The 71,068-nt window shown below is 37.1% G+C and overlaps 3 protein-coding genes and 15 non-coding genes across 20 annotated transcripts; 16 read left to right on the plus strand and 2 right to left on the minus strand.

Annotated features, from left to right (window-relative positions):
* Positions 1–4,408: 4,408 nt before the first annotated feature.
* erlin1 (ER lipid raft associated 1) lies at positions 4,409–15,191 on the minus strand. Of its 2 annotated transcripts, none has more exons than XM_062058232.1 (12): positions 15,035–15,191; positions 14,371–14,499; positions 14,096–14,177; positions 12,046–12,092; positions 11,567–11,628; positions 11,323–11,448; positions 11,161–11,234; positions 9,404–9,462; positions 9,194–9,285; positions 9,001–9,090; positions 8,835–8,914; positions 4,409–5,979 (listed from the first exon to the last, which is right to left on the minus strand). In XM_062058232.1, the coding sequence occupies exons 2-12, from the start codon at positions 14,481–14,483 to the stop codon at positions 5,848–5,850; spliced, it is 957 nt and encodes a 318-aa protein (XP_061914216.1). In that variant the 5' UTR covers positions 14,484–14,499; positions 15,035–15,191; the 3' UTR covers positions 4,409–5,847. The 2 variants fall into 2 exon arrangements, with proteins under 2 accessions (XP_061914216.1, XP_061914217.1); XM_062058233.1 differs by having other exon boundaries at positions 14,921–15,047.
* Positions 15,192–18,060: 2,869 nt separating this feature from the next.
* Positions 18,061–37,374, minus strand: LOC133656792 (inhibitor of nuclear factor kappa-B kinase subunit alpha-like). Of its 2 annotated transcripts, none has more exons than XM_062057638.1 (22): positions 37,093–37,374; positions 33,066–33,208; positions 32,889–32,983; positions 32,711–32,828; positions 32,572–32,641; positions 32,410–32,498; positions 32,232–32,321; positions 32,033–32,157; positions 31,778–31,885; positions 31,552–31,687; positions 30,138–30,332; positions 28,289–28,391; positions 28,010–28,133; positions 27,722–27,873; positions 27,585–27,646; positions 24,945–25,054; positions 24,818–24,867; positions 24,605–24,713; positions 24,389–24,536; positions 21,674–21,723; positions 21,482–21,581; positions 18,061–18,614 (listed from the first exon to the last, which is right to left on the minus strand). In XM_062057638.1, the coding sequence occupies exons 2-22, from the start codon at positions 33,168–33,170 to the stop codon at positions 18,513–18,515; spliced, it is 2,241 nt and encodes a 746-aa protein (XP_061913622.1). In that variant the 5' UTR covers positions 33,171–33,208; positions 37,093–37,374; the 3' UTR covers positions 18,061–18,512. The 2 variants fall into 2 exon arrangements, with proteins under 2 accessions (XP_061913622.1, XP_061913621.1); XM_062057637.1 differs by having other exon boundaries at positions 33,066–33,211.
* A 5,612-nt stretch (positions 37,375–42,986) lies between these two features.
* LOC133657207 (tissue-type plasminogen activator-like) lies at positions 42,987–66,972 on the plus strand. The gene is made up of 11 exons (XM_062058234.1): positions 42,987–43,121; positions 43,518–43,597; positions 43,676–43,730; positions 43,800–43,950; positions 45,050–45,132; positions 45,213–45,251; positions 45,322–45,502; positions 45,612–45,757; positions 45,849–45,989; positions 48,991–49,139; positions 66,221–66,972. The coding sequence occupies exons 2-11, from the start codon at positions 43,547–43,549 to the stop codon at positions 66,413–66,415; spliced, it is 1,191 nt and encodes a 396-aa protein (XP_061914218.1). The 5' UTR covers positions 42,987–43,121; positions 43,518–43,546; the 3' UTR covers positions 66,416–66,972.
* Positions 52,298–52,369, plus strand: trnaa-ugc (transfer RNA alanine (anticodon UGC)). The gene has a single exon. It is a non-coding gene; the product is annotated as a tRNA-Ala (tRNA).
* On the plus strand, positions 53,283–53,354 carry trnaa-ugc (transfer RNA alanine (anticodon UGC)). The gene has a single exon. It is a non-coding gene; the product is annotated as a tRNA-Ala (tRNA).
* On the plus strand, positions 54,390–54,461 carry trnaa-ugc (transfer RNA alanine (anticodon UGC)). The gene has a single exon. It is a non-coding gene; the product is annotated as a tRNA-Ala (tRNA).
* trnaa-cgc (transfer RNA alanine (anticodon CGC)) lies at positions 55,318–55,389 on the plus strand. Its single transcript has one exon. It is a non-coding gene; the product is annotated as a tRNA-Ala (tRNA).
* Positions 56,151–56,222, plus strand: trnaa-ugc (transfer RNA alanine (anticodon UGC)). Its single transcript has one exon. It is a non-coding gene; the product is annotated as a tRNA-Ala (tRNA).
* trnaa-ugc (transfer RNA alanine (anticodon UGC)) lies at positions 57,119–57,190 on the plus strand. The gene has a single exon. It is a non-coding gene; the product is annotated as a tRNA-Ala (tRNA).
* On the plus strand, positions 58,103–58,174 carry trnaa-ugc (transfer RNA alanine (anticodon UGC)). Its single transcript has one exon. It is a non-coding gene; the product is annotated as a tRNA-Ala (tRNA).
* On the plus strand, positions 59,075–59,146 carry trnaa-ugc (transfer RNA alanine (anticodon UGC)). Its single transcript has one exon. It is a non-coding gene; the product is annotated as a tRNA-Ala (tRNA).
* Positions 60,056–60,127, plus strand: trnaa-ugc (transfer RNA alanine (anticodon UGC)). The gene has a single exon. It is a non-coding gene; the product is annotated as a tRNA-Ala (tRNA).
* trnaa-ugc (transfer RNA alanine (anticodon UGC)) lies at positions 61,043–61,114 on the plus strand. Its single transcript has one exon. It is a non-coding gene; the product is annotated as a tRNA-Ala (tRNA).
* trnaa-ugc (transfer RNA alanine (anticodon UGC)) lies at positions 62,028–62,099 on the plus strand. The gene has a single exon. It is a non-coding gene; the product is annotated as a tRNA-Ala (tRNA).
* On the plus strand, positions 63,010–63,081 carry trnaa-ugc (transfer RNA alanine (anticodon UGC)). Its single transcript has one exon. It is a non-coding gene; the product is annotated as a tRNA-Ala (tRNA).
* trnaa-ugc (transfer RNA alanine (anticodon UGC)) lies at positions 63,993–64,064 on the plus strand. The gene has a single exon. It is a non-coding gene; the product is annotated as a tRNA-Ala (tRNA).
* trnaa-ugc (transfer RNA alanine (anticodon UGC)) lies at positions 64,817–64,888 on the plus strand. The gene has a single exon. It is a non-coding gene; the product is annotated as a tRNA-Ala (tRNA).
* trnaa-ugc (transfer RNA alanine (anticodon UGC)) lies at positions 65,791–65,862 on the plus strand. Its single transcript has one exon. It is a non-coding gene; the product is annotated as a tRNA-Ala (tRNA).
* Positions 66,973–71,068: the final 4,096 nt, after the last annotated feature.

A 71,068-nucleotide genomic window follows, 5' to 3' on the forward strand; every position in this document is an offset into this window, starting at 1 on the left:
TTCTTCTTTGTACTTTGTAAACACTTTAAGTTTGAAGAGTTTCTTGAAGTGGATCATATTAGTACATTGTTTGATTGCTTTGCTTAATCCATTCCACCTACTGATATACTGAAGGTCTTAAGTGTTGTACGTGCATACAAATGTTTTAAATTACATTTCTCTCTAAGGTTATATTTCTCCTCTTTTTTTGAGAAGAATTGTTGTATATTCTTGGGTAGCAGGTTATAGTTTGCTTTGTGTATAATTTTAGCTGTTTGCAAATTCACTATGTCGTGGAATTTCAGTATCTTTGATTCAATAAATAAAGGATTTGTATGTTCTCTATATCCAACATTATGTATTATTCTAACTGATCTGTTTTGTAACACCGTTAATGAATGAAGTGTACTTTTGTAATTATTTCCCCATATTTCTACACAGTAGCTCAGATATGGTAACACTACTGAGCAGTAAAGAATATGAAGTGATTTTTGGTCTAGAACATGTTTTGCTTTATTCATTATTGACGTGTTTCTTGCTACTTTATGTTGTATATTTTTTACGTGAGATTTCCAGTTCAATTTATCATCAATCATTATACCTAGAAATTTGGTTTCATTTACTCTTTCAATTTCTATTCCGTCTATTTGTATTTGTGTTTGACTTTCTCTTCTACTGTTACCAAATAGCCTTATTTTAGTTTTACTGAGATTCAACGATAGTCTGTTTTTGTCAAACCATCTTTTTAATTTGTTAATTTCTTTTGTTATTTGTATTATCTTCTGTGTGTTCTCTCCTGAACAAAACGCTGTTGTATCATCCGCAAATAATAATAACTTTAAATCTTTTGTAACTTTACAAATGTCATTTATATAGAGATTGAATAATTTTGGTCCTAGTATTGATCCCTGAGGTACACCACAGGATATATTTAGCGTTGTAGACGTGTGTTCGCCTAGCTTCACGTATTGTTTCCTGTTCGTTAGATAACTTCTTATCCAGTTTAAGACTAACCCTCTGATGCCATATCGTTCTAGTTTTTTGATTAAAATATTGTGATTAATTGTGTCAAATGCTTTAGTTAGATCCATAAAAACCGCTGCCGCACAATTTTGACTATCTATTGCATTGGTAATTTCTTCTGCAATTTCAATTAAAGCCATTGAAGTTGAAACATTAGCTCTGTATCCATATTGGTTCTCTTCGAGTATTCTATTTTTATTTATGAAACTCTCTAATCTGTTATTGAACAGTTTTTCAATGATTTTAGAAAAGATTAAAAGAAAGGTTTTGTACAAAGAGTATGAATATGGGGGCCTGAAACTTCTCAACCTTGAAGCCATGTGTCTGTCTTTAAAAGCATCAATTGTTCCAAAGATGTATTTAAACATTGAGTGGTACACAAATGTCCTGTTGGACAAAAAACATGTACTGTATCAAAAGAAATTGTATCCTTTTTTACAAGTGATCCCCTCCCAGAGAGTCTGCTGGGAAACATGGCGGGGTTCATAAAGGAAACAATCCACTCATAGTGGTGTTTTCAATTTTATGTGCCAGAAAAAAAGAGACGATATTTTGCAGCAGTTAATATGGATGAACTCTAATATTGTAATAGATGGAAAGCCTTTCTTTTGGAAAAATATGTTTGAAAGAGGAATCATTTTTGTCAATGATATTATCAATGAGAATGGTAAAATTATGAAGAATGATGAATTCAGAGCTATGTATGGTGATGCTTGCTCAAGCTTTTAATTTTATCAACTAACTGGAGTAATTGGGAAAAGATGGAAACAAATAATTAATTATGGAACTACTAAATTATTAGTTTGTAAACCTCTAATAAGAAATTCTAGTTGGCAAAAAGGAACTAAAATAAATAGAAAAATATATAATTTTTATTTAATAAAGAAATCTTTGAAGGCTGCCTCATACAACACAAATGGAAAATGGGAGGACTTTTTTGACTGCCCGTTGCCATGGGATGCCATATTCAAACTAATCTATAAAACCACTATCGATTTGCAAAATCGTTATTTTCAAATTAAAATTATTTATAACTTCTTACCCACAGGGAAAATGTTAAAATTATGGAATATGACAGAGTCAGATGATTGCCGATTTTGTTGTCAGGAGCCTGAATCCACCCTGCATTTGTTTTGGTATTGTCATATTGTGTCTTTGTTTTGGGTGGAAGTTGAAAAAATGTGTTTAAGGATTGGTTTGTTTATGAAGCTTAATGTGGTTTCTGTTATTTTAGGAGAGTTCATTGACAATCATGATTTAGTCAATTTAATTATAGTACTCGGTAAAATGTTTATTTTTTAAGGCCAAAAACAGATATTCACTTAGTATTACTTTCTTTAAAACATTTATTCAGTATTTTCTAACTTTAGAAAGTTACATGGTTGAAAACGATAATGATGCCAAAAAACATTTAAAAAAAAAGATGTGAAGTCCTCAAAGGCTTATTTTGAAAGTATAATTATGTTTATAGATTATATGATATCTGTTGTTGTGTTCCCTAATTTGAGTGAACTGGACATAATCTGGACTGTACATAAATGCTTATTTTGAAAATGTAATTTTGTTTATAAATTATATGCAATCTGTTGTGTTCCCTAATTTTTTTTCTGTGTACATGAATGAAGGTGTGTGTTGCTGAGTCCTACTTGGACATTATCTGGACTGGGCCTGGTTTAAAAAACCCTTTAAACAAATCTAATTTCATTGACAACCTGGTCTGTTGAAGATAAGGCCCTTTTTTTAAAAATAAAATAAAAAAAGATAAATAAATAAACATTTTCTTGGATAAAAAAGAAAGTAAAACAATATAAAAATAATTACATAAAAAATAGTAATTAATGAAAATGTTAGTGGACCAGCAGCCTATACAATCATGTGTGCTTCAGGGACTGTGTCCCTTGCAGATGTGTTGTCTATGTTGTGGGAACCAGAATATTGGTAGCAGAAAGAAATAACCCCTTTTGTGTGAGTGGGTGTGGATGAGTGTGCATGGGGGAGGTTGTTTGGGTTGATGCACTGATTGAAAGTTTTAGAACAGGCCCGCGGGCGACTCATCTGGTCCTTACGGGCGACCTGGTGCCCGCGGGCACCACGTTGGTGACCCCTGCTCTACGGTAATCAGTTTACCGTAGAGGTATACAGTTTAAACAGGAACACCTGCGGGTCTGACTTGCAGCTTTTAGCAAGTGCGCCTCCTATGGCTTGTTTTCGGCTTGGAGGCTTCCCTCCACAAACATATTAGGGATGTCTTGGCCAAAGTAGATCTTACTGTTCGCTGCTATGGCCTGGAACTTCATCAGCTCCAAGTACTCTGGGGTTAACTTCAGCTGCAGAGAAGCACACACGATTGTTAGGCTAACTTTCAACTTATGGTTGAGAAAAACACAATCAGGGTTCCCACTCTTTCCTGGGACTTTTTTGACCACTTCAAAATACTTTAATGGCCCGATCACTACAACTCTCCTCTACGCAGTTGTAGCGCACCAATACTAGCAACACTTTTCAACTTAGTTTTGTCTTTTGGCAGGAATAGGTTGTCCACTCAAAAATCAAGCTTAATGCAAATAAAACATCCAACCTTCTAAAGTACCGTATTTTTCGAACTATAAGTCGCACCAGCCGAAAATGCATAATAAAGAAGGAAAAAAACATATATAAGTCGCACTGGAGTATAAGTCGCATTTTTGGGGGAAATTTATTTGATAAAACCCAACACCAAGAATAGACATTTGAAAGGCAATTTAAAATAAATAAAGAATAGTGAACAACAGGCTGATTAAGTATGTTATATGACGCATAAATAAATACACCAATGCTGTCAGAGATAATCATGGACTAGCTGTTTTGCAGCGGGTCCTTAAAAACAGCACAGCGCTCCTGTAACTAACAAAAATTAATAGACCAAAATCAAATTTTACTGACTGTAGAAGACACTGGTTTTGAATTACTTACATCATCATAATGGAAGAAGTCTGGCCCTTAGCTTTCTGGAAATGTGGCCCAAAAACAATGTAGTTGAAAAATCCCAGTATACAGATTCACACACAAATTTGATTAGCATGAACTAAAATGGGACCACAAAGTGACAGCCTTGAGGTAGGAAATACTTACATTGGATGCATCTGATCTGGTTGATGAAGTTGATAAAGCATGTATAAATAGTAGCACACAAGACCAAACAAAAGTAAACTGTATTGCATCACTCATGAAAGTGTATATATATATTTTTTTAAATAACCATTGCATCTTTGACCTTTTTTAAAAAAGAATACCAAAGAAAATGTGGCATCATCGCTTAATTGGTAAAATTGTTTGAATAATTAGCGTGGGCTGGAGTCTATCCCTGTTAAGTTTGTGTAAAAGATGAGTTACATTAGAAAATACTAAGTTCAATCAACACATGTGGATAGGTACCAAAATAGGCTTTATTTAAGAACATTGTCAAAACATTTTGCATATAAACCTCTTAAAACAAGAACATTTCAGATTTCACAGATTACTTCTTTTTTTTCCCACAAAATAAAAATAACTCAATTTTGAGTGATTTAAACCCCTCATTTGCATCGTTAATTGAACCTGCCACCAGCAAACAGCAGAGGAAGAGTGCGGCCATTCAGAGGTCACGTAAACATCAAAACTGTCTCTTTACACAAGTACTTTCTTTTAACTCCAGTCTACCGTAAGGCAGGACAGTGTGACAAACCTGAAATCATTAAAAAAAAAAAAAAAAAAATGTAGAAAAAAGTAATAGTAGCCCTGGCTTGCAAGTTAAGTTCTTAGCAAAAATAGCGAAACAATACAAGTATTCATTGTGTTAACTGAGAAACTTAGCAGGCCTGTATGTGCAGTTTATCAATAACTGGTAACTTAATTTTCCCCACAAAAAATATCAACCTGGACAACTATTGGATGTCCAGTTTTGACAATGAAAACCTGTCCTGGTGGCGTTATGATCCAGTATAAACAGCAGGAAGCAAATTAAGCCAAAAGTCCTGGCTGACTTTTTTTTTTAAAGACAACCAGTCTCTTCAGATAAAGTTCCTGAGAATGAACCGTTAACCACCGCGTGTGAAAAAGCTGTAAAAGGTGGCAGCTAATTGCAGGCACTACTTTTATCACCAGAATCAGGCCTAAGTAAAACGCTCAAAACCCGAAGCAGCGGACCAACAAGGACAGGAAGTCACAACCTCTTCCAGTGGAAAGTAGTCAACTTAAAATTCAGGGTCGGGGGGAAAAAAGTCTGCTTTGTTATAGCAGCACAATGTAATCATTGTTCAGGAGGAGAACAGTGCAATGTGTCTTGTTTGACGTACAAACAAAAACAAGTTACAAGGCATTTAACACAAACGAAATAGACCAACCAGCAGTGTGTGTGTGTAAGTAAAAGAAACAAACAGATCCTCCTCCTGCTTGTAATTAGTGTCACTTGCTGCATTCCAGTCCAGATACTCATTAGCTTCCCATGTCAACAATCACCTTGCATACCACGTGGTTAGCGCAAATCCAAAAGCAAAGTTTAACAGATGCAAGCGCATGTAAATTTTCTTTGCTGTGCTGTCGCCTTGTAGATGGAAGCTTTTTTTAAATCACTATGAATTTGTAATTTTTTTTAAAGTACAAAATAAAGCTTCCCGCCTCAACTGGACATTTATTCAAAATAATATCCACAAACCAAAAAAAAACATTCCCTTTTATTGTCTTCCGAAATGTCACTTCTGTTTGTAGATTATTGTAAATCTCTTTGCAATTTAAGACTTGAGTCTTCAAGCCCACCTGCCAGCTCCAGTTCTACTGTAAACAGGAACACCTGCGGGTCTGACTTGCAGCTTTTAGCAAGTGCGCCTCCTATGGCTTGTTTTCGGCTTGGAGGCTTCCCTCCACAAACATATTAGGGATGTCTTGGCCAAAGTAGATCTTACTGTTCGCTGCTATGGACTGGAACTTCATCAGCTCCAAGTACTCTGGGGTTAACTTCAGCTGCAGAGAAGCACACACGATTGTTAGGCTAACTTTCACTGTATGGTTGAGAAAAACACAATCAGGGTTCCCACTCTTTCCTGGGACTTTTTTGACCACTTCAAAAACCTTTTATGGCCCGATCACTACAACTCTCCTCTGCGCAGTTCTGGCGCACCAATACTAGCAACACTTTTCAACTAAGTTTTGTCTTTTGGCAGGAATAGGTTGTCCACTCAAAAATCAAGCTTAATTCAAATAAAACACCCAACCCTTTAAAGTACCAGTAAAGTGGAAAAGCAAGTTGCCTCTATATTAAAGCCATAGTCATATATATCGGATGTATGACACGAAGACTTCCAAAGCTTGCGACTAAATAAATATTGTATCAATCTCAGAGATTCACGAGCCATTTTGAGAGATGAGCTAGCCAGACACGTCATTGCGTGACAGAGGTAGGAGCCACAGATCCCTTCATTATCATCAACAACAACAATGCAAATCATGCAGACTTTGTGAAAGCCAACAATGATTACTTTAGAAAAAAGTAACTACGTTAATTAGTTGTGCAAATACCTTTTACAACATTAACAGTTACATATACTATGTACAAACGAACAATTAACTTTCACTTTAATCATACTATCATCATCATCATCAGTCTTACCTCTCAGTTCCAGCCACATCGACCCCTTCTGAGCGCTGTCACGCCAAATTTCTTCCCCCCGCAAACCCCCCCCCCCCCATTTACTTATTGTTATTAATTTCCGCATATGTCAAATGTGCATTCAGTCAGGAATATCCTCAAGTTAATGTGTCCGATTAATACAGACGTTTTCGCTATACTATAAAAAATAAAATTAAAATTAAAAAAACAATTTACAAACACAAGCTATGGGATGACGTGACCGGAAGTAAATGGGGGGGGGGGGTTTGTAGGGGGGAAGAAATTTGGCGTGACAGCGCCTATTTTCAGCTGCTGGGAATATTGTAAACAAGAAGAGAACCAGCCTCACCCCAGAGCATGTAGACATGCTAACCTTTCTTCATTACAACGGTTAGTCACTCACTGGAATGAGTAGAATTGGTTATTGTGTTGGACTGGATGTTTATTTTGCACATTTTAAAAGCAATACTTAATGTTTACAGTGCTCCAGAATATTTAAATTGGCACTTTTGTACTGGACTTTTATCTTTATTTTTGCACATTTTAAAGCAAAATAAGCAATACTTTTACTTTTGTTGAAAGGTTTACACTGTTGTTACAGAATATTTTGTTTTGCACTTTTTTGTATTGGATGTTTATCTTTATTTTTGCACATTTTAAAGCAAAATAAGCAATACTTTTACTTTTGAAATGCTTATACTATTGCAGAATATTAAGATTTGCACTGAATGTTTACTTTTATATTTGCACATTAAAAAGCAAATAAGATACTTTTAATTTTGTTAAAAGTTTTAAATGTTTACATTGTTACAGAATATTTTGTCATGTTGTTGTCAATGTTGACTGAGTGGCCATACTTTTTTTTTTTGTAAATAAAAGCCATGCCTTTTGAAAAAACTGGCCTACATTTATTTTTTCATCTTCATTTTAAATAAAAAAAGTAATCGGTAAAAGGAAAAATAATCTATAGATTTATCGAAAAAAAAAAAAAATCTATAGATTAATCGAAAAAATAATCTATAGATTAATCGATAGAAAAAGAATCGTTAGCTGCAGCCTTACAACCGATACAGTCGTGGAATTAACACATTATTATGCCTAATTTTGTTGTGATGCCCCACTGGATGCATTAAACAATGTAACAAGGTTTTCCAAAATAAATCAACTCAAGTTATGGAAAAAATTGCCAACATGGCACTGTCATATATATATATTTTTAACATTCCTCAAAACAGCAGCTTGGAATTTGAGACATGCTCTCCCTGAGAGAGCATGAGGAGGTTGATGTCGGCGGGGTTGAAACCAATAATTTCCGATATTACATTATACAGCATTTATCGGCCAATAATATCAGCAGTCCGATATCGGACATCCCCAGTTAGCGCTCACAACGACATCGCTACAATTTGGTTAATATTCAGGTCAGGAAATGTATTGAGTATTGTTGGCAGGTTTTGGATGGTTATTTAGAGGGTTTTGTGGGCAGAATAGAGAGCCCCCACTGACTTCATTGTTAGCAGACTTTTTATGTATTCATTTATTTTTTACTTAGAATGTATTAACAAAAAGAAATACATGTGTTCATGTTTTATATAAGGATTGTGAATGAGACAGCACATCTCTCTCAAAATTTTTCCAGTATGACTGATCTGATAATATGGTCAGAGTGCAGAAGTGTAACTTCAGTGAGGTCAATCCCGGAAATAATCGAAGACGTTCGAAGCAAAATATTCAAAATGCCTGACTGAATTTGTGGCATTTTGTTATGTTTAGACGGTATTTTCTCATACTTAGTGGATTGTAAATACAATTGGATATGGTTTAATGAATACATCCATCCATTTTCTACCGCTTATTCCCTTCGGGGTCGCGGGGGGCGCTGGAGCCTATCTCAGCTACAATCGGGCGGAAGGCGGGGTACACCCTGGACAAGTCGCCACCTCATCACAGGGCACAGATAGACAACATTCACACTCACATTCACACACTAGGGCCAATTTAGTGTTGCAATGACACACAATTCAGCACATAAAGACAACTTGTTTTTCCATTCTACTGGTACTTCAAGGGTAATTTTGGCAGCCTTGTGAAGTGTTGACAATACTACTGAAGGTATTGCCAAGAAGCATTGTTACACCGAAGACAATCTACCAAACACATATTTCATGACTTACTCTGCCATGTTTATACATGTGTCAACATATTTTACCTGGTTAGCTTCAGCTGATTTGGCAGCAGTGTAAAACTCTGCATCTGCCTTGGCCTTCTCCCTTGCAAGAAAGGCAAAGTCTGAATGAGGCACAAACGGATGACAAGCTGTAAATTATCCATCTCACAGATGACAAGGAGACAAGTGAAGAAGCAGTAAGGCTGACCCTCTATTTCGGAGATCTTCTTCTCCGTCTCCTTCTCCATCACTTTCTGCTTGAAATGGATCTCCGCAACCTCAGCCACCTTTTGAGCCTCTGCACATACACAAAGATGAGGTTCAGCAGCAGATAGAATTGGAGGTGAGAAGACTGGAGGAAATGAAACAAGCTAACTGGGCTATAGTAAAAACACATTTACCAATAATGGCCTTCTTCCTCTCAGTCTCTGCCTCTTTTTCGACCACCTTCTGAGTCTGAACGGTAATTAACAGACGGGTCTTCTCGGCTTCCCTGTACAGACGAAAACAAGGTTCCCACAAATATTAGTCTTCCTGCTGTTGGACTCCCTTAAAATCAAGTTAGTTATAGGAAAGAAATGACGTTCACAGCAACATCAAGTCAAACTCACATAAGTTCAAAGTTCCGCCTGATAGACTCTGGGATCTTTGGCTTGGTAACACGGACAGCCTGGATGAAAACACATCTTATTCCAATTCCATAACTCAGTGGTTCTGAAAGTTTTGTCACCAAGTACCACCTCAGAAAAAACCTGGCTCTCCAGGTACCAGCATAATGACAAACATTAAGATACAGTAGCATAGTAGACCTAAGTATTCATTAAAAACAAGGCAGAGGTTTTATTTAACAAATAGTTCACATTCTTGGCCAGTGTAACTACACACAGTTTGAACAGTAACACGTTTTGAATAAAGGAAAATAAAATACTGTACTTTATTCAAGTGATTCTTTGGCGTACCAATAGATAGAGCCTGCGTACCACTAAGGGTACACATGAAGTACCACAGTTTGAACATCACTGTCATAGCGATTTAAAGCAGTTACTTAATGATCGGTGCGTTGAGCATTCAAGAACAGTATGAGGCACAATGACTAAACATTAGCTAGTGTAAGATAATCAATAACCCTGAACAAACTAAAATATTTGCAAAAACAGATCAAACTGATCCAATGTCAAATGGCTGTTGTGCAGTTAGACACCATTTAATTTTTATGAAGATTGGGTACAGATGCAAAGACAGGAATCGAATCACTTTGTCTGTAATAAATGCTTTTTTTTCTCTCTAAAAGTAAGTTTGGCAAAGTTTTCTACATTCTGAGATAGCATCAGAGGTGGGACAACACCTGTGTGTAAGAGTATTAAGTTTACCATCCAACACTACTGTTGTGTTGAAAGCAATTGTCGCTGACAAGTACTGTAAATGTCACACCAGACAACAGAATCTAATACCGTATTTTTCGGATTATAAATCGCAGTTTTTTTTCATAGTTTGGCCGGGGGTGCGATTTATACTCTGGAGCGATTTATGTGTGAAATTATTAACACATTACCGTAAAATATCAAATAATATTATTTATCTCATTCACCATCCTGTCCGGATTCAGAAAGGCCGGAATAATTGGAACTGCAACTGACGATGACTCTGACGTAAGCGGCATACCGATGGAAGAGGAAGCGGCGCATTGTCTACCTTTGGAGTTGGCAGAGTTGTTTAGAAGCGACACCAAGGAAAAAGATTTCATCGGATTTAGCGATTAGGAGTGACAGATTGTTTGGTAAACGTATAGCATGTTCTATATGTTATAGTTATTTGAATGACTCTTACCATAATATGTTACGTTAACATACCAGGCACGTTCTCAGTTGGTTATTTATGCGTCATATAACAAACACTTATTCAGCCTGTTGTTCACTATTCTTTATTCATTTTAAATGTCTATTCTTGGTGCTGGATTTTATCAAATACATTTCCCCCCAAAATGAGACTTATACTCTAGTGCGACTTATATATGTTTTTTTCCTTCTTTATTATGCATTTTCGGCCGGTGCGATTTATAATCCGAAAAATACGGTAGTTTGTCCCCGTCTGAAAGTGCAGTGGACAAAATCCCTTTTTTCTAGGAATTGTATGAAAAGGCAAAGGCAGACAGAAGTCAGGTCAACTGTTTTGTTTTACAAACAGGCAGTCTTTATAAAAGACCTTTTAGTGATTTGCTACAAAATTTAGGTCGTTATACTCCACTTGGTATTTTTGCGTAATCCCACTACCACACACTTCAACAAAAAGTAGTTGATATTTTAAAAGTATGGTTGCAACTGTGTGACTAAACCACCCAAGTCAAGTCATATTTATACTAAAAAAGTACCTGTATGGTAAGTCCAGGGGCCATGGCATTAAGATCTTTCTGCAGTGCAGTCTTCAGGTTCTCATCAATAATATCTGAACAAATATAAACACTTCATCTTAATTATTCTACTTCACTTGATCGTCCACACTGCATCAGTTAGTTCAGTTGCATCCGACTAACCAAACAGCTCTATGTAGACCTCCTGAAGGGTGTGCACGCTGCAAAACTGGTTAAGTTCGTGGTGAATCTTGTTGAAAATTAGAGTTTTGTCGTAGTCGGCCGTGTAGTTCCTCACAATATCCAACACTACAAAAAACATCAACAGGAGAATTAATAGGACAATTGTGACCACAGACAGTTGACACAACAGCTTAATGCAAATTGAAAAACAAAGGAAATGTTGCAAATCGTTTTTAACATGTACCTGCTGAGGTGACAAGCATGTTGACAACCTCTATTCGGTCAAAGTAGATCATCACCCCACCACTATTAGGGAGACAAAACAATTGACAAATTAGTTTTTTTTTTGGTACACTTTAAATGTTATATTATATAAACTGTTGTATATTTATTTTGTTTTACTAAAAAGGACTATTAAAGGGGACCTAGAATGATTTAATCTACATTTAAAACACCTCCCTGTGGTCTAGATATTTATTGGATTTGCTTCTGTGTAAATTTTGGGTACATTTTTCTCCGCAGTCCCTTTTATAACCCATCCATCCATCCCTTTTCTGCCACTTCACTTTCTGCATATGACTGCAAGAAGTTTGTTTGTAGAGGCATTCCCAGATTGCAAATAAAAGCAGATCACACCCTCTTCAAAAGTATCATAATTTATCTTTTAAATCTACTCCTTTGTAAAGCAAATATTTGACATTACACCTAATTATATTCTAGTACCTTGTTCCACAAGGTACATTCTTGATCTCATCGGTCTGGAGTGTAGTCTGAAACACAAAAAAATTACAGCATTATTTACAGAGGTGGGTAGTAATGCGCTACATTTACTCCGTTACATCTACTTGAGTAACTTTTGGGATAAATTGTACTTCTAAGAGTAGTTTTAATGCAACATACTTTTACTTGAATATATTTATAGAGAAGAAACGCTACTTTTACTCCGCCCCATTCATCTACATTCAGCTCGCTACTCGCTACTGATTTTTATCGATCTGTTAATGCACGCTTTGTTTGTTTTGGTCTGTCAGACAGACCTTCAAAATAGGATCTACGCATGCCTGCGTTTCATCCAATCAAATACAGTCACTGGTGACGTTTGACTCCGTTTCACCAATCAGATGCAGACACTGGTGACGTTTGACTCCGTTTCACCAATCAGATGCAGTCACTGGTGACGTTTGACTCAGTTTCACCAATCAGATGCAGTCACTGGTGACGTTGGACCAATCAAACAGAGCCAGGCGGTCACATGACCGTCACACGTGGACCCCGGCTTAAACAAGTTGAAAAACATATTGGGGTGTTACCATTTAGTGGTCAATTGTACGGAATATGTACTGTACTGTGCAATCTACTAATAAAAGTTTCAATCAATCAAAAGTGTGAAGGAAAAAAATACACTTTTTTTATTTCAACCGTACCTCTCTCAAAAGCCTAAAGACTGACCTGTGGCACAGTTCCTGTCTTCACAATAAAAGTGCTGCTCCATCGCGCCTGCGCTAACAAAATAAGAGTCTCCGAAAGCCAGCGCAAACAAGCTAGCAAGCTACGGAGTTTTCCGCCAATGTATTTCTTGTAAAGTGTATAAAAACGAATATGGAAGCTGGACAAATAAGATGCCAAAAACCAACCACTTTCATGTGGCATTAGACAGAAAGGAGGAACTTTTTTTCTCCTCCATTTGAAAACGTGGACGTTATCAGCACTACTGTCTGATTCCAATCAATGCAAGTCATCAGAATCAGGTAATACACCAACTTATATTCTTGTCTTCATGAAAGAAAGGAATATATATGTTAAACATGCATGTATATTCATTAAAACATGTGAACAAAAACGGCAAAATAAATAAATATAAATTATATATATATATATATATATATATATATATATGTCTTAATTAGATTATCCAAAAAATAGTGCTCGATACCGTGGTAGAGCGTAATATGTATGTGTGGGAAAAGATGAGATGAAATAGTCTTGTGATTTTTTCCCACACACACACACATATATATATATATATATATATATATATATATATATGATATGTGTGTGTGTGTATGTATATGTATATATGAGGTAGATCACCTCGACTTGGTCATTTATTAAGTAATTGATTGTTGAAAAACTTATTGGGGTGTTACCATTTAGTGGTCATTTGTACGGAATATGTACTGTACTGTGCAATCTACTAATACAAGTTTCAATCAATCAATCAATGAATGCCTACTGAGCCTATGGTGATGTTAAGTTATTGTGGCTCAATTTGCCTTAATTTTTTTTATTTTAAAGTATTATTATTGAATATATATTATTGTTTTAGTTGCTTAAGAGATATTCCTGGCTCTGAATTTGCTCATTGCTATTTTTATGTTTTTGTGCATTATTTGTTGCCGTCATCATTAAACGAACAGGTTACTCATCAGTTACTCAGTACTTGAGTAGTTTTTTCACAACATACTTTTTACTTTTACTCAAGCAAATATTTGGGTGACTACTCCTTACTTTTACTTGAGTAATAAATCTCTAAAGTAACAGTACTCTTACTTGAGTACAATTTCTGGCTACTCTACCCACCTCTGATTATTTACAAAACAAGACCTTGACAGACTCCAACATGTAAACTGAGGCTGTTACAGCTAAATATGGACAAATGGTGATTAGGTGAGGTTCCTGTTGTTTTGTGTGTGCGTGTGTTGAAACAAGTCGACTCTTACTTCCTCTTGTTTGTGTCAAAAGGCAGAGAAGGCAGAATGCTACTGGAGATTACCTGCACTGATCTGAAGGTTGTGATGAAAGGCAGCATAATATGATATCCAGGACCATTAGGGCCTGTCAGCAAAGCCCCACCTCTGAAAAGACATTTAAAAAAAAAAAAAAAAAAAAAAAAGTTATGGAAATATTTCCTAACATCTGATGATCCGCTGATTACACATCAGGAGGGTTGGATAATGAAAGATGGCCTGGAGCCCAGAAAGTGAACTGGCAACTTTGGCTGCAGAATGTGAGTTAACATAAACTCAGCATGTCAAGGTGAGCATTTACCTGTAGTAAACAGCAAGGTGTCCTTCCTCTATTTTGTGAATGGATGAGTGTAACAGGATGGCCATCACTCCTGCTATGGCTGCAAACACAGCCCCTACATGCGGTATCGCCATTCTCACTGGCTCGCCCCTGCAGGGCACACACATCATACCCACCACAAAATGAACATAGTGAAATTATTTTTTTATCGAACCACTAAATGCCGTGAAGCTTTCCTACTGCCTGTCAATTAAAACCAATGAAAAAATATATATTAAATTGGATGTGCATTGTTAATAGTAGCTTGATTGCAACACGTACAGTATACACTACACAAGGGAAATATTGCTCAATCGTAAGAGTAAAATGTGTCAATTAATACAAATTTTTACATTAGCAAATACATTCTACTAAGCAACAACTAATTATGACATTATCACATAAAAAAAACTCTCATTCGTCCCAAACTCTAAACTTTAGGAGTTAATGCTCACAGACGACGGCATTTTAGCTACAGTTAGCCAGCTAGCTAACGTTCACTACCGGGGGCGGCTTTAGCTATCCGCGCTACCTCAATGGCCAGTTAGCGCCAAACAAGCGGTCCAAAGAGGCTGCCCTTGTGTGCGTGAACACGGGGAAAACTAACGAATGAATGTCAAGTTGGAAAAAATACCACGAAAATTACCTCTATCTCCGACAGTCGAGCGCTACTTGTATTCACTTAACGGCCCATCCCCCGTGTCCACTGGTGTAGTGATGTGTCGTTCAAGAACGAAACGATATTTTTAAACGGGTCTTTAAAGCCAACGATCAGAGTGCTCAAGCTGCATTTGATTGGTCATTGTGTAGTGTCGTCAGTCATTAGAAAAGTCGTTCAAGTTTCATGTTCGAAGTTATTTTAGCTGTCGTTCATGGTTAAGAATGTCGTGCTGTCATTCTTTGTTCACACTGTAATTTTAGTGTTCTGTCTAGTCTAGTGGGATTTAATATAGCCACGTTATATAATCAGCTAAACAATCCATAGTTATGTGCGTGTAATATTATTTGTAACGGAGTAACCTAAGCAACAAAAAAAGTAAAGAGCCGTTAAGGCGCTCGTTATGGTGAGCCGAATCAAAAGGTTCTGTTCTTTATAAATAGCCAAACTTGAAACTGCCCACCGCGCCGCACTGGCCGCCACCCACAGGATTTACAAGCTTTTTTTACTGTACAGAGTTACGTGTGCTGCGTTCAGGGGCCGTCGGAAAATTTTGCACAACCTGATTTGACAATTCCAATGTACGAATAAACATTACAAAACAGCTCTGGCATTTAATGCCGAATTCGAACTAATACTGTTTAAATTATGTACATCGTATTGCAAATGCTCTGGAGTCAAACATCTTGTACTTCGTTCCCACGGCCATATGGCTCTACAACGCATCACACGAAGGCCAAGGGTCATCACGGTGAATGCCACATTACAACTTCATTGAGACTCTTTCCTTCCAGCACCTTACTGTTCCGTTTTGCAATTCTGAAACATTTACATCCATTTACACTTTTATATCTGTCCGGGATTAAACATATATATAATATGCAAATGTATATGTATATATTTATACATACATATATGTGTATATATTTATACATACATATATGTGTATATATTGATATATACATACATATATTTATATGTACATGCACACATACAAATACCTACATGCATATACTTTATACATACATATATATATGTACAAACACATGCATACACACACACACATACATATTTACACATACACACAAACACATACATATTTATACATACACATTCATATATGTATGAATATATATATATATATATATATATATATATATATATATATATATATATATATATATATACATATATACACACACACATATATATATATATATATATATATATATATATATATATATATATATATATATATATATATATATATATATATACATATATATATATATATATATATATATATATACATATATATATACACTACCGTTCAAAAGTTTGGGGTCACATTGAAATGTCCTTATTTTTGAAGGAAAAGCACTGTACTTTTCAATGAAGATAACTTTAAACTAGTCTTAACTTTAAAGAAATACACCCTATACATTGCTAATGTGGTAAATGACTATTCTAGCTGCAAATGTCTGGTTTTTGGTGCAATATCTACATAGGTGTATAGAGGCCCATTTCCAGCAACTATCACTCCAGTGTTCTAATGGTACAATGTGTTTGCTCATTGGCTCAGAAGGCTAATTGATGATTAGAAAACCCTTGTGCAATCATGTTCACACATCTGAAAACAGTTTAGCTCGTTACAGAAGCTACAAAACTGACCTTCCTTTAAGCAGATTGAGTTTCTGGAGCATCACATTTGTGGGGTCAATTAAACGCTCAAAATGGCCAGAAAAATAGAACTTTCATCTGAAACTCGACAGTCTATTCTTGTTCTTAGAAATGAAGGCTATTCCACAAAATTGTTTGGGTGACCCCAAACTTTTGAACAGTAGTGTGTATATATATATATATATATATACACAGTATATATACACGTATATACACAGTACAGGCCAAAAGTTTGGACACACCTTCTCATTCAATCCGTTTTCTTTATTTTCATGACTATTTACATTGTACATTGTCACTGAAGGCATCAAAACTATGAATGAACACATGGGGAGTTATGTACTTAACGAAAAAAGTAACTGAATAACTGAAAACATGTTTTATATTCTTGTTTCTTCAAAATAGCCACCCGTTGCTCTGATTACTGCTTTGCACACTCTTGGCATTCTCTCGATGAGCTTCAAGAGGTAGTCACCTTAAATGGTTTTCACTTTACAGGTGTCATAGTTTTGATGCCTTCAGTGACTATCTAAAATGTAAATAGTCATGCAAATAAAGAAAACGCATTGAAATGAGAAGGTGTGTCCAAACTTTTGGCCTGTACTGTTTATATATATATTACACACACACACACACACACACACACACACACACACACACACACACACACACACACACACACACACACACACACACACACACACACACACGTTTGGAGCACAGGATAATTCGATATGTCTGAGAACTCCACCGATGTATAATCCTTGATATCACTCGACAAATCTTTTTTTGATAAATTATAGAGATCTATTCCATTGCTTTGATTTTTCGCTCGTATCTGCTTTTTGCAGAAAGATCTAGGCCCCCTGCGTACTCAGAAAGTGTCTGCGCTGCTTGCTGCACAACAGCCATCTTGGCTTGGTTGACCACCACTGGTTCTTTACTTCCAGGAAGAAGTCACATGATACAGCAATAGTGTGTGGTGACAGAATGAATGTCAACAATAATTACTTTGACAAGCAAAACCCATACAGTATATAAATACTTACAAAAGCACTTGTTCCAGGACCTATTGTTTACATTTTCTGAGAATTTCATCTGAAACCGTCCATTACTAATATTGCTAACTATCAGATTACTGGTTGCATCTTTTTATGAAGCAGCAAATTTTTCCAGAACAGTACCGGTTGTATGAATTAATTTTACATATATTTAGGTAATAAATCAATCTAAGCAACATTGTCTAAAAAGCCATTTGGGAGCCTAAAAGATCTTTGAATGGAGTAGTTCCCATCACTATTTACTATGAAAAAACACTACAAAAACAGCTGACATTTGTTTTTATACCAGTTTGATTCTAAGCAATATTGTTCAAATTGCATGCACATATTATTATGCACTGGAGCCAAGAGTGTTACATTAAGTTAGATTGTTGTAAATATGGCAACTTTACCGTACTTATCACATCTACAGTATACAGTGTAGTTCCTTCCACAAAGACTAGAGCGAGAGCATTTTGTTCACCAAAACTAGTACACAAAATAATTCAAACAGATTAAAATAGAAGAGGTTCCGTTAAATTTACTCTTTCATAGCAATCATTTACTCTCATAAAGTTGACCAGTAAAACAAATAAGTTACAGCTTGAAAACACTTCAAATTTGAAATAAAATGTATTAGATCTAAAACATAATGGCTGACATCACTGTGTATAACACATTCTATATTACCTCATAAATAATGCAAAGATACACAAAAAAAACCATAAACATGTGTGGTTTTTGTTTTACTGTGTTTTTGTTTCTAAACTTTGAGTATTTGGTTGGTCGTTTGAGACCTTTTGGTTGTGCTTCGCTGTTCCGAGACGAGTCCAACTCCAGTCTTGATCCTGGAGAGACAAAAAAAAAAGACATCCACATTGTTCATAACAAGACAGAACATTAGTTATGGGGAAAAATGGCCAAGTGCTGCAATCTTGACCAAGTTTGATAATGATACACGATCAAAATATATTCAATAACTATTTATTGACACATAGCTGCAAAGTTTTTGTTTATTTAAACTGAATTGTGCTGAACTGAAAAAAAAAAAAAAAACACTGGGGGAAAGGACACACACTGAGGAAATAACACCACCTGCTGGTGGAAATGTAAAACAAACATGATTTTTTTTTTAATGTTTGTCATCTACACTATTTTGTGTGCTCATTCATTTTACTACAGTGAAAGGTTCTGTGCTTTGATACGATTACTCCAAAGTGCGACCTGCGGTAAAAAAATCCGGTAATAATAAAAAAGTCCTGAATCCAGACAGTGATCCGGAACCCCGCCCCTCCAAATTCTAATCACTTATTCCTTATCCCATTTCTGACATTTCCGAAAAGTTTAATAAAAATGTTCCCATAACTTTTTGAGCTATCTCTCGCGGAATGAAATAAACGGAGTGAAGTCTCTTGTCAGTCATCCTCTCTCTTTGTCTCTGTGAGTGGAGGTGGGACCGCTCGCATAGAGCTTGCAGGTGAAGAAACATAGAAAAATGGAGGACTGTACTACCACAGTGTACTATGATTTAAGTCAGGGGTGTCAAACTCATTTTAGATCGGGGGCCACATGGAGAAAAATCTACTCCCAAGTTGGCCGGACTGGTAAAATCACGGCACGATAACTTAAAAATAAAGACAACTTCAGATTGTTTTCTTTGTTTAAAAATAGAACAAGTACATTCTGAAATTGTACATATCATAATGTTGTTGTTTTTTGTTTTTTTTACAATTACCTGTTGCGGTTAATAGTATATATACTTTATTTGTCGTTATTTATATTTTATGAATACATTATGTGATAATGTTAATCAGTCAACTCATTGGTCTTAATTTTCGGTCTATCAAGATAAAACAATTATATCAAAATCAAATTACAGAATATTTTTTATGTAGTTTGATCATTTTCCTGGACTGATGTACTAACATCATGTGGTTTATTTTGTGCATATGTAGAATAATCTACAAAGATACAAAGACTTGCTATTGTGACCAACGTTCCCTCTAAGGTGCGCGCCTGCGCAATTGCGCACTGCTCACGCGTCCTCTGCGCACAGCAAATTAATGCCGCGCAGAAAATCAAAAATCCCATCTGAACTTTAAACAATATAAACACATTACAATTTATTCTGTATGATTTTGCAATGCAACTCTGTGAGTGACAGGTGACAACAAGAGTGGCCCCAATGAATACAACAATCTTTGTCAACACAGTTCAATTATCGTCTGTCGAGACACTTTACGGACAGGAATTCCATCAATCACTTTATTGAGCAAAACTGTTTGTAACCACACCAAAAACATGAGTAAAAAAAACTTTTATCTATAAAACTGGTAATTTTTGCCATACAAACCAGGCTTAAACCAACGTTATCATTCGTCGTTTCATCAGAAGCCGCTCGCTCTGTCTCACCAGCACCAACACAAGCACTCATGGCACTTAGTCAGTGCTGCGTTTATGGCCACACAAAAAGTCGGACAACCCCCACGCCACACATTGTGTAAATGCCAGGTTGTAACACTCTGACTCCTCAATCAGATGTGTGCTTATTTTACTGCCATTTATTAAGAATGCTAATCTAAGGATATTATTCATGAAATATTGTCACTAGATTTCATAAATGCTAATAAAAAGATGTATTTTACAGACAGAAAGTTACAGGAACTAAATGTAATCTCTGAAAGGGGTAACATTTCTTTTAAAGGCAGGACCCGCAGCCAGACATACAATACTAGCACATAGGTCATGAAAAACATGTTTTTTTGTCATTGTCATTGTAAGAGGGCAAATTCACTTATATCATAAAATAATTTTTTAAAAAAATTTAAATTGTTATTATGTCAGGTTTGGGACAGGTGTGACGCTGGTGTGGCCACAGTGTGCACGTCTGATGTTGCTCACATGTGTTCCACTGAATGCTCAGGGAGTTTGTGTGTTTGCTCACACACATGAAAAATTAGAGGGAACATTGATTGTGACATCCAGTGGACACATTTAGAACAGCTGTTTCTTTCATTAAAAAATTTCAGGTTCGTTTTTATACTTAGCAAACTCATCCCATGGGCCGGATGAAACCTGTTCACAGGCCTGATTCGGCCCTCGGGCTGTACGTTTGACACCCCTGTTTTAAGTTGAAGTTATCAACTATCTTGTTTTCTGGGTTAATCAGGCCGATCATAGAACATTTTGAATGTGCATTACTATGAAGCTTGATGACAACTTTATTAGAAACAATGCGGAGATCCTGGACTACTTAAATCGAAGCACAGCATTCCATCTTCTTTTATGTTTGTTTACGTGCAGGCACAAATCCATGTGAAACTACTTCCAGGTAAACGGAATATTAACAACAAAAAGTTAGCATGTGTCAAGTACCAAGTTATGCGACTTCAAAATTTGCTCTAAAAGTTCGCATGCCAATGTTAGCATGATTTGCAAAAAAATACATTTACATGATTGTAATCCATCCTCTTTAAATTTGATGGCGGCTGGATCCTATCTAAGCTGCATTCAGGCGGAAGGTGGGGTACACCCTGGAAGAGTCGCCACCTCATCGCAGGGCCAACACAGATAGACAGACAACATTCACACACTAGGGCCAATTTAGTGTTGCCAATCAACCTATATCCAGGAAGCTGGAGTACCCGCATTGATAACAAATGAGTGCCAGTAATCAGCTTTAAAAACCAACATACTGTGTGTAAGTATACATTACCATGACACTGTGCTCTCTCTCATCACTGGCATCCTGCAGCAGAGACGAGAGCTGACCCAAATAACGGCGATTGTCGTCCAGTAACTGATGAACGGTTTCACTGCACGAGAAAAGGGGGGTTTTAATGCTGTAAAGACAACAGAACTATGCTGTACATTTTCATAGAGATTTTAGTTTGCATAAAATAATCACCTTTCACTGCTGGGCTGAATAGAACTTGGTGACGAAGAATTACTCTGGGCCTTAAGACACAAACACAGGTTATTTATTTTGTGAACTTTGACATATCATGTTTTCTTGCTGTCCTTTAATCAATTAAACACCATAGCTACTGAAGTCAGTGTTTCAAAGACGTTTATTTTTGGATGCATTTGGACTTCCAGGAAAAGATGTGGCTTTTTGTGTTCCCTTCCTCCTCGCTTTTTATCACTAATGCACCCAGTGGGCCAGAGAATAAGAAAGAGGAATCATTGAAAAAAAGTGTTCCAACTTCAACATTTCTCAACCGATTCGAACGACTCTGAAGTCAAAATGCTCCTTTTTAGCTTATTTTGCGGCAAAAAGTTAACATGATAATGTTAGAATGCTAGCTTGCTAATATTAGCATGCTAACATTTTTTAAAGCGGAACTGCACTTTTTGGGAAATTTTGCCTATCATTCATAATAATTATGACAGACATGACGACGGAAGTATTTTTTAAATGTATTCTCAATAGTACCGGTAAATAAACACGCTCAAAATTCTGCTTACGAAAGAGCTTATGGGAGCCGCTCTATTCTACCTATAACGCCTTTAAAAAAACATCCAAACACCTCCGTTAAGGTTTTATATACATGATGTAAGTATATATGTAATGTTGTAACAGGCACATTTATAATAACATTTAATATTGAATTATTTTGCTCATTTAAATTTAAAAAATGCATCACAACGTTCGCTTTTTTCCCCCAACAACATCACTGATTAGAACTCACGGCAGACTTCATGAGAGCCAACAAACATAATAAAAACATCACTTACTGTACAAGGTCTGCTGTTATTAAGATGATAGAATCTTGTTATACTCCCTTTTAGATGAACAATGACTCGTAACCCTCGCAAAGAAAATGAGGGTAGAATCGAGCGTCTTTTCATGTGGTTCATTTCCGGGTCTAAATTGGCTGGCAAACTGTACCAACTTGTCGGAATATGTCCGCATCCTTCTACTATCCAGGTGAGAGGCATGATTTATGATTTACAATAAAGGTTGTCCAGCAAAAAACGAGGAAGCAGCTGATCAGACGATCATGTCAACATTGGACCGAAAGCTGGTGATTACAGCGCCGCTAGAAATAGTTCTTCTGCGTGAGCGCTTATAATAACAATATCCCTAATACTTGGTTAATATTCAAGGCACAAAATGTAAATAGAGTATTGTTGGCACTTTTTGGATGTTTTTTTATTGGACTTTATGGGCGGAATAGAGGACCTCCCATTGGCTCCGCTGTAAGCGGACTTTTATTTACGTCTATTCACTAGTAAGAATGCATTAAAAAAATACACCCGTCGTTATGTCTTTAATAATGATTGTGTTAGATAGGCCAAATTCCAAATAAGTGCAGTTTCTCTTTAAGCTATTGTTGCAGCCATACACCCCAGTCATATAACTTGGTACTTGATACATGCTGATTGTTAGCATGCCAACTGTCAGCATGATAACTTTTTAAGCTAATTTTGCAACCATACACTTCAGTCATGTAACTTACCGTACATTTTTTCCTTTGCTTTGAACCCTGCGACTTATAAAACAGTACGGCTAATTTATGGATTTTTTTTGCTGACGGCTATGAAAAAAATTGTTTTCATTAAACATGCAAAAACACTCAAATGTTGTTAATGTTTGTGCTATGGCACCATCTTTTGGACGAGTTTGCTTGCTGCAGGTGCTGCTCAACTAATGTGAATTCCTGCTTTTTAAAGGTTTGAACCAGAAGTAGAAGTGTCGTTCAGTCTTCCTTCTAATCCTTAATAGCGTTTCTAGTCATATGGATTCTTCATTCATCATTTAAGGCAACATGTGTAAGTTTTACAGTTTAACTAAAACAATGCTTAGTTACAAAACCATCCCATGTATGATGTCTGTAGGAGTGTTTTCATTCATATTTGTCCTTTCTATCGTAATGTAATGAAGCTAACGTCATTAGGATTAGCTAATATGCTAACAAACATTACAAGTGTCTGTGTTGGTATTATTACCTTACAATGGCATTCGGTTTGTATTGTTCTAGTTTCACAAATTCCTCAGTAAATTCACCAAAAACGTCACCGTTGAGATATTGAGTCTGTTTAGCTGATTGGAGAGCTAGCTTCCGCAGCTAGTGGGTCCATGACCATGACTTCTTTTTTGTTTGACCATCCGTTTTACTGCCATGTTACAGACACCGTTTGGAAACAATTAAGGTACAAAATATTTGGAAACAATTAAGGTACAAAATATTTCTGTTTAAATAACTAATTTCACAACGTATATATCTGCGGCTTATAGTCCGGTGCGGCTAATATATTGAAAATATTTTTTTTTCCTAAAATTATGTGGGTGCGCCTTATATGCCTGTGCGCTCCATAGTCTGGAGAATAGGGTAGTACTTGACAATTGCTAACTTTTTCAAGCCAATTTTGCAGTTGCCCCTTAGAGTCATATAACTTGGTAATTGATGCATTCTAACTTTTAGCATGCTAACATTAGCATTTCAGTTCGGCTAGCGCATTTCAGAATTCACACAAAATAACTCCCGAATTTGCTTTATTGCTATATTTAGCAAATAATGAGGGCTTAAAAGATCATTCCTTGTTATAGAAGTGACTCGGGACAAATCTACTGCAGACTTCTGGAGACTTTTTTCAACACCAGTTGCTAAATACTCACACAAGCAATCTTGAGAAGGTACCAGAACTCCTTCTGCCGCTTGGTTTGCATCTGCAGTATGGCTGACTCTGCCTTCTTTATGTCCTCCACTGCCCTCTCCAACTTTGGGAACAGATCAACGATGCGTCGCTTGCACACTAGAATTGTACTGCAGAGTAAGACGTGAATTATTACTGGTCATGTTGCACTCGGTATGGTTGTTGTTGGACCAATTACCTAAGGTGAGTATACAAGTCTTTAAGTACTCTGTCTTGGTTCTGAACCATTTGGAGTATGGCTTTCACCATGCCTGAACTGTCACTGTAACCGTGCGGAGGGTCAGGGCCTGCAGCAGAAACATTCAATCAAAGTTTATTTATACATCCCTTAATCTTTGGATCTGAACCCATTCCTCTCACACTCTGCTAATATCAACACATTTGCACTAACTTTTGCACTTGGCTTTTAGTTGCTTGTAGAGTTCAATAGCTTTTCCCTCACTGTGGAAAGAGACACATGAAGGAACTTACTGTATATGGCATAGAAATTATCCTTGCATCGTTACAAACATACTCACAGCTCTTCCATTAAGTCCCCTTGTCGCCTCAAAAACGGACTCCGCTGCAATTCCACAATTTCAGAATGTAGAGAAATGATTTCTTCGTCCATATATGTCATGTCAGCAACCTGCAGCAGAAATACACCTTATATGAATGAATTCTCAAAGTACACTACTTTACATTTCCGCAACCACGTTGTTATGTCTTCTCAAGAGACAATACTACAGAAATGTCACTTGGATATAACAGAGTCCCATGTACAGCTTGTATAGCAGTACTGTCTTTAAAAAATAAGTCTACACGAAGCCTTTATTTCTTTAAATAACTGGTCACCCAAGTGATTACGCCTCAGTGTTTGGTCTCCTTATGTTGAAAAGTGCCGTGCAGCCTTGTTTCTTTAGTGAGTGGATCATGCTCTGCTTCACATTGTCACAGTATTTGTTGGAACGTTTGCAGCTTTCCAAATGCCGGCACTCGACAAACACACCTCCTCAAAACCCTAATTCATTACAATTTGAAAAGTTGCAAAGCCGTTATCAGCACTTGAGTTGAGTGTTTGGAGAGGCTCTTTTAAGTGAACAATGAGAATCGATACACAGATGATACCTGAGAGAGCTGTTTTTATACGCAAATGAGACTCGCTTCTTATCGAAGACCCGTTCAAAACTCAAATTTGACATCTCCTGGCCACACAAGAGAATGCCGCCTGGCGTTTTTAGATCGGAAGTGCAGGCACTACCTCAACATTGTTGAGTACATTATGTCCCACAGCAAAGTGTTTGTCCATGCCAGTAAGTAATCTCATAAATCATCTCTCAACGCCACTACAAATCTGCATCTGAATTAATTTGACATATTTGAAGCTTTTTAGTTGTTTTTTTTAAGTACAGCAGTACCTCAACTTATTAATTGGTTCTGTGACGGAGCGCTTAACTCAAAACACTCACATCACCACCGCCCATTGGAATTAATTGAAATCAGTTAAATTGGTGCTTGTCCCTCCCCCCAAAAAAAGCACAATTGTATACATTTTAAAAAGATAAGCTATCTTTTAGGTAAGAAAACACATATTAAAAATGTACTACTAATGACTACAGTAGTTTCATGAAGTAATGTATGTACAACATTTACCTTGGAGAGTGTAATTCTACGGTATCTCTTCTTCTCCGTCAAACACACCATTAGCAGCTTATCCATATTTTCATGGATAAATGTCCACTGATTAGATGTTATTTTAATATTCTTGGCGGTCGTTACTCATTCTGCTTCAGGATGGTGAAGACTAGCAGTGATACACTCGAATGACTATCTGTGTTGGCCCTGCGATGAGATGGCGACTTGTCCAGGGTGTATCCCGCCTACCGCCCGAAGGCAGCTGAGATAGGCTCCAGCACCCCCCGCAACTCCGAAAGGGACAAGCGGTAGAAAATGGATGGATGGATGGGCTTCCCCAAGTTGGCGACACGATCTGCCTTGTTTTTGACCATCCATCCATCCATCCATCCATCTTCTTCCGCTTATCCAAAGTCGGGTCGCGGGGGCAGCAGCCTAAGCAGAGAAGCCTAGACTTCCCTCTCCCCAGCTACTTTGTCCAGTTCTTCATTTCTTTCTTTAATTCAATGACTTATATCAGCCTTTAAGAAAAAAATACAAATGTATTTACTGGAATTACATTTCCATAGTTGAGGGAGTAACCTTAAACTAAATTAATTGTTCTTATTTTATGTGTTATTTTGTACCAGTGTTGATTTTTTATGTTGATTGATGCCGATGAATCCTTTACTTAAAACATTTTCTACCTCAGTAGAAGCATTTAAGTCTCATCTTAAAACTCATTTGTACACTCTCGCCTTTAAATAGACTCCCTTTTTAGACCAGTCGATCTGCCGTTTCTTTTCTTTTCTTTTCTACTCTGCTCCCAACCCGGGGTGGACCGCTAGCCTGTGCATCGGATGGGACATCTCTACGCTGCTGACCCGTCTCCGCTCGGGATGGTTCCTGCTGGCCCCACTATGGACTGGACTTTCGCTGATGTGTTGGACTTTCACAATATTATGTCAGACCCACTCGACATCCATTGCTTTCGGTCTCCCCTAGAGGGGGGGGGGGGGGGGGGGGGGTTACCCACATATGCGGTCCTCTCCAAGGTTTCTCATAGTCCTTCACATTGACATCCCACTGGGGTGAGTTTTCCTTGCCCGTATGTGGGCTCTGTACCGAGGATGTCGTTGTGGCTTGTACAGCCCTTTGAGACACTTGTGATTTAGGGCTATATAAATAAACATTGATTGATTGATTGATTGATATAATGATACTGATTAACTATAATGTGAAGTCATGTATTACAATCTTGTAGTTTCATTGTTTTGCAATGTTTTTAAACAGTTTCGTAATATGTAATGTTTTGTGTGGACCCCAGTAAGACCAGCTGACTGCCACGGCATCAGCTAATGGGGATCCTTTCAAATAAACTATCATCCCTCCTTTTTATAGGTCCTTGTTAACATTACATTCATGAAGGAGTAATTATGTTACTATGTGACTAATTAGTAATTTGTCGAACACTAAGGTTAATTTTCATAGTACTTGAGTAAATATAGTGTACCGGGTAATATAAATGTGAGGCGTGTACTTGCTATTGTGAGATACTGTCCTACCTTTGCAAACCCATCAGCCTTTGCTTCATTTTCATGCCAGGTCATTAGCATCTTTTCTGAAGCTGCACAACAAAAGATAGTTCCTCAGTCTGTTTCCATAGATGCATGAAAAAACAGCGCGATAAGAAACAACTCACAGATGCCCGTGAGTTTCTGCTTGTTGTACTGCTCTAAGTCGTGCTGGATGCTGGTCTTAAAGAAAGCCAGTTTGGCCTGCAGTTGCTGTGACTGGGAGAAGAGCAGGTTCTTGTAGCGAGTTAGGTTGGTGTTGTAACGCAGCAGACTGAGGCTACTCAGACACAAAGACAGAACAATTATATTTTGTAGGAGCAGGTAGAGCTCACCCTTTTTAGGAGGTGAAGCAAAATAAAAACGAATTGGTAAAAAAAATGAGGAAAAACAACACCCAGTCTGTGTTCACTTACATAGCAGCCCTTTGTCCCTGGTAAAGCCGTGTGTAGTCCTCTTTGAGTCCACAAATGTAGCTGACTGCTTCCCCCCACACTTTTCTTAAAGCAGTCAGTGGTAGCTGTGTCTTTGTCTCCCTGACTATGAAAACAAACATCCTTTTGTTTACCGTCATTTAAAAAAAAGAAGTAATTGATAGTCCAGGCTTCATACTACTTTTTTTCAGTTAAACACATTCATTCTTAACAAAAGACTGAAGGCAAGAACAAGATTTGTGCTCCGTAATAAAGTCTCACCTATAAAGTTGACACTGTCTGGCAGTGGTCTGGCAGTTAGGGGTCCCGAGTACTTGGACAGGCTCTTATCAAACAGGAAAACGATGGATGTGTCCCAGCCTCTCTGAGACAAAAGAATAACAATATATTTAGTGTATATAAAAGTTAGGGCTGTCAAACGATTGCATTAGATACACAGGTTGCTGTGAATTAATTTTAATTAATTACAAGTAAATGGGACCTATGATGACATCGATCGACATTTAAGACACTTCCTTGTGGTCCAAATAATATGTATTGCTTGGTGTAAATTTTGCTCCACAGTCACTTTTACAACCCGTTTTATGAGTCTGTCTGCAAGATGTTCGATTCTGGAGGAGTTCCCAGATTGCAAATGAAAACACGCCTCGCCCTCTCCAAAATTAGCATAATTTATCTGTTGAAAATGTACACTGTTTAAATATTTATCTCAAAGACGTCGCCGCAATTTTATTTTCAGACACGTTCAAAAATAAACATACAAATTCACCCGGTCACAACATTAAGTACAAATAACTACAAAAGTACACTTCATTAATTAACGGTATTACAAAAAAGATCAGTTAGAATGATACATAATGTCACATATAGAGAACATACAAACCCTTTATTCATTGAATCTAAAATACTGAAATTCCACGACATAGTGAATTTGTAAACAGCTAAAATTATGCACAAAGCAAACTATAATCTGCTACCCAAAAATATACAACAATTCTTCTCAACAAGAGGAGGAATATAATCTTAGAGAAAAATGTAATTTAAAACATTTGTACGGACATAAAACACCTAAGACCTTCAGTATATCAGTATGTGGAATTAAATTATGGAATGGATTAAGCAAAGAAATCAAACAATGTACTAATATGATCCACTTCAAGAAACTCTTCAAACTTAAAGTGTTTACAAAGTACAAACAAGAAGAACCATGATAAACATTCTGAATTAATTTCATTCATCCATTCATTTTCTAGATAATCTTACTCACCTCACCATATGAAATATAATTACTTCACCAATTATTATTTATTTATTTTTATTGTTATTACTTATGGAGTATATTGTTAATAAATTGAGAACAGAAAGTGAACAAAAGTTTTAGCAACTGCTATGTAAAGGAAAAGGGGTAGGATTAAATAAGCTCTGCTTCTTCCTACTCCTTTTCAAATGTGTTGAATACAGAAACTGGAAATTGTGATGTATCATGTTGGATGCATGCATGTTCCAAATAAACTCAAACCCAAATACCTGCCAGTCACTAATCGATTCAGACTCTGTATAAAAAAGCTGCTTTGAACCGTATTTATGTCACTACACTGCCCCGCCAACAGAGGCATCCAATAATACGTGAACCTTATGATTTGACACATTGGCACTGTTTAACACAACATTGTAACATTTGTAAGTCAGAAAATACGAAATTCTTCATGCGTCCCTTTTAATTTTTGCGTTATTAATGCACTATTCTAGGATAAAAGTGTTTCTTTTTTTTGTACTCAAATTTCCCATTGAGAGGGCCAATGTGTTGTTTGGCATCTTCCATATTGACTAGTTTGGTTCTGCAGCCTGCCACTACCGGATCAACAGCCCACATGCGCAATACGTTACCAGAGACAATTCAGGGATTTGTAAGTGATTCTGCACTGCAGGTGGGTTAATTGCGGTAACATTTTCAATCAGATTAATAACGATGATGGATTAATCCGAATCAGCACGTTAGTTTTGACAGCCCTAAAAAATACATAATACAATCACACACTGAGGTTTCTACGAGTTAGACGATGATGTTCATTGTTACATTTGATGCCAGTTTCCTAATGAGGTCACGTACCAATCCATCTGGCAGACAGTGTGCAGGTGGCCTGCGTGGGTCGAGGGAGATTCCAGTCTCTAACAGCAGTTCTTGATTAAGTGGGGAGATGTGCGTCCGCGTCTCCAGATGAAGCTGCAATGAGTGTAAGCTCTCTTCGGTGTCCAAAACCAAAGAGTGCAGCTGGGCTGACGTCATGTCCAGCACATGGATCACCTGGGAAAACACAGATTGCACATTATGCCTTTTTGTTTTCCACATGGCTCAATTTATTTGAATGGTGCTTGAATTTTGTCACTTACCCCTTCATTAATTCATGATAACTGCGTTATGCAAAGAGCGGCATTGGTACAAATCCAGCCTTATAAAACAACTATTGGTATTATGTAGTGCATTTCTACTGTACAACACTGTAAACATCAACCACAGTAGGAAACGTACTGTTAAATTAAAACCTATCAGACAATGTCAATAATAAGAATAGTATTATTATCCTTGCAAAGGCAAAATTAATGATACAATTTGTATTGGGTCTCGTACAGGTGTACTTAACTGCTGTGAGTGGAGAGTATAATGTTAAAGTCGTTTCACCATTACTGCATGCTTTAAGTGTAATACTGAGATATGACGACAGACTGACTTAAAGAGAACCTGTGATGAAATGTGTCTTTTCTGACTTATAAATGTTGCAATTTTACTTGTCTTAAACAATGTCAAAACATCATTAGAAGGTTGATGCCTTTTTGCATGAGCTTGCAAGCAGTTTTGGATGCCTATGTTGGCGGGGGTTTGCAGTAAGGTGGATGTAGTTATTTGGACATTAGGTCAAGCTCTCAACCAGCTCTCAGGCAGTGAGCAAACACAAAAAAAGGTAGGCTAAAGTATCATTTTCACCTAATCTTGGCATTCGCATAATCACACCAACATGCAACATGATGGGTTTTTTTTATGCAGTCTTAATTGATTGCCGAATGTGCATATATACCTAATGTTGTGACCGGGAGAATCCATATAAAGTTTATGAAGTTTATTTTCAACCGTGTCTGGAAAAAAAATAGCAGTGACATTCATCTTGACGATGTATATTTAAACGTACATGTACATTTTCAAAAGATAACGTACTACATTTTTGGAGAGAGTGGGGCATGCTTTCATTTGCAATCTGGGCCGGGGTTTGAACTCACGACCTACCGATCTCCGGGTGGACACTCTAACCACAAGGCCACTGAGCCTTGTTCTGATAGGTTCAGAAACCACTGGAATTATTTTGATTGCGCAAATACCTCAAGATGTATGCTGGTTTCAAAATAGCTTTGCAAATCCTATCAAAATAATGTGTAAATTGTTATAGCCTGTGGGTGCTTCATGCCTTGACTAGATTCATGGATGAGTAAAGAAAACTTCCAAACAGAGTAATGCTATTGTTATTACTGACCTTCATATTAATAATATTTTGGAGAGCACTGTAGCAGTGTGCCTTATTCGTAACAGGATCCAAGCCTCCACCGCGTGCGTCAGGGTCCCACAGTAACAACATCTGCAGCAAATTCTCAACTGGCTCCAGCAACGGTCTTAACACAGACATATGCAAACATGCAAAATGAACAGAAAATGATTTATTTTGTAGCATACACAAAAGTGTTTTTGTCTGACTACAGTACCTGCTGAGATTGTTAGGATAAGGAAGATGCGTGGAGAATCGAACTTCTCCATTCATGTCCTCCACTGCCATTATGTCCTTAGCACCTTTGCTCTTGACTTTGCTCGTCCTACAAAAAAAACGCACACATATGCAATAAATTATATAAATATTCACAATCAGGTTTAATTATACACCTTTGACAAAGTCAAATCTGAAAAACCATTTAAGTTGTTAGATATAAGTTGGTGTTTATAACTATACGGCATGGACCTACCACTGTACAGGTTGCATGTGGTGCAAAAAGGGACGGAAGCCACATGTGCATTCAAAGATCACTGTTCCAAAACTCCAATAGTCCACAGTTACAGTGTACGGTTTACTCTCAAACAACTCCGGCGCCTGCAGCACAAAGCAAATTGTACAAAGCTCATTAGGTTGCAGAAACACACAAACACCCGTGTTAACACACTTACAAGATACTGAAGCGTTCCAACGAATGACGTACAGACACTGCCTTGGTCGAGATCTTTAGCATAACCGAGATCTATGATTTTATGAACAAGCTGGTGGAGAAAAAATAAGAGCAAGAGTGTGCACAAGAATGTAAAAAAAGCAGCATAGGATACTTTTATACAAATGCAGAATGTTCACCTTGCCATTGATCTCTTGCAGAACTATGTTCTCTGGTTTTAGGTCTCTGTGAATGATCTTATTTTCATGAAGATATTGTATACCACAACCTGGAAATAAATAAACTGTAAACACACTGAGGCTTTTTTTAAAGGAAGTAAAAAAAAAAGAGGTTTACCACACCAATGTCACTTAGTAGAGCGAGGACTTCACTCTCCTTTAGCCCACAGCAATTTTCTGGTTTATTCAGAACCTAGTAAGATTAATAAGATGACGTATGTACCAACGACAATACCAATGACAATAACAACGTTATCATTACTTTACGTAGGTCTCCTCTAGAGCAGTACTCCATGGCCAGCAGGGGAAGGTCATTCAGAGCGATTGAACTCAATTCTTCTGGAACTTCGCTAGCCTCAACAACGTTAACGTGGTTTAACCTGAAACATATATATAGGTCATCATTTAAATCTACATTTACTAATAATCCCTATACTCACTTCTTCATGATCTGGATTTCTCTGGTCCAGCGTTCCTTATTCTTGGAGCTCAGGTCGAGACGGCAGATTTTAACGGCTAACTTCTTTCCAGACTCCTGCTCCAAACACAGTTTGTAAATAATTACAACGTCATGTCACAATAAGTATCGCTTGCCCTTGGGGGATGAGAGCACATACAAGATGCTGGTAGAGGTAGACGTGCCCAAAGCCTCCTATCCCGAGCCTCTCCTTCATCTCCCATTGTCCACACTGTTGGTTCTGTTTGAAGGTTGCCCGCTCCATTATCGCTAATGTGGGCACTACTGGGCAAAACAGCTGACCTGCTGGCGACCAGAAAAAAATATGTCTTTATGTACTTGACAGCTGCAGTTTCAGTTTATATATATATATATATATATATATATATATATATATATATATATATATATATATATATATATATATATATATATATATATATATATATATATATATATATATATATATATATATATATATATATATATATATATTTATATATATATATATATATATATATACATATATATATATTTATATATATATATATATATATATATATATACATATATATATATATATATATATATATTTATATATATATATATATATATATATATATATATATATATATATATATATATATATATATATAGTATACTGCAGGTTTGTGTGTTTATTTCTAAAATGAGAATTACTTTCAAACGTTATCATTGTTCTTTTCCAAAATTGTAACACTCAAAAGATATTAATATTTGGAAACCCATATGTTCAACTACATAATGCGATGTTTAGGACATGGAGTTTTTTTTAAACAAATGTTGAAATTGAAATAATTTTTGTATGATTCAGTTTTAGATGAAAGGATTTACCAAAAACATGTCTCGGTTTTTATACTATTCATACTAACAAACACACATTGGTGACTCAAGTCTTTGAGAGTTTTTTTGGAAATAGAAATAGTGGACTCATAAACTGGACTGGATTCACAATTCAAACGCTTTGTACAAAGAGGGTCAAAGTCGCCTACACCCCTTGAAGAGACTGAGCGCCTTCTGTGTGTGCGGGTCACTACTACGCACTTTTTATGACACTCTGGTGGCTTCTGCGGTGTTCTATGCCGTCGTTTGCTGTGGTGGGGCCAGCACAATCACAGACAGGAACAGACTTAATAAACTGATTCAGAGAGCTGACTCCGTCCTAGGCTGCCCACTTGACCACATTGAGGAGGTGGCCGACAAAAGGATGTTTATTTATTTACAGATATAATTTTATATTACATTATTGTTTCTTTTGATAATATTAAGAGTCAGTTCTGCTAAAAGGGAATGTCGAGAAACGTACAGCTTATGGATAGGGATCCACAGTTAAAACATACATCATCATATAATATATAAAATACAGTACAATACAATTCATTTCAAAATCTACCCACACAATATCCATTTACAATTTCATATCAACCTACCAACAGGTTTACATTTACAAAAAAGGAAGCTTTTAATTCACCAAATCAGTCTCGATATCTTATTATTTAAATTTGGTTAAAAAGTTGCATCTTGAAGATTTGCGATAATCATATCATACATACAGGTGTCAAGACCAAAATTATGCGACCAATGTGAAATCCTCAGCCATGAGGGGTGTGCTAACTATACTAAGCATAACGTAGCAATACATTTTGCTTAAAACGCTTTGTAAATATGTTTAAAAAATGTGAGGATTTTATTTAGCTATCAATCTCATTCCAGATCTGCGGGCCTCTACGGGGTATACTAAAGTTTGAACACTTTAGATGAGGATCTTTCCCTCTTCATAAAAGTTTACTTCTGGTGTTATGTCTATGGGAAGGAATGGTCACTGGAATGAGCTGTCTAGAATTCAATCCATAATACAAGCACTGTTGAATATGTTATACTTAGTAAGCTTCAGGAGATTGTACCCGTAAAAAAAAAAAGGATTTGAGGGAGCGTTTAAGTTTGCCAATGATATAACACGTGTCACTTTCTTCTGAAGAATGTCCAGTTTTTAAAGATAACTAGGATACATTTTACACCATATGACATTGCAATAGTTTATATGAGGTTCAAATAGAGTCCGATACAGAAATAGGAGAGTCGAGAGTAAGAAAATGCCTCAATTTTGAGAATAGACCGACATTTTTAGATAATTTATCCATTAAATATTCAATATGGTTTTTTAAATGTATAAATCCCTCTATGTATACTCCAAAGAATTTAGTGCGCTGAACCCCCTTTAATTGCTTTACCATTTATTTTAATCAGTATTTTATCAAAGTTTTTACGGCTTCTATTGAAACGAAACATAATTACATTTGTTTTATTTATACATACAGTACAGGCTAAAAAGTTTGGACACACCTTCTCCTCATTCAATACGTTTTCTTTATTTTCATGACTATTTACATTGTAGATTTTCACTGAAGGCATCAAAACTATGAATGAACCATGTGGAGTTATGTACTTAACAAAAAAAAGGTGAAATAACAGAATTTTATTTTCATATTCTATCCATCAATCCATTCATTTTCTACCGCTTATCCCTTTTGGGGTCGCGGGAAGTGCTAGAGCCTATCTCAGCTACAATCGGGCGGAAGGCGGGGTACACCCTGGACAAGTTGCCACCTCATCCCAGGACCAACACAGATAGACAGACAACATTCACACTCACATTCACACACTAGGGCCAATTTAGTGTTGCCAATCAACATATCCCCAGGTGTATGTCTTTGGGGGTGGGAGGAAGCCGGAGTACCCGGAGGGAACCCACGCAGTCACGGGAGAACATGCAAACTCCACACAGAAACATCCCGAGCGCAGGATTGAACCCAGAACCTTTGTATTGTGAGGCAGACGCACTAACCCCTCTTCCACCGTGCTGCCCATTTAATAGCCAAAAATAGCCACCCTTTGCTCTGATTACTTCTTGGCACACTCTTGGCATTCTCGAGGGTGAGGGCGGTCGCATTTTTTCTCCTCCCGTCTTCTCCCTGCTTGCTCTCTTTGTCTTGTCCTGTCTACACTTTTTGATTCCCCTTCGGGGTGATGGACAGCTGAGTAGCGCTTTTTAGCTGCAGCCGGCCCTATGTGGCTCACACTCCCTCCCCTCTGTTGCAAGTTGTTGTGATTTTATGTAACATGCTAATGTGTGCTATGGCTATGAGTTTTTTTCCCCTTGGCCTCAGTCTGGACCCCCTCCCAGGAGTCCAGCCTTTGACTGAATATATTTTTACTCTTCCCCAATATCACCTGTTTCCCACCTTTTTAAGTGGCTAACCCGTCGGCGGTCCTGTTCTTATCTCCCTGTAATGTATGTCTGCCCTTAATGGGACTGTGCCGAAAACGTAATTTCAGTTCTTATATGTCTTGTACATGTTAAAGAATGGACAATAATAAAAGCACCTTGATGAGCTTCAAGCACACCTGTGAAGTGAAAACCATTTCAGGTGACTACCTCTTGAAGCTCATCGAGAGAATGCCAAGAGCGTGCAAAGCAGTAATCCGAGCAAAGGGTGGCTATTTTGAAGAACTACAATATAAAACATGTTTTCAGTTATTTCACATTTTTTTGTTAAGTACATAACTCCACATGTGTTCATTCATAGGTTTGATGCCTTCAGTGACAATCTACAATGTAAGTAGTCATGAAAATAAAGAAAACGCATTGAATGAGACAAGGTGTGTCCAAACTTTTGGCCTGCACTGTATATGTTGACCAAGTTGACATCCATCCATCCATCCATTTCCTACCGCTTGTCCCTTTCGGGGTCGCGGGGGGTGCCTGGGCCTATCTCAGCTACACATTTTTGTCAAATTTGTACACTAGAATTTCGTTTTTTTTTCGCTCTGTCCCATGTTGATTATGTAAGAAGAAATTAATTGAATAATGTTTTGAACATTGTTCATTCATTTCACACATAACTTTACCATTGTTACAACACACATACAAGAAATATATGGATCCACTTGGGAGCCGAAAGAGTCGACTCTATGACGTGAGTCGAGCCATGAGAACCGAATATATTAATAGAGAAGGAATTCCCATGGCTACAAAACACAGAGCTTGGTAAATTCTTACGAAATGCCAAATAGCTACGAAACAGCCTGTGTTGACCTTCACGATCCAGTTTAACGTCATTATACCTAAAAATTGTAGTGAATCTTACCTCTCTGCGACGTCAGTGTTGGGGTGGCATAACCCAGTCTTGTAAATCAGCACATTTTAGCAAGCCAGGATTAGGATAGCTAAATGTGTGTTGTTGTTGTCGGTCCTTTTTCTGAATATTGTTGGAGCGAAACGCCTCACAGCTTGTAACTGTCAGCCTCGTCACCCTGTTTAATGGTCCCTAGAGACGTTCCAGCTTTATATTGTTGTTGTTCTGCTCCAACAAATCCAAACGAAAGTTCATAAAACTAAGTGAAAGTACATCATGGCAAAACCCCGAGAGTCGTATTTGCGCATGCGTGAACGGATCACCGTAAAAGGAAATACGGAAGAAAGTTGTCCTCATTGCAATAATTTTATTTTTTTAAACATTTTTATAAAATATTTATTTTATCCGATTTAAATTTCATAAACGAGGTGACAGCTTTTCCCTTGAAAATCCATGTTGGCCATGGTAAGGTATACATTGGCCGTCAGAGGGCGCCATAGCATCAAAATGTGTTAAACTGTGAGCAATTGTTTTTACTATTATTTGGGAATATCATATCCCATATGACGTAGTTGCAATGCCGTTTCTAGGCACTGGGGGCGTATTTACGTGAATTTTGAAGATTGCAACGCATACACAATCTACAGAAAACTGCATTCTGATACAGTATTTTATATTTGCCCTTTGGTTCATTCATTTGATATTCTGTTACGTATAGATGAAGTCTTACTACATAAAACCCTATATTTTATCATATAATGTTATTTTGCCATCAAAATGCTACATTTAGTCATAAAAGTGCTATCTTTCCTATAAATACACTTTATTTTGTCATCATAGCCATTGTAAAAACGCAATTGGGGTCATATTCATTATTTAAAATAAACACAGCAGCTCCACAAAGACATGTTTGGTTGCTACAATTATCCTACTAAATCTTAATTGCAATGCTTATACTTATACACAGTAAGGGACATATTTAATATATCAATCAATCAATCAATCAATGTTTATTTATATAGCCCTAAATCACAAGTGTCTCAAAGGGCTGTACAAGCCACAACGACATCCTCGGTGTCGAGTGGGTCTGACTGTTGTATAAATCTGCTATCTTAATTCACTGAACAGTATTAGTTATCTTATGCTATAGCATCTGATTGTAGGTTGTGGGCTTTCTCTGGTTGTATTATTTACAAACCCCAAAACCAGTGAGGTTGGCACGTTGTGTAAATGGTAAATAAAAACAGAATACAATGATTTGCAAATCCTTTTCAACCTATATTCGATTGAATAGACTGCAAGGACAAGATACTTAATGTTCAAACTGGTAAACTTTGTTATTTTTTTGCAAATTTTAGCTCATTTGGAATTTGACGCCTGCAACATGTTTAAAAAAAAGCTGGCACAAGTGGCAAAAAAGACTGAGAAAGTTGAGGAATGCTCATCAAACACTTATTTGGAACATCCCACAGGTGAACAGGTTAATTGGGAACAGGTGGGTGCCATGATTGGGTGTAAAAGCAGCTTCCGTGAAATGCTCAGTCATTCACAAACAAGGATGGGGCGAGCCTCGTCACCACTTTGTGAACAAATGCGTGAGCAAATCGTCAAACAGTTTAAGAACAACATTTCTCAACAAGCTATTGCAAGGAATTAAGTGATTTCACCATCTACGGTCCGTAATATCATCAAAAGGTTCAGAGAATCTGGAGAAATCACTGCACGTAAGCGGCAATGACCGTGACTTTCGATCCCTCAGGCGGTACTGCACCAAAAAGCGACATCAGTGTGTAAAGGATATCACCACATGGGCCCAGGAACACTTTAGAAAGCCACTGTCAGTAACTATAGTTCGTCGCTACATCTGTAAGTGCAAGTTAAAACTCTACTATGCAAAGCGAAAGCCATTTATCAACAACTACCGGCTTCGCTGGGCCTGAGCTCATCTAAGACGGACTGATGCAAAGTGCTAAAGTGTTCTGTGGTCTGACGAGTCCACCTTTCAAATAGTTTTTGGAAACTGTGGACGTTGTGTCCTCCGTACCACAGAGGAAAAGAACCATCCGGATTGTTAAAGGTGCAAAGTTCAAAAGCCAGAATCTGTAATCATAGGCGGCAATCTACATTTCTACCAGTGGGTGCTCGGACGGGCGGTAAATCTGACGCTGCTTTTCTGAGCATGCGCGCTTTTTGCTTGGTGGTGAGAAAGAATTTGCCATCAATCCCACGTGGGTGTTCGGCATTGTCCGTGGGTGCTCGGGGACCTGAAGCACCCACACAATCGCCGCCTATGTCTGTGATGGTATGGGGGTGTATTAGTGCCCAAGGCATGGGTAACTTACACATCTGTGAAGACACCAATAATGCTGAAAGGTACATACAGGTTTTGGAGCAACATATGTTGCCATCCAAGCAACGTTATCATGGACGCCCCTGCTTATTTCAGCAAGACAATGCCAAGCCACATTGTGCACTTGTTACAACAGCGTGGCTTCATAATAAAAGAGTGCGGGTACTAGACTGGCCTGCCAGTAGTCCAGACCTGTCTCCCATTGAAAATGTGTGGCACATTATGAAGCCTAAAATTTTGAACTTTTGAACAATTTAAGCTGTACATCAATCAAGAATGGGAAATAATTCCACCTGAAAAGTTTCAAAATTTGGTCTCCTCAGTTCCCAAACGAATACAGGCCAAAATAATACAGGCCAATGTTCATTCTGACCCACGCTGAACCTCTAATGCACCTGCAGGAAAAAAATATAATATGAGGTTTTAAAAACTGGGGTGTAACAACTGAGGATTGTATTACTTTAACTTAGTCATTATGAGGATGTACCGTATTATTGTTTGTGTTGAGTTGTTTCCTTCCTCTCAATTTTGTCATCCCTCATGGGTCTCTAGACAAAACATGTCTAGCTATTGTAATTAGGAAAGAGGAAATGTGACTAATCAAGGCGTCATGTATGAGGTAGTCGTATTAAAGGGGGATTTCATACTCAAAATCCCCTTTATTTGGTGCAGAGATACAAATTAATCATGTTTTGTTTTGGAAAGAAACACTGTTTGCATAAATGCATGATTGACATATGTTGTTAGCAGTATGGAGGCCATATTAAACACTGTATGGCTTGAAAAGTATACCTACAATAATGTATTTATTAGTTATTTTAAATGTTTTCTGCACAGTCCGGGTTCGAACTTTGATTACATTTCCTTGATGGACCATGACGAAAACTATTAGATGACCTGTCTTTGAATGTTCTGAACTCTTGTTTCAATGCAGTGTTGTAATGATCAGGCTAATGCCGACCAGAGAGATTTGCCATAGACGTCCTGGTGCATTTAGCTCAACTACTTTTGGCCATGTTGATGGAAAACTTAGTATATTGCTGATCCAACAGCGCTTCTGCTGGGTCAGCTAAATTGTGCACTCAAATGATTCAAGAGAACATGAATCCACAATTGCTAATTAAAAGATAATTTGTTACAGTGTAAGAATAGTTTGTACAATATAGGTTTTCACATTAGACTAAGTTTCATGAAATCAAATTACTTGTAATTTACTCAGCATAATTCCCATTTTGGCTCCATTAGGCTCTCTGAATTTGTTTTGTGAGTGTGCCATAGTCTGCACATCATGGAAGGAAAAGTATCTTAACATTTTCTATTAAAGCACTTTAAAGTGTCAGGAATCTGTATTGTCTTTTTTTAATGTTTGTGTTTGTTTTGTTTTTGTAAAATTTACTTCGTGCTTCTGTATTTGTTAATTTATTTTAATTACCTGGCTGGGGATAACAGATGGAAATTAGCAGTTGTGCTATAATCTGCCATAATTACACTTGTATTATTGCAGATGTTTATGAATATGCACTGTTCCTAACAAATAAAAATAAATAAACAAAAAATAGTAGTAAATTAAGATGACCAAATTGCACACTGTAAAAAAAAGTACCAGGATTTCACAGCATTTAACAGTATAATAATCAAAACGTACTCTAACTATACAACAAATGTCTGTAAAAACACCCTTATATTTCACAGCAGCTAACTGGTATTTCCCAGTAAAATACTGTAATCATAGTTCTCTGTAATGTTACAAAACTACCTTAAATAGAAACTGATTTGTCTCTTAAAGGGAAACTGCACTTTTTTGGAAATGTTGCTTATCGTTCACAATCATGAAAGACATGACGACGGATGGATTTTTTAAAATGCATTCTAACTTGTAAATAAATGTAAATAAAAGTCTGCTTACAGCGGAGCCAATGGGAGCTCCTCTATTTCGCCCATAAAATAAATAACCACTCAAAAACGCCAACAATACTCCATTTACATTTTGTGATTTGAATATTAACCAAGTATTAGTGATATTGTTATTATAAATGCTAACGCAGACAAACTATTTATCGTAAGCCTGTGTACGATTTTGTCACGATCGACTGGCGAGGTGTTTTCTCGCTTCCTTGCTCCCTGGAAGTTTATTGTGTATCATAAATCTTGCATCTCACCGGGACAGAAAAAGTCTGAGAACGTATTCCGACTTGTTGGTACACTTTGACAGCAATTTCGGACCAAGAGATGGCGAGAACGACACAAAGAGACGCTTGGTCCCCCCGCCCTGTTTCTTCGTGAAGATTATGAGACATTTTTCACCTAAATGGGAATATATAAACATCCAGTCGGCATCCTAATGACAGCAGATCTTGTACAGTAAGTGATGTTTTATCATGTTTGTTGGCTCTCATAAAGTCTGCAGTGAGCAGAAATCAGCGATGAAGAAAAAAAAAGCAAATGTTGTGATGCGTTTTTGAAATTAATAATTTTAAGCGTTTGTTTAAAATGATTAAAATACATAAATATTAAATGTTATTATAAATGTGCCCGTTATTACATTACATATATACTTACATTATTACATTATCAAATTGTATCGTTCTCCCCATTTTCAGGTCCTAAATGTACCAACATGTCGGAATACATCCTCAGCCATCTACTTTCCAGGTGAGATGCATCATTCATGATCCACAAAAAACTTCCAGGGACAAAGGAAGTGAGGAAACAGCAGACCACTCGATGATGTAAACATAGCGACACGCGATAGTGATCACGTCGCCGCTATAAATAGTTTGTCTGTGTTAGCCCTTTTAATAACAAAATCCCTAATACTTGGTTAATATTCAAATCACAAAATGTAAATAGAGTATTGTTGGTGCTTTTTGAATGGTTATATACTGGATTTTACGAGCGGAATAGTGGACCTCCCATTGGCTCCGCCGTAAGCAGACTTTTATTTACGATTATTTAATATTTAGAATGCATTAAAAAAAAATCCATCCCTCGTCATGTCTTTCATAATGATTGTGAACGATAGGCAAAATAAAAAAAATAAAGTGCAGTTCCTCTTTGAGAGGTTCCATGGGACTATGTTGCACACTTTTGTACAGTATGTAGCGATATGTTATCAAAACAAGAGCATCATTAACAATAAAAGTATAATTGTGAAGCACAGCATATAGTTGTAGTAATATTGAAATAAACTGCAAAATGACAGCACTGCAGTTACGGTAAATTGTTGTGAAGATATTTTACAGTAAAGTGCTGTAAATGTTGCTGTGAAACTGATACTATTATTGCCAATAATTTGCTGTGAATTTACAATGAACATTTCCACAGTGGGGCACTGAGAGCTTTACTGTATGTAATCATTGGGAAATGAAAGTGACTAAATTGACGTTACGTACATGCCTGTCTCTTTTCACACCAATTTTGGATATCTTCTATTCTGACTGTGAGAAGAGGCGCTGATGTCACAGGACATGACCATCTCTCATGTAAGGCGGAATATGAAACTTCAGCAGTTTGGAGCTTGTGGTAAACTCCTCCTACCAGCTCCTTTATTTATAAAGTGGAGGCGACGCATGAGAAGTCAGCACCTAAACACCTCAAGAAGACACGTGGAGGAGATCAGCACCACCTGCGTTGGAAAACTACCTATCACTTCTTGGATCTGGATTTTTTGACACCTTATTACAACAGAAAGGTACAGTATGCATTTGCTCCTAAGTATTAGGAATATTTGTGTCATTCTAAAGGTGTGTATAAATGTGTAATAAATTGTGTTGAAAGAAAGAAGAGAAGGTACAGTTCTGTCAATGCAATCAGTGTTATCACATCATACTGTGTTCTGTTAGAGAAAATATTTTGACACGATACAAAAACAGTAAGCAATTCCACACTGATACTGCACAGTCTGCACTGATATGGATTATGACGGTTTATCTGCATATGCGCACATGCATTTTATCACCTTGTCTTTATCGTCTTTTTCTAATTATCACATGTGTGTCCGTCCTGTTATGTCCCTGCAGACAATCTCTCTATTAGGGCATCATTCCGTGTTGATGTGTTCTCTTCTCCTTTTGCTGTTTGTCTTCAGACATAAATATCCCAAAAGCAGAAGTAAAGATGAACTTGTTAGTCATCCTTTGTGTCTTTGCAGCAGTCACTATCGAGCTTGTAAGTAAACAGAAGCATCATTTCATCATACCCTATTAGGTCTGAAGTAGATAATTGTGGTACATCCTTTTTTTTTAGGCTTTTCCAAAGAAATGGTATAAAAAGACGCCAAGCCGTCGGCACTCTAATCAAGGTGAGCACATAGGTCATTTGTTTTAAGTGTACATTGTTTTTAATTGTTCGCCTCTCTTTTTGTTTAAAGACGATTCTTCAGAAGAGTGTCAGTCCGGGGATGGCAGCAGTTACAGGGGAAGTTTTTCCAAGACAAAGACTTGGGGTCGCTGTCTCAGATGGAACCGGTTCAGAAACCCTTGGGGGACCTCAGCTGGACTCGGAGATCATAGACACTGCAGGTATGCATTCAATTCAGTAATGCACAAAGGCAAGTATCCATGTTATGTTATGTGAGTATGAGTGGGGATGTTGTACAGGGGCCCCAAGCACTATCTACAGTTCTACGCCAAAATTGCAAAATGGTTCGTTCCGCCTGGATGGAGCAAACCTAGCTTCGAACACTTTCCTTAACATAGACATCAAAACGTTGTCAAAACTCACATTTAAGCATTCACACTCAGCAGCAGCGGGTGGGGAGTTAATGGGGGGTCCTCGCCAGTGTCACGACTTGTCGGAAACTACTCAGACGTCTTCTGTCCAGGTGAATAAATTATACTTTGTCTGTTAGCAAAATTTTGCAATCACAACCAAAAGCAATAACATATGTTAAGGAGGGGCTGGGGTGCCCTCAAATATACACAAGCAAAACAACAAATTAAATTGCTCAATAAAGTATTGACAATCAAAGTTGCACTTCAATATTGAACATGTAGGCAGAGGTAGAGCATTCTTTTTGTATCGTTCTGGCCATTTTCGGGTCCTAAATGGCTGTCAAAGTGTACCAACTTGTTGGAATACCTACTCAGACGTCTTCTGTCCAGGTGAGATGCATTCATTTATGATCTAGAATAAACTTGCAGGGAGCAAGGAAGCGAGGAAGCAGCAGACCACTCGATGATGTAAACATAGGGACACACGGTAGTGATCACGGCGCCACTATAAATAGTTTGTCTGCGTTAGAGCTTATAATAACAATATCATCAATACTTGGTTAATATTGAAGTCACTTATTATACTTAAAAATGCATGCATTTAGTTATATACAGTGTTAAAAAATATTATATAGCTCTCACGGAAATACATTTTAAAATATTTGGCTTTCATGGCTCTCTCAGCCAAAAAGGTTCCGGACCCCTGGGCTAGAGGGTCCTTCAGGAGTCTTCTCTGTGGTGGCCCAGAATTTAGTGCTACAGTACAGTCCTGTTCCTATAAGAGCCAACATCCCCTGCATTTGTGTTTTGCATAATAGGGTTCTTTCCCCACAAAAAACAAATAGACAAAAAACAATATTATGTTGAGTGATTGTTTGACTTTAAAGTGAGTGCACTTCCATTCTAGGAATCCTGACCAGAGCTTGATGCCATGGTGTCGTGTCAGACGAGGGAAGAGAGTCGTGAGAGAATTCTGTGACATTCCCAAATGTAATAACGCCTAAGCTCTAGCATAACATTCCATTTTTTATTTGATAGTTTTTTTTACTGATCTTATGTTGCCATCCTAGGTTCCACAACAGTCCAACCCACGGTTGCTACGGATACAGGTACACTATAGTCAGGTTGCCCCGCAACTTTGTCGCCATAACATCTTGACGACTCTGCTCCTTCTCGCAGAACTGACGTGTGGAGAAATGTCACAGCGGATGATGCACAGGATTGTGGGCGGTTCTTTCGTGGCCATACAGTCGCAGCCGTGGCTCGCGGCCATTTTCCATCAGCGCTCCAATTTCCTTTGCGGCGGCTCGCTTGTTGCGCCATGCTGGGTGCTGACGGCTGCACACTGCTTCCCCAATGGGTGCGTCAGAACACACAGCAACGCCGCAAGTTATCATTTCCTCTTCTGCAATTCCCACTAAATAACGTTGACTCATTAGGATCCTGTTTTGATGCGTGTTTTGATTCAGCGCGGGGACCAACATCCAACGTCTGTCGGTGTTCCTGGGGAAGAGCGCCATCAATGAAACAGATGACGTCAACGAGCAGAAGTTCACTGTGGAAAAAGTGATCCTTCACCAAGCATTCAATGCCACCACCTACAACAATGACATAGGTGCGCTTGGTGTCATACCCCTATTTTGCAGCATATCTGCGTAAAAGAGGCTACCGTAGACTATGAGATGATGAGTTTTTAATCTTTCCAGCTCTGTTGAAGATTAAAAGCAGTGATGGCGGATGTGCCGTACAAACAGAATCTGCACGCACGGTTTGTCTTCCTCCACCTCATACTCAACTTCCTGTTGGCTTCCAGTGCATCACTGCTGGGTTTGGGAAGCAAAAATCCCGTAAGTACAATATAACTCTCAACCTACTGTGCACTATATGGCTCGAAAGGGCATGTGATTTAGCAATGCATCGTGGGTGCCGGGTCGCCATTTTTACTGGACGTAGGTTTTGTTTAAACGGCTGTACTGTATTTGCAGAGAGCAACGATTTGGATTAAAATGGATCGTACAAAAAAAAAATCAAGGGGCTGTACCTAAACAAACTGGACCCTGTTCCAAAGGCTTGTCACCATGAAAAATAAGTCAAATTGGTGGAATTGATCCATATGAGCACGTCCAATAGATGAGATTTGAGCAAGCATGTCCTGTATCTCGATGGTCAACAGAGTCAGTTTATATGCAGGCCAAACATTTCGGAATGCAAAGTCAGTCAAGGCTCACGGACAAACCAACTTAAGGTGTGTGCAAGACCTCTGAATTTTACTTCAGAAAGAGAAGACTACCTTCTTTTTAGAGGTAAGTAAGAAGGACTTGTCACTGTGTGGTCTCTGCTGGAGAAATTAGTTTCAAACTAAATATATTGTAAGTCTGAAACACAATGTTGGTCTCCTCAGTCATTGATCTATGAATAGGGGTGTTGTTCTTTTTGTTACGTTCGGGTCGCTTGCTTTTGTGCTTGTCATTTCCCCGAGATGCAGAAAGACGTCTGGAAGTAGTGTGCAGGTAAGAAGATGATTTATTCCAATATGAAGGCAAAATAACGTAGAAGGTTGTGCCGCAGGAAAAGTATGTGTGAGGCTAACTTAGCATGGCAAAATATATAGAATAGAAACAGTAGTCCTAGCATGAAGCCAACACAAACAGTCGCAAGTAGCGAACAAGACTTCGAAGGCGAATGCAGCGCGAGGCAGGTATAAATAGTTCTCCGATCAGGAGCAGGTGAACATCCCGGCCAATAATCAGAGGCAGGTGCAGGGAATCAGTGTCCATGGAAACTAACTAAACTAAAGAGGGTTCTGAAAACAGAAAATAGAAAATACACTAAGGATATTATAAACTAACATGACCTGGGCAACGGATCATGACAGTACCCCCGCCTTAAGGGACGGATTCCAGACAGCCCAAGAAAAATAGGTTGATAGTAGGGGTGTGGGAAAAAATCGATTCGAATTCGAATCGCGATTCTTACATTGTGCGATTCAGAATCAATTCTCATTTTTAAAAAATATTTTTTTTAAATTTTTTTAAATTAATTTAAAAAAAAAATAATTTTTTAGTTATTTAACAAATCTAACAAAACAATACACAGCAATACCATAACAATGCAATCCAATTCCAAAACCAAACCCAACCCAGCAACACTCAGAACTGCAATAAACAGAGCAATTGAGAGGAGACACAAACACGACACAGAACAAACCAAAAGTAGTGAAACAAAAATGAATATTATCAATAACAGTATCAATATTAGTTACAATTTCAACATAGCAGTGATTAAAAATCCCTCATTGACATTATCATTAGACATTTATAAAAAAAATAAAAAAGATTTTTTAAAATTAAAATCTACTACTCTGCTTGCATGTCAGCAGACTGGGGTAGATCCTGTTGAAATCCTATGTATTGAATGAATAGAGAATAGTTTTGAATCAGGAAAAAAATCGTTTTTGAATCGAGAATCGTGTTGAATTGAAAAAAAAATCGATTTTGAATCGAATCGTGACCCCAAGAATCGATATTGAATCGAATCGTGGGACACCCAAAGATTCACAGCCCTAGTTGATAGTCACGGGAGGGTGGAGGGAGGACCTGGTGGCGGGTTGCTTGGCCAGTTGTTCCCGAAGCCACCCAAGATGAGTCAGGTGGCGGCAGCAAAAACGCCACCGCAGCTGGCGAGGTGGCGGATGTGAGCGGCGCACCAGTATCCATAAAAGTCCATGCCTGGGTGCTGGGCATTGCTGCTGATGGCGCGTTGGGCGTCCATGAACTGGCCACATTCGTGGCCAACGTGTAGGCAGGCCGAGCAGACTGCTGGGCTTGAAGTCGAGCCGAAGCAGACTACTGGGCTGGTGGCGGCGTCGGAAGACTCAATGGGGTAGCTGGAGGTAACTGCGGACCCGGAGACGAAGCAGGAAGTGGCGTCGGACCCACTTGAGACCAGGCAGATGGTGGCGTCGGACCCACTTGAGACAAGGACGGTGGCGTCGGACCCACTTGAGACGAGGAAGGTGGCGTCTGACCTACTTGAGGAAGCGGTGGCCTTGCTGGGCGAAGAGCAGGAAGTGGAAGATGTGCAGGAAGTGTAGGCTTGGCTGGGCGTAAGACTGGCGGCTGAGGCCGTGCAGGAGGTGTTGGAGTGAGATTGGCCTGAGCAGGATTCGAAGCTGGAGCGATTTTGGTTGCTGGTGGTGTCGACACAAGAAGCTGGGGTGCCTATTCAATTGTCCGATAGGAATCCTTTCCCTGAATAGCGCCGCAATGGTAACACGAATGCAACGTGTGAAACAGTATAAAACATGCGTTGATTCAAAATGACCAGTATGAAATTGCAGTGAACACACCAACATGTACCAGGTAATGGCGTTAAAAGGGATATTTGACGGTCTCACGGCCGCTATCCCGACTATTCATCGTCTCTTAATTAGCTCACGAACCTGACTTTCTTGGCTTTGCTTCTACGCTGGAAATGAGATACCAAAATCACCAAATCTTTTTTTTTCCTGACGCGACAACCAATGTGGCATTTATTGATACGGCACGTTTGCGCCAGGTTTTAAACTTGTTCAAGAAAAAAAAACGCAACTTTAGGACACAGTCCTGCATTCAACCATGTAAAAAAAGCTATTCAGAGGCCAGCAAGAACCACAATGCATTGTGTTTCCATGTTTCAAGCCCTATTGTGATACCTGCACTCTTACAGAACATCATTTTAACAGTTTGTTTTCTTCATGATCGTGTTTGTGGGAAAAGAAACATCAGAAATACTTTTGTCCATATGTTGTACAAATATGACAATGTTTTCTACCATTTAGCTTGTTTTAATAGACGTGTTGTCCTGCAGGGGCCTGGCAGTATTCTCAGTACTTGAAAGAGGCTCGTGTGAACCTTCTCTCCCAGTCCGACTGTAAAAAAGATCCCATCTACGACAATCTGATCACTGACAACATGTTATGTGCTGCGGGACCGAATTGGAGCACAGATGCTTGCGAGGTGAGCAAACATGTTTTTTCCCCCCAAGATAATATGGCAGGTGTGATGACATCACCAGAGTAGAGATGGGATTTAGGGCTCTTTGAAGCGAGCCATATCTTTAGGAGTCGTTCATTTGAAAGAGTCGTTCAAAAGACTGGCTTGTTATTATAGTTTTTGTTTTTTTAACCATTTTTTTTAAATCAAAGAAACAATCGCTGCTAGCTGTTATAAGATGTGGAAATATAATTGAGATTGATCATTGAGATAAAAAAAAACTATTTTTGGAAATTATTCTAAAACTTTGACTATAATTTGATATTTGTTGTGTTTTCATTGTGCCCATGTAGTGACAATATTAGCTACAATTTTCTCTCATCTAAAAAAAACCTTTGCATCACAATAACATTTTAACAATACAGACACAATAAGTCAGAAGAATAATACTGTATATACAGTATATATATGTGTGTGTGTGTGTGTGTGTGTGTGTGTGTGTGTGTGTGTGTGTGTGTGTGTGTGTGTGTGTGTGTGTGTGTGTGTGTGTGTAAAAAATGTGAATAAAACTATAATTAAAAATGTGAATAGTACCCTACCTGGTGTGTGTACGCTTGAACTACAAACATACTTTACACATCAACATCAGAGCAATAAACCAGAAAAGCGTATCCAAATGCTGCTTTTTTTTGGAACAAATTTTCTGTTGGGGTTGTAGTGCAGTTTTGCGGTCACATTTTCTTAAAGTTTTATTTGTATATTCGGTAGCACCCAAATTTACGAGCTTAATTGGTTCTGTGACAGAACTTGTAACTCACAGCACTTGTATCTCAAATCAACGTCTCGCATTGAAATCGCATTTGAACTCAATTCAAATCATTTTAATTGGTGCTTCCCCCTTCCAAAACAACACCATTTTAACGTGTGCCATAAAATAAATTTTAGATAAGATATTGATGTGTAGTTCTGGTCTAGTCACCCTCTCCCGGGCAGAAGGGCAACACGGCTGTGCAGCTGGTTCAAAAGAGACGGCAGTGACGCTGTCCTGAACCAAAAGTTGCTTTATTACAAGCGAGCGTCATTATACAGGACTGCAGTTCCTGGAGGAGGTCAGGTCAAAAATGAAGCACTCCTAACTTGGAGAAGCCAAACCATCAGTTTTATATTCCTACCTCCTGTCTCTGGGTGTGTGCTAAGTCAGGACAGCACACCCTGACCATAAAAAGAGATGTTCGTGTGTAAGCTTCTGGGAAGACAACAGATGCAGGTCGTATCTTAGATGCTGTCATTAAGCTAAACATGTAGTCTCTTCTCACGGATAGGGTCATCACCTTTGCATTCCAAGGTCCAATTGTATTGCCTTTTCTTCCGCGAGAACTCATCCAATCCACACACGAATGTCAGTACTAAAGGGCTCTATGTTATTATGTGCCCAAACTGAAATACCTACTAGTTAACCTGGTGATTTGCTTTCTCCTAGATGCACCATGTGCAAAACATAGTATGAGTTAATTAATTAACTTCAATATATTGTATGAAAAACAATGCAATAGAATATACTACTAACAACTACAATACTTTCATGACGTAAAATGGAAATAATGTACAGCATTTACCTTGTAGAGTGGATTACAAAAGTACAGAATTTACCTTCAGCTGCTTCTCTGTCAAACACACCATCAGCAGCTTTTCCATATATTAATGGATAAATGTACAACATTTGGATATTATTTTAACATTCCTCCCTGGTGTTAGATGATTATATACCCTAATTTAATGAATGGCATCTGTTTCTTCTCAGCACTGTCCTTTACACCCACTTTCTTCCTTCTATGGTCGGAAGTACAAAGTTATGTCCATCTCTAGCTATAAGCTAATGCTAGCGTGTAGGAAACTCGTTTTCATTAAAGGCCACATCGCACTTATGGCTGCGTTCAGAGGGCCGCTTATACTAGTGATTGTATGAATATATTGTAATTGTATGATGGTCTCTTTATATTATTACACAATTGCCTATGCATTTGTTTATTTGATTTTTGTACATACAAATTGAAGGTTGACCTGCTTTGAAATCATAAGTCAAGGTGACAATCATATATCATCCATCCATCCAATTTCTATTTCTACCGCTTGTCCCTTTTGGGGTCGCGGGGGGTGCTGGAGCCTATCTCAGCTGCACTCGGGCGGAAGGCGGTGTACACCCTGGACAAGTCGCCACCTCATCACAGGGCCAAAATAGATAGATAGACAACATTCACACTCACATTCACACACTAGGGCCAATTTAGTGTTGCCAATCAACCTATCCAGTATTTTTTATTTTTATGGTATATAGTAATTTAAAAAAAAAAAGTTTTTATCAAATACAAATTGCGGTTCTTATCTATTTCAATTCTAAATTAATTATTACATTTAAAAAATCAATACAAATGTGGTTTTTTTTTTTTAGCAATTTTTAAAAATACATTTTTAAACCATCTCCATGCTTACTTGCTGTGCGTAGATGTCAGATGTCAGCAACCAAAAGGAGGTTTTATAACCTGAAACCAGTTCTGTAAAGTATATATAAATAATATATTAGTTTAAAACATGTGAAATTTCATGCATACATACATTTGTTTGGCCCCTTCCTCCTCACAGGGCGACTCTGGCGGTCCGCTGGTGTGTAATTATTACATTTCAAAAATCGATAAAAATGTTTTTTTTTTAGCAATTTTTAAAAATACATTTTTAAACCATCTCCATGCTTACTTGCTGTGCGTATATGTCAGATGTCAGCAACCAAAAGGAGGTTTTGTAACCTGTAACAAGTTTTATGAAGGTTTTCTTATTATAAATAAATAATATGAGTTTAAAACATGTGAAATTTCATGCATACATACATTTGTTTCCATCAAAATTGAAACAATGAATACATTTAGTTAGAAAGATGAAGAATGCCCATTATTTTTTTATACATTTCAAATATTCTGATCCAAATCCTGAAAGTTTTACCACGGATTGTTTTACGTAATAAAAATGTGTTTTATCTTGAAAATGTAAGAATATGAAAATTAGCATTTTTATTGAACTGCTTTTGGAAAAAGAATGGCTCCTCAAGATTTAGCACCCTCAAAACAAACAAAAAAGTAACTCCTCCCATTTTGATCCCTGCATTACCCAAGGCTATGGAGTGTCACTCAGGGGATGTAGCTCAGTGGTAGAGCGCATGCTTTGCATGTATGAGGTCCCGGGTTCAATCCCCGGCATCTCCATTTTCATAGAGTAGTGTCACAGTACTGTATTACACCTTTGCTGTCAATCGACGACAGGTGTGTCCTAAATGTGGCATAGGGGCCATTTTTGTCCCGCAGCTAAAATGTTGTTGGCCTGTAGCATATTTCGTGAATAAAATCAAACAAAAACAAAAAAATGTAAGAAAAAAAGACAAATTGGCAGACATTTTAATTTGAATAACTTTTTTTTTTTTTTTTTACTAAATAAAATATAAAAATGGCCTTAGCTACGCCACTTGTTAGTACCTGCCCATTGGTAAAAAACAAAGGACCAATAATAACATCACATTGTTTACTAAGCGCTGACGGACATGTTGGCCCCTTCCTCCTCACAGGGCGACTCTGGCGGTCCGCTGGTGTGTAATTATTACATTTCAAAAATCGATAAAAATGTTGTTTTTTTTAGCAATTTTTAAAAATACATTTTTAAACCATCTCCATCCTTACTTGCTGTGCGTATATGTCAGATGTCAGCAACCAAAAGGAGGTTTTATAACCTGTAACAAGTTTTATGAAGGTTTTCTTATTATAAATAAAAACATAAATAAATAATATGAGTTTAAAGCATGTGAAATTTCATGCATACATACATTTGTTTCCATCAAAATTGAAACAATGAATACATTAAGTAAGAAAGATGAAGAAAGCCCAATATTTTTTTATACATTTCAAATATTCTGATCCAAATCCTGAAAGTTTTACCACGGATTGTTTTACGTAATAAAAATGTGTTTTGTCTAGAAAATGTAAGAATATGAAAATTAGCATTTTTATTGAACTGCTCTTGGAAAAAGAATGGCTCCTCAAGATTTAGCACCCTCAAAAAAAAAAGAAAAAAGTAACTCCTCCCATTTTGATCCGTGCATTACGTAAGGCTATGGAGTGTCACTCAGGGGATGTAGCTCAGTGGTAGAGCGCATGCTTTGCATGTATGAGGTCCCGGGTTCAATCCCCGGCATCTCCATTTTCATAGAGTAGTGTCACAGTACTGTATTACATCTTTGCTGTCAATCGACGACAGGTGTGTCCAAAATGTGGCATAGGGGCCATTTTTGTCCCGCAGCTAAAATGTTGTTGGCCTGTAGCATATTTCGTGAATACAATCAAACAAAAACAAAAAAATTTAAGAAAAAAAGAAAAATTGGCAGACATTTTAATTTGGATAACTTTTTTATTTATTTTTACAAAATAAAATATAAAAATGGCCTTAGCTATGCCACTTGTTAGTACATCTCCCTTGGTAAAAAAAAAAAAAGAAGACCAATAATAACATTAAATTGTTCACTAAGCGCTGACGGACATGTTGGCCCCTTCCTCCTCACAGGGCGACTCTGGCGGTCCGCTGGTGTGTAATTATTACATTTCAAAAATCGATAAAAATTTTGTTTTTTTAAGCAATTTTTAAAAATACATTTTTAAACCATCTCCATGCTTACTTGCTGTGCGTATATGTCAGATGTCAGCAACCAAAAGAAGGTTTTATAACCTGTAACAAGTTTTATGAAGCTTTTCTTATTATAAATAAATATATAAATAAATAATATGAGTTTAAAACATGTGAAATTTCATGCATACATACATTTGTTTCCATCAAAATTGAAACAATGAATACATTTAGTAAGAAAGATGACGAAAGCCCAATATTTTTTTATACATTTCAAATATTCTGATCCAAATCCTGAAAGTTTTACCACGGATTGTTTTACGCAATATCAATCAATCAATCAATCAATGTTTATTTATATAGCCCTAAATCACAAGTGTCTCAAAGGGCTGTACAAGCCACAACGACATCCTCGGTACAGAGCCCACATAAATGTAAATGTAAATACAAATGTGTTTTGTCTAGAAAATGTAAGAATATGAAAATTAGCATTTTTATTGAACTCCTCTTTGAAAAGAATGGCTCCTCAAGATTTAGCAGCCTCAAAAAAAAAAAAGAAAAGTATCTCCTCCCATTTTGATCCCTGCGTTACCTAAGGCTATGGAGTGTCACTCAGGGGATGTAGCTCAGTGGTAGAGCGCATGCTTTGCATGTATGAGGTCCCGGGTTCAATCCCCGGCATCTCCATTTTCAGAGGGTGGTGTCACAGTACTGTATTACATCTTTGCTGTCAATCGACGACAGGTGTGTCCAAAATGTGGCATAGGGGCCATTTTTGTCCCACAGCTAAAATGTTGTTGGCCTGTAGCATATTTCGTGAATAAAATCAAACAAAAACAAAAAAATTTAAGAAAAAAAGACAAATAGGCAGACATTTTAATTTGAATAACTTTTTTTTTTTTTTTTACTAAATAAAATATAAAAATGGCCTTAGCTACGCCACTTGTTAGTACATCTCCCTTGGTAAAAAAAAAAAAGACCAATAATAACTGACTCTGGCGGTCCGCTGGTGTGTAATTATTACATTTCAAAAATCGATAAAAATGTTTTTTTTTTTAGTGATTTTCAAAAATACATTTTTAAACCATCTCCATGCTTACTTGCTGTGTGTAGATGTCAGATGTCAGCAACCAAAAGGAGGTTTTGTAACCTGTAACAAGTTTTATGAAGGTTTTCTTATTATAAATAAATATATAAATAAATAATATGAGTTTAAAGCATGTGAAATTTCATGCATACATACATTTGTTTCCATCAAAATTGAAACAATGAATACATTTAATAAGAAAGATGACGAAAGCCCAATATTTTTTTATACATTTCAAATATTCTGATCCAAATCCTGAAAGTTTTACCACGGATTGTTTTACGTAATAAAAATGTGTTTTGTCTAGAAAATTTAAGAATATGAAAATTAGCATTTTTATTGAACTCCTCTTTGAAAAGAATGGCTCCTCAAGATTTAGCACCCTCAAAAAAAAAAAAAAAAGTAACTCCTCCCATTTTGATCGCTGCATTACCCAAGGCTATGGAGTGTCACTCAGGGGATGTAGCTCAGTGGTAGAGCGCATGCTTCGCATGTATGAGGTCCCGGGTTCAATCCCCGGCATCTCCATTTTCAGAGGGTGGTGTCACAGTACTGTATTACATCTTTGCTGTCAATCGACAACAGGTGTGTCCAAAATGTGGCATAGGGGCCATTTTTGTCCCGCAGCTAAAATGTTGTTGGCCTGTAGCATATTTCGTAAATACAATCAAATAAAAACAAAATAATGTAAGAAAAAAAGACAAATTGGCAGACATTTTAATTTGAATAACTTTTTTATTTATTTTTACGAAATAAAATATAAAAATGGCCTTAGCTACGCCACTTGTTAGTACATTTTTTTTTAGTGATTTTCAAAAATACATTTTTAAACCATCTCCATGCTTACTTGCTGTGTGTAGATGTCAGATGTCAGCAACCAAAAGGAGGTTTTGTAACCTGTAACAAGTTTTATGAAGGTTTTCTTATTATAAATAAATATATAAATAAATAATATGAGTTTAAAACATGTGAAATTTCATGCATACATACATTTGTTTCCATCAAAATTGAAACAATGAATACATTTAGTTAGAAAGATGAAGAATGCCCATTATTTTTTTATACATTTCAAGTATTCTGATCCAAATCCTGAAAGTTTTACCACGGATTGTTTTACGTAATAAAAATGTTTTGTCTAGAAAATGTAAGAATATGAAAATTAGCATTTTTATTGAACTGCTTTTGGAAAAAGAATGGCTCCTCAAGATTTAGCACCCTCAAAACAAACAAAAAAAGTAACTCCTCCCATTTTGATCCGTGCATTACCCAAGGCTATGGAGTGCCACTCAGGGGATGTAGCTCAGTGGTAGAGCGCATGCTTTGCATGTATGAGGTCCCGGGTTTAATCCCCAGCATCTCCATTTTCATAGAGTAGTGTCACATCTTTGCTGTCAATCGACGACAGGTGTGTCCAAAATGTGGCATAGGGGCCATTTTTGTCCCGCAGCTAAAATGTTGTTGGCCTGTAGCATATTTCGTGAATAAAATCAAACAAAAACAAAAAAATTTAAGAAAAAAAGACAAATTGGCAGACATTTTAATTTGAATAACTTTTTTTTTTTTTTTTACTAAATAAAATATAAAAATGGCCTTAGCTACGCCACTTGTTAGTACATGCCCATTGGTAAAAAAAAAAAAAGACCAATAATAACATCACATTGTTTACTAAGCGCTGACGGACATGTTGGCCCCTTCCTCCTCACAGGGCGACTCTGGCGGTCCGCTGGTGTGTAATTATTACATTTCAAAAATCGATAAAAATGTTTTTTTTTTAGCAATTTTTAAAAATACATTTTTAAACCATCTCCATGGTTACTTGCTGTGCGTATATGACAGATGTCAGCAACCAAAAGGAGGTTTTGTAACCTGTAACAAGTTTTATGAAGGTTTTCTTATTATAAATAAATATATAAATAAATAATATGAGTTTAAAACATGTGAAATTTCATGCATACATACATTTGTTTCCATCAAAATTGAAACAATGAATACATTAAGTAAGAACGATGAAGAAAGCCCAATATTTTTTTTATACATTTCAAATATTCTGATCCAAATCCTGAAAGTTTTACCACGGATTGTTTTACGTAATAAAAATGTGTTTTGTCTAGGAAATGTAAGAATATGAAAATTAGCATTTTTATTGAACTGCTCTTTGAAAAGAATGGCTCCTCAAGATTTAGCACCCTCAAAAAAAAAAAAAGTATCTCCTCCCATTTTGATCCGTGCATTACCCAAGGCTATGGAGTGTCACTCAGGGGATGTAGCTCAGTGGTAGAGCGCATGCTTTGCATGTATGAGGTCCCGGGTTCATTCCCCGGCATCTCCATTTTCATAGAGTAGTCTCACAGTACTTTATTACATCTTTGCTGTCAATTGACGACAGGTGTGTCCAAAATGTGGCATAGGGGCCATTTTTGTCCCGCAGCTAAAATGTTGTTGGCCTGTAGCATATTTAGTGAATAAAATCAAACAAAAACAAAAAAAAATTAAGAAAAAAAGACAAATTGGCAGACATTTTAATTTGAATAACTTTTTTATTTATTTATACAAAATAAAATATAAAAATGGCCTTAGCTATGCCACTTGTTAGTACATGCCCCTTGGTAAAAAAAAGAAGACCAATAATAACATCACATTGTTTACTAAGCGCTGACGGACATGTTGGCCCCTTCCTCCTCACAGGGCGACTCTGGCGGTCCGCTGGTGTGTAATTATTACATTTCAAAAATCGATAAAAATGTTGTTTTTTTTTAGCAATTTTAAAAAATACATTTTTAAACCATCTCCATGCTTACTTGCTGTGCGTATATGACAGATGTCAGCAACCAAAAGGAGGTTTTATAACCTGTAACAAGTTTTATGAAGGTTTTCTTATTATAAATAAATATATAAATAAATAATATGAGTTTAAAACATGTGAAATTTCATGCATACATACACTTGTTTCCATCAAAATTGAAACAATTAATACATTTAGTAAGAAAGATGACGAAAGCCCAATATTTTTTTATACATTTCAAATATTCTGATCCAAATCCTGAAAGTTTTACCACGGATTGTTTTACACAATATAAATGTGTTTTGTCTAGAAAATGTAAGAATATGAAAATTAGCATTTTTATTGAACTCCTCTTTGAAAAGAATGGCTCCTCAAGATTTAGCAGCCTCAAAAAAAAAAAAAAAAGTAACTCCTCCCATTTTGATCCGTGCATTACCCAAGGCTATGGAGTGTCACTCAGGGGATGTAGCTCAGTGGTAGAGCGCATGCTTTGCATGTATGAGGTCCCGGGTTCAATCCCCGGCATCTCCATTTTCATAGAGTAGTGTCACAGTACTGTATTACATCTTTGCTGTCAATCGACGACAGGTGTGTCCAAAATGTGGCATAGGGGCCATTTTTGTCCCGCAGCTAAAATGTTGTTGGCCTGTAGCATCTTTCGTAAATAAAAACAAAAAAATGTAAGAAAAAAAGACAAATTGGCAGACATTTTTATTTGAATAACTTTTTTTTTTTTTTTTACTAAATAAAATATAAAAATTGTCTTAGCTACGCCACTTGTTAGTACATGCCCCTTGGTGAAAAAACAAAGACCAATAATAACATCACATTGTTCACTAAGCGCTGACGGACATGTTGGCCCCTTCCTCCTCACAGGGCGACTCTGGCGGTCCGCTGGTGTGTAATTATTACATTTCAAAAATCGATAAAAATGTTGTTGTTTTTTTAGCAATTTTCAAAAATAAATTTTTAAACCATCTCCATGCTTACTTGCTGTGCGTAGATGTCAGATGTCAGCAACCAAAAGGAGGTTTTGTAACCTGTAACAAGTTTTATGAAGGTTTTCTTATTATAAATAAATATATAAATAAATAATATGAGTTTAAAACATGTGAAATTTCATGCATACATACATTTGTTTCCATCAAAATTGAAACAATGAATACATTAAGTAAGAAAAATGAAGAAAAACCAATATTTTTTTATACATTTCAAATATTCTGATCCAAATCCTGAAAGTTTTACCACGGATTGTTTTACGTAATAAAAATGTGTTTTGTCTAGAAAATGTAAGAATATGAAAATTAGCATTTTTATTGAACTGTTCTTTGAAAAGAATGGCTCCTCAAGATTTAGCACCCTCAAAAAAAAAAAAAAGGAACTCCTCCCATTTTGATCGCTGCATTACCCAAGGCTATGGAGTGTCACTCAGGGGATGTAGCTCAGTGGTAGAGCGCATGCTTTGCATGTATGAGGTCCCGGGTTCAATCCCCGGCATCTCCATTTTCAGAGGGTGGTGTCACAGTACTGTATTACATCTTTGCTGTCAATCGACGACAGGTGTGTCCAAAATGTGGCATAGGGGCCATTTTTGTCCCGCAGCTAAAATGTTGTTGGCCTGTAGCATATTTCGTGAATAAAATCAAACAAAAACAAAAACATTTAAGAAAAAAAGACAAATAGGCAGACATTTCAATTTGAATAACTTTTTTATTTATTTTTACAAAATAAAATATAAAAATGGCCTTAGCTATGTCACTTGTTAGTACATGCCCATTGGTAAAAAAACAAAGACCAATAATAACATCACATTGTTCACTAAGCGCTGACGGACATGTTGGCCCCTTCTCCTCACAGGGCGACTCTGGCGGTCCGCTGGTGTGTAATTATTACATTTCAAAAATCGATAAAAATGTTGGTTTTTTTAGCAATTTTTAAAAATAAATTTTTAAACCATCTCCATGCTTACTTGCTGTGCGTATATGTCAGATGTCAACAACCAAAAGGAGGTTTTATAACCTGTAACAAGTTTTATGAAGGTTTTCTTATTATAAATAAATATATAAATAAATAATATGACTTTAAAACATGTGAAATTTCATGCATACATACATTTGTTTCCATCAAAATTGAAACAATGAATACATTAAGTAAGAAAGATGAAGAAAGCCCAATATTTTTTTATACATTTCAAATATTCTGATCCAAATCCTGAAAGTTTTACCACGGATTGTTTTACGTAATATAAATGTGTTTTGTCTAGAAAATGTAAGAATATGAAAATTAGCATTTTTATTGAACTCCTCTTGGAAAAAGAATGGCTCCTCAAGATTTAGCACCCTCAAAAAAAAAAAAAAAGTAGTTCCTCCCATTTTGATCCGTGCATTACCCAAGGCTATGGAGTGTCACTCAGGGGATGTAGCTCAGTGGTAGAGCGCATGCTTTGCATGTATGAGGTCCCGGGTTCAATCCCCAGCATCTCCATTTTCAGAGGGTGGTGTCACAGTACTGTATTACATCTTTGCTGTCAATCGACGACAGGTGTGTCCAAAATCTGGCATAGGGGCCATTTTTGTCCCGCAGCTAAAATGTTGTTGGCCTGTAGCATATTTCGTGAATACAATCAAATAAAAACAAAAAAATTTAAGAAAAAAAGACAAATTGTCAGACATTTTAATTTGGATAACTTTTTTATTTATTTTTACAAAATAAAATATAAAAATGGCCTTAGCTATGCTACTTGTTAGTACATGCCCCTTGGTAAAAAAAAAAGAAGACCAATAATAACATCACATTGTTCACTAAGCGCTGACGGACATGTTGGCCCCTTCCTCCTCACAGGGCGACTCTGGCGGTCCGCTGGTGTGTAATTATTACATTTCAAAAATCGATAAAAATGGGTTTTTTTTTTAGCAATTTTTTAAAAATACATTTTTAAACCATCTCCATGCTTACTTGCTGTGCGTATATGTCAGATGTCAGCAACCAAAAGGAGGTTTTATAACCTGTAACAAGTTTTATGAAGGTTTTCTTACTATAAATAAATATATAAATAAATAATATGAGTTTAAAACATGTGAAATTTCATGCATACATACATTTGTTTCCATCAAAATTGAAACAATGACTACATTTAGTAAGAAAGATGACGAAAGCCCAATATTTTTTTATACATTTCAAATATTCTGATCCAAATCCTGAAAGTTTTACCACGGATTGTTTTACGTAATAAAAATGTGTTTTGTCTAGAAAATGTAAGAATATGAAAATTAGCATTTTTATTGAACTGCTCTTTGAAAAGAATGGCTCCTCAAGATTTAGCACCCTCAAAAAAAAAAGAAAAAAGTAACTCCTCCCATTTTTATCGCTGCATTACCCAAGGCTATGGAGTGTCACTCAGGTGATGTAGCTCAGTGGTAGAGCGCATGCTTTGCATGTATGAGGTCCTGGGTTCAATCCCCGGCATCTCCATTTTCATAGAGTAGTGTCACAGTACTGTATTACATCTTTGCTGTCAATCGACGACAGGTGTGTCCAAAATGTGGCATAGGGGCCATTTTTGTCCCACAGCTAAAATGTTGTTGGCCTCTAGCATATTTCGTGAATAAAATCAAACAAAAACAAAAAAATTTAAGAAAAAAAGACAAATTGGCAGACATTTTAATTTGAATAACTTTTTTTTTTTTTTTTACTAAATAAAATATAAAAATTGTCTTAGCTACGCCACTTGTTAGTACATCTCCCTTGGTAAAAAAACAAAGACCAATAATAACATCACATTGTTTACTAAGCGCTGAGGGACATGTTGGCCCCTTCCTCCTCACAGGGCGACTCTGGCGGTCCGCTGTTGTGTAATTATTACATTTCAAAAATCGATAAAAAATGTTGGTTTTTTTAGCAATTTTCAAAAATACATTTTTAAACCATCTCCATGCTTACTTGCTGTGCGTATATGTCAGATGTCAGCAACCAAAAGGAGGTTTTGTAACCTTTAACAAGTTTTATGAAGGTTTTCTTATTATAAATAAATATATAAATAAATAATATGAGTTTAAAACATGTGAAATTTCATGCATACATACATTTGTTTCCATCAAAATTGAAACAATGAATACATTAAGTACGAAAAATGAAGAAAAACCAGTATTTTTTTTATACATTTCAAATATTCTGTTTCAAATCCTGAAAGTTTTACCACGGATTGTTTTACGTAATGAAAATGTGTTTTGTCTAGAAAATGTAAGAATATGAAAATTAGCATTTTTATTGAACTGCTCTTTGAAAAGAATGGCTCCTCAAGATTTAGCAGCCTCAAAAAAAAAAAAAAAAAGTAACTCCTCCCATTTTGATCCCTGCATTACCCAAGGCTATGGAGTGTCACTCAGGGGATGTAGCTCAGTGGTAGAGCGCATGCTTTGCATGTATGAGGTCCCGGGTTCAATCCCCGGCATCTCCATTTTCAGAGGGTGGTGTCACAGTACTGTATTACATCTTTGCTGTCAATCGACGACAGGTGTGTCCAAAATGTGGCATAGGGGCCATTTTTGTCCCGCAGCTAAAATGTTGTTGGCCTGTAGCATATTTCGTGAATAAAATCAAACAAAAACAAAAAAATTTAAGAAAAAAAGACAAATTGGCAGACATTTTAATTTGGATAACTTTTTTATTTATTTTTACAAAATAAAATATAAAAATGGCCTTAGCTACACCACTTGTTAGTACATGCCCCTTGGTAAAAAAAAGAAGACCAATAATAACATCACATAGTTCACTAAGCGCTGACGGACATGTTGGCCCCTTCCTCCTCACAGGGCGACTCTGGCGGTCCGCTGGTGTGTAATTATTACATTTCAAAAATCGATAAAAATGTTGGTTTTTTTAAGCAATTTTCAAAAATAAATTTTTAAACCATCTCCATGCTTACTTGCTGTGTGTAGATGTCAGATGTCAGCAACCAAAAGGAGGTTTTGTAACCTGTAACAAGTTTTATGAAGGTTTTCTTATTATAAATAAATATATAAATAAATAATATGAGTTTAAAACATGTGAAATTTCATGCATACATACATTTGTTTCCATCAAAATTGAAACAATGAATACATTTAGTTAGAAAGATGAAGAAAGCCCAATATTTTTTTATACATTTCAAATATTCTGATCCAAATCCTGAAAGTTTTACCACGGATTGTTTTACGTAATGAAAATATGTTTTGTCTAGAAAATGTAAGAATATGAAAATTAGCATTTTTATTGAACTGCTCTTTGAAAAGAATGGCTCCTCAAGATTTAGCACCCTCAAAACAAAACAAAAAGTAACTCCTCCCATTTTGATCGCTGCATTACCCAAGGCTATGGAGTGTCACTCAGGGGATGTAGCTCAGTGGTAGAGCGCATGCTTTGCATGTATGAGGTCCCGGGTTCAATCCCCGGCATCTCCATTTTCAGAGGGTGGTGTCACAGTACTGTATTACATCTTTGCCGTCAATCGACAACAGGTGTGTCCAAAATGTGGCATAGGGGCCATTTTTGTCCCGCAGCTAAAATGTTGTTGGCCTGTAGCATATTTCGTGAATACAATCAAATAAAAACAAAAAAATGTAAGAAAAAAAGACAAATTGGCAGACATTTTAATTTGAATAACTTTTTTTTTTTTTTTTTACTAAATAAAATATAAAAATGGCCTTAGCTACGCCACTTGTTAGTACATCTCCCTTGGTAAAAAAACAAAGACCAATAATAACATCACATTGTTTACTAAGCGCTGACGGACATGTTGGCCCCTTCCTCCTCACAGGGCGACTCTGGCGGTCCGCTGGTGTGTAATTATTACATTTCAAAAATCGATAAAAATGTTTTTTTTTTAGCAATTTTTAAAAATACATTTTTAAACCATCTCCATGCTTACTTGCTGTGCGTATATGTCAGATGTCAGCAACCAAAAGGAGGTTTTATAACCTGTAACAAGTTTTATGAAGGTTTTCTTATTATAAATAAATATATAAATAAATAATATGAGTTTAAAACATGTGAAATTTCATGCATACATATATTTGTTTCCACCAAAATTGAAACAATGAATACATTTAATAAGAAAGATGACGAAAGCCCAATATTTTTTTATACATCTCAAATATTCTGATCCAAATCCTGAAAGTTTTACCACGGATTGTTTTACGTAATATAAATGTGTTTTGTCTAGAAAATGTAAGAATATGAAAATTAGCATTTTTATTGAACTCCTCTTGGAAAAAGAATGGCTCCTCAAGATTGAGCACCCTCAAAAAAAAAAAAAAAAGTAACTCCTCCCATTTTGATCGCTGCATTACCCAAGGCTATGGAGTGTCACTCAGGGGATGTAGCTCAGTGGTAGAGCGCATGCTTTGCATGTATGAGGTCCTGGGTTCAATCCCCGGCATCTCCATTTTCATAGAGTAGTGTCACAGTTCTGTATTACATCTTTGCTGTCAATCGACAACAGGTGTGTCGAAATAAAATATAAAAATGGCCTTAGCTACGCCACTTGTTAGTACATGCCCCTTGGTAAAAAAAAAAAGACCAATAATAACATCACATTGTTCACTAAGCGCTGACGGACATGTTGGCCCCTTCCTCCTCACAGGGTGACTCTGGCGGTCCGCTGGTGTATAATTATTACATTTCAAAAATCGATAAAAATTGGGTTTTTTTTAGCAATTTTTTAAAAATACATTTTTAAACCATTTCCATGCTTACTTGCTGTGTGTAGATGTCAGATGTCAACAACCAAAAGGAGGTTTTATAACCTGTAAAAAGTTTTATGAAGGTTTTCTTATTATAAATAAATATATAAATAAATAATATGAGTTTAAAACATGTGAAATTTCATGCATACATACATTTGTTTCCATCAAAATTGAAACAATGAATACATTAAGTAAGAACGATGAAGAAAGCCCAATATTTTTTTTATACATTTCAAATATTCTGATCCAAATCCTGAAAGTTTTACCACGGATTGTTTTACGTAATAAAAATGTGTTTTGTCTAGGAAATGTAAGAATATGAAAATTAGCATTTTTATTGAACTGCTCTTTGAAAAGAATGGCTCCTCAAGATTTAGCACCCTCAAAAAAAAAAAAAGTAACTCCTCCCATTTTGATCCGTGCATTACCCAAGGCTATGGAGTGTCACTCAGGGGATGTAGCTCAGTGGTAGAGCGCATGCTTTGCATGTATGAGGTCCCGGGTTCATTCCCCGGCATCTCCATTTTCATAGAGTAGTGTCACAGTACTGTATTACATCTTTGCTGTCAATCGACGACAGGTGTGTCCAAAATGTGGCATAGGGGCCATTTTTGTCCCGCAGCTAAAATGTTGTTGGCCTGTAGCATCTTTCGTAAATAAAAACAAAAAAATGTAAGAAAAAAAGACAAATTGGCAGACATTTTTATTTGAATAACTTTTTTTTTTTTTTTTACTAAATAAAATATAAAAATTGTCTTAGCTACGCCACTTGTTAGTACATGCCCCTTGGTGAAAAAACAAAGACCAATAATAACATCACATTGTTCACTAAGCGCTGACGGACATGTTGGCCCCTTCCTCCTCACAGGGCGAATCTGGCGGTCCGCTGGTGTGTAATTATTACATTTCAAAAATCGATAAAAATGTTGTTGTTTTTTTAGCAATTTTCAAAAATAAATTTTTAAACCATCTCCATGCTTACTTGCTGTGCGTAGATGTCAGATGTCAGCAACCAAAAGGAGGTTTTGTAACCTGTAACAAGTTTTATGAAGGTTTTTTTTATTATAAATAAATATATAAATAAATAATATGAGTTTAAAACATGTGAAATTTCATGCATACATACATTTGTTTCCATCAAAATTGAAACAATGAATACATTAAGTAAGAAAAATGAAGAAAAACCAATATTTTTTTATACATTTCAAATATTCTGATCCAAATCCTGAAAGTTTTACCACGGATTGTTTTACGTAATAAAAATGTGTTTTGTCTAGAAAATGTAAGAATATGAAAATTAGCATTTTTATTGAACTGCTCTTTGAAAAGAATGGCTCCTCAAGATTTAGCACCCTCAAAACAAAACAAAAAGTAACTCCTCCCATTTTGATCGCTGCATTACCCTAGGCTATGGAGTGTCACTCAGGGGATGTAGCTCAGTGGTAGAGCGCATGCTTTGCATGTATGAGGTCCCGGGTTCAATCCCCGGCATCTCCATTTTCAGAGGGCGGTGTCACAGTACTGTATTATATCTTTGCTGTCAATCGACGGCAGGTGTGTCCAAAATGGGGCGTACGGGCCATTTTTGTCCCGCAGCTAAAATGTTCTTGGCCTGTAGCATATTTCGTGAATAAAATCAAATAAAAACAAAAAAATTTAAGAAAAAAAGACAAATTGGCACACATTTTAATTTGAATAACTTTTTTTTTTTTTTTTTACTAAATAAAATATAAAAATGGCCTTAGCTACGCCACTTGTTAGTACATGCCCCTTGGTAAAAAAAAAAAAAGACCAATAATAACATCACATTGTTTACTAAGCGCTGACGGACATGTTGGCCCCTTCCTCCTCACAGGGCGACTCTGGCGGTCCGCTGGTGTGTGAAGCATCCGGTCGGATGTTTCTCTTCGGCGTAGTGAGTTGGGGCATCGGCTGCGCTAAGGAGAACAATCCGGGGGTCTACACGCAGCTCACCTATTACAACAACTGGATTGCAGAAAAAACGGAGCTCCCCAAGTATGCAGAAGGCGTCATGTACCCCCAAAAATGAAGGCGTGCAACAAAGAGTCCCTTGTTGTGATGATCATTTCCAAAAGGAATGTTGGACAGCAGAAGTGAAAGCTCTGCTGGTAGGCGTGTACATGTCGCCATGTTGGTTTACTGTGCACGGAGTGGAAGCTGATGGGCATCACTGGCTGTGGACAGAGACAATTCCTTTAAAGATTGACTGTCATCTTCCTTTAGGAATGTTTTGATCTAGTGTATATATTGTGTTGGATGTGCTGTGTTTTTTTTTATTGTTTTTGTACACTATTTAAGATAACTTTTTTTTTATATTGCTGAGCATATTATATAGAAGCCCTATTGTCACGTTTATATTTTTTAATACATTCAAATGCTGTAATTTCATAAGAGTTTGAGCATTATGTGAGAAGTGCATGCATAGCAAAGTACAGTGCACAGTGCAGTAAGTACAGTTCACACTAGAGGGCACTGTTGTGTGCAAAACAAACAGCAGAAAGCTGAATTACTTTTGTTGTTTAACTTCACCTGGTGCGATATTACTCATGCACACCAATTCATGGTAAAAAAAATGTTTACTTCATAAATAAATGTACAAAACCCAAAACCAGTGAAGTTGACACATTGTGTAAATGGTAAATAAAAACAGAATACAATGATTTGCAAATCCTTTTCAACCTACATTCAATTGAATAGACTGCATAGACAAGATACTTAACGTTTGAACTGGAAAACTTTTGTTATTTTTTACAAATATTAGCTCATTTGGAATTTGATGCCTGCAACATGTTCCAAAAAAGCTGGCACAAGTGGCAAAAAAGACAGACAGTTGAGGAATGCTCATCAAACACTTATTTGGAACATCCCACAGGTGAACAGGCTAATTGGGAACAGGTGTGTGCCATGATTGGGTATAAAAGCAGCTTCCATGAAATGCTCAGTCATTCACAAACAAGGATGGGGCGAGGGTCACCACTTTGTGAACAAATGCGTGAGCAAATTGTTTAAGAACAACATTTCTCAACCAGCTATTGCACGGAATTTAGGGATTTCACCATCTACGGTCTGTAATTTCACCAAAAGGCTCAGAGAATCTGGCGAAATCACGGCATGTAAGCAGCAAGTCTGAAAACCAACATTGAATGCCCGTGACCTTCGATCTCTCCGGCGGTACTGCATCAAAAAGCGACATCAGTGTGTAAAGGATATCACCACATGGGTTCAGGAACACTTCAGAAAACCACAGTGAGTAACTACAGTTTGTCACTACATCTGTAAGTGCAAGTTAAAACTCTACTACTATGCAAAGCGAAAGCCATTTATCAACAACACCCAAAAACGCCGCCGGCTTTTAATGCCATTGAATTCTAAGTTCATGATTATTTGCAAAAAATAGATTGGGTTTCTCAGTTCGAACATTAAATATCTTGTCTTTGCAGTTTATTCAAGTGAATATAATTTGAAAAAGATTTGCAAATCATTGTATTCTGTTTTACCGGTCGATCTACGTTCCCATCCTCACCTATGGTCATGAGCTTTGGGTTATGACCGAAAGGACAAGATCACGGGTACAAGCGGCCGAAATGAGTTTCCTCCGCCGGGTGGCGGGGCTCTCCCTTAGAGATAGGGTGAGAAGCTCCGCCATCCGGGGGGAGCTCAAAGTAAAGCCGCTGCTCCTCCACATCGAGAGGAGTCAGATGAGGTGGTTCGGGCATCTGGTCAGGATGCCACCCGAACGCCTCCCTAGGGAGGTGTTTAGGGTACGTCCGACCGGTAGGAGGCCACGGGGAAGACCCAGGACACGTTGGGAAGACTATGTCTCCCGGCTGGCCTGGGAACGCCTCGGGATCCCCCGGGAAGAGCTGGACAAAGTGGCTGGGGAGAGGGAAGTCTGGGTTTCCCTGCTTAGGCTGCTGCCCCCGCGACCCGACCTTGGATAAGCGGAAGAAGATGGATGGATGGATGGATGGATGGATGTATTCTGTTTTTATGTACCATTTACACAACGTGCCAACTTCACTGGTTTTGTAAATGCAGTGAAAGAGTCTTCATTTTACCTGTCAAAAATATAATAATGTATTCAACTATAACAACAAAACATGAATACTCAACTCAATTACCATGTTTGTATCTTTAGTATAGTATATAATAGCAAAATAATGTGATGGAGTGACATGGCAGTTGTTGGCGTGACCCCAGGATGCGGAGACAGGGAACGACGTGCAGGTAAAATGCCAATATAATTGTCTTGCAAATACGTGTGCGCCACACCAAGCAATGCAAAAAATAGAAAAGACAGCAATAGCAGGAGAAGAAATGTAATACACGAAATACAGACTTAAGTTTGCATGTTTTTTTAAATTCTGCCTGCTTTTGCTGCTGCTAAGACATTACAATTTGCATTTAACCTACACGTCGTTTCCTGTCTCTTCATCCGGGGGTCACGCAAACAACCAACACGCGAGTTCGTGTCCTTCCTGCCCTGAAGGAGGGAATCAGGTTGAACTAAATAGGACTAACTAACAAAGGGGAACAGTTGTGCTGGTAGGACAAGGAACATAAAGTCAAAGTGCTGCAAAACACAAGAGACCAAACAGGAAATACTGACAAAACAAGAGCACCAGTACAGGAAGTGGTACTAAACACAGAAAAATAACAAACACAGTCCAAAATGTCATGTGGGATCTTGACAAAAAAATACATAAATGGAAGAAAATTGCTAAAAAGTGCTAATTTCGATAAATGTTCTTGCTGTATAGCAGTGATTCTCAAACTGTGATACTCTTTCTAGTGGTACGCCAAAGAATCACTTGATTAAAGTACAGTGTTTTATTTATTTTTATTTAAACACAGTGTTACTGGTCAAACTGTGCATACAGTGGCCAAAACTTTTTAAAAAACATGTTAAATAAAACCTCTGTCTTGTTCCAGTGAATACATAGGCCTACTACGCTACTGTATTCAATGTTGGTCTTTATAGTGGTACTTGGAGAGCCTATTTTTTTCTGAGGTGGTACTCATCTATGATGGACTGATGCAAAGTGGAAAAGTGTTCTGTGGTCTGACAAGTCCACATGTCAAATTGTTTTTGGAAACTGTGGACGTCGTGTCCTCCGGAACAAAGAGGAAAAGAACCATCCGGATTGTTATAAGCGCAAAGTTGAAAAGCCAGCATCTGTGATGGTATGGGGGTGTATTAGTGCCCAAGGCATGGGTAACTTACACATCTGTGAAGGCACCATTAATGCTGAAAGGTACATACAGGTTTTGGAGCAACATATGTTGCCATCCGAGCAACTTGATCATGGATGCCCCTGCTTATTTCAGCAAGACAATGCCAAGCCACGTATTACAACAGCGTGGCTTTATAATAAAAGAGTGCGGGTACTAGACTGGCCTGCCTGTAGTCCAGACCTGTCTCCCATTGAAAATGTGTGGTGCAATATGAAGCTTAAAATACCACAACAGAGACCCCGGACTGTTGAACAACCTAAGCTGTACGTCAAGCAAGAATGGGAAAGAATTCCACCTGAAAAGCTTCAAAAATTGGTCTCCTCAGTTCCCAAACGTTTACTGAGTGTTGTTAAAAGGAAAGGCCATGTAACACAGTGGTAAAAATGCCCCTGTGCCAACTTTTTTGCAATGTGTGCCATTAAATTCTAAGTTAATGATTATTTGCCAAAAAATAAAAAATAGTTTCTCAGTTCATACATTAAATATCTTGTCTTTGCAGTCTATTCAATTGAATATAAGTTGAAAAAGATTTGCAAATCTTTGTATTCTGTTTTTATTTATGAATTACACAACGTGCCAACTTCACTGATTTTGGGGTATGTAATATAGAATAATTTTTAAAGTTAATTGATTGACTATTTTCCTGTTTGGTTCTATGATTATCATCATACTTATATTCTCACTGGTTCTCTTCGGTGGTCACAACTAAAACCACACAAATACATTTAAGACACTCACAGAGTTTTTAAATTTTTACTCCAAATGTTGGTAACTTCGCCAAAGTACACTATTTTCTTGAAGCGGTTTTACTGCAAATAGAAGATTGAGGCGTAAACTCAACATCGTTCTGCTCCAAAACCTTAACAGGGACCGTCTCCACTGACTAATACATGCAAGGTTCTTTATTAATAACAAATAATCAATCCATGCACAGCATGTACACTGACATACAGCATGAGGATGAACGGTGATACAAGCATGGTCTTTATTTACAGTGTGTATGATTTTTAGCCAAGATAGTTTACAGCTGGACTGCAGGCCGCCCACATACACACCTCCATTACTCACACACTCAATCCAGTTTATTCATCACACCGCCTTAAACCGTATATGGCTGTGAGATGCTTAAATACGATACTGACTCCCCTTAAAGGACATTTTGCAAGGGGGGGAGGAGAGAAGAGCTGACTTCAGACTCAATCTCCTGTTCTTACATCTCACAAAGTTATCACCATCCTCTATCTGAAGGAGACGGCCCATATATGGCCGTGTACAAAGAAGTGAATACATTCCAGAAAAACACAGCAGGTTTTCCTAAAATAAAATGTATTTTTTTTAAAGTTTTTATTTTTTTACATTTAAAATGTATATATATATATATATATATATATATACAGGTATATACAGTACAGGCGAAAAGTTTGGACACACCTTCTCATTTCAATGC

Source organism: Entelurus aequoreus, linkage group LG09 (assembly GCF_033978785.1).
Source record: "Entelurus aequoreus isolate RoL-2023_Sb linkage group LG09, RoL_Eaeq_v1.1, whole genome shotgun sequence".
Lineage (NCBI taxonomy): Eukaryota > Metazoa > Chordata > Actinopteri > Syngnathiformes > Syngnathidae > Entelurus > Entelurus aequoreus.

What these genes read in the sequence shown, in the direction of transcription:
- erlin1 (XM_062058232.1), bottom strand. Translation starts at nt 14,483, where the DNA reads ATGGCGATACCGCATGTAGGGGCTGTGTTTGCAGCCATAGCAGGAGTG. An exon ending in AATGTACCTTGTGGAACAAG is followed by an intron (nt 11,629 to 12,045) that starts GTACTAGAATAT and finishes TCTCCCTAATAG; the next exon opens with TGGTGGGGTGATGATCTACT. An exon ending in CCCCTGGACTTACCATACAG is followed by an intron (nt 9,463 to 11,160) that starts GTACTTTTTTAG and finishes GTTTTCATCCAG; the next exon opens with GCTGTCCGTGTTACCAAGCC.
- LOC133656792 (XM_062057638.1), bottom strand. Translation starts at nt 33,170, where the DNA reads ATGGAGCGGGCAACCTTCAAACAGAACCAACAGTGTGGACAATGGGAG. An exon ending in CAGGGACAAAGGGCTGCTAT is followed by an intron (nt 27,874 to 28,009) that starts GTAAGTGAACAC and finishes GTGTCTGAGTAG; the next exon opens with CCTCAGTCTGCTGCGTTACA. An exon ending in GGGGACTTAATGGAAGAGCT is followed by an intron (nt 24,868 to 24,944) that starts GTGAGTATGTTT and finishes CTCTTTCCACAG; the next exon opens with TGAGGGAAAAGCTATTGAAC.
- LOC133657207 (XM_062058234.1), top strand. Translation starts at nt 43,547, where the DNA reads ATGAACTTGTTAGTCATCCTTTGTGTCTTTGCAGCAGTCACTATCGAG. An exon ending in CCGTCGGCACTCTAATCAAG is followed by an intron (nt 43,731 to 43,799) that starts GTGAGCACATAG and finishes TTTTGTTTAAAG; the next exon opens with ACGATTCTTCAGAAGAGTGT. An exon ending in GGAGCACAGATGCTTGCGAG is followed by an intron (nt 49,140 to 66,220) that starts GTGAGCAAACAT and finishes TCCTCCTCACAG; the next exon opens with GGCGACTCTGGCGGTCCGCT.